General features: G+C 37.6%; 2 protein-coding genes and 2 long non-coding RNA genes across 5 annotated transcripts in view; 2 read left to right on the forward strand and 2 right to left on the reverse strand.

Annotated features, from left to right (window-relative positions):
• The first annotated feature begins 11,839 nt into the window (after nucleotides 1-11,839).
• Nucleotides 11,840-14,449, forward strand: LOC133532800 (uncharacterized). The gene is made up of 4 exons (XR_009801758.1): nucleotides 11,840-12,589; nucleotides 13,281-13,352; nucleotides 13,957-14,004; nucleotides 14,415-14,449. It is a non-coding gene; the product is annotated as an uncharacterized LOC133532800 (long non-coding RNA).
• A 20,117-nt stretch (nucleotides 14,450-34,566) lies between these two features.
• On the forward strand, nucleotides 34,567-36,896 carry LOC133532468 (uncharacterized). Its single transcript, XM_061871163.1, has 2 exons — nucleotides 34,567-35,863; nucleotides 36,737-36,896. The coding sequence occupies exons 1-2, from the start codon at nucleotides 35,581-35,583 to the stop codon at nucleotides 36,826-36,828; spliced, it is 375 nt and encodes a 124-aa protein (XP_061727147.1). The 5' UTR covers nucleotides 34,567-35,580; the 3' UTR covers nucleotides 36,829-36,896.
• A 9,769-nt stretch (nucleotides 36,897-46,665) lies between these two features.
• Nucleotides 46,666-63,493, reverse strand: LOC133532519 (serine/threonine-protein kinase ULK3). Of its 2 annotated transcripts, XM_061871237.1 has the most exons (13): nucleotides 62,098-63,493; nucleotides 60,771-60,922; nucleotides 59,762-59,846; nucleotides 59,147-59,201; nucleotides 57,881-57,968; nucleotides 57,194-57,312; nucleotides 56,518-56,615; nucleotides 54,977-55,129; nucleotides 54,553-54,710; nucleotides 53,900-54,000; nucleotides 52,213-52,292; nucleotides 48,773-48,865; nucleotides 46,666-46,766 (listed from the first exon to the last, which is right to left on the reverse strand). In XM_061871237.1, exons 1-13 carry the CDS (start codon nucleotides 62,182-62,184, stop codon nucleotides 46,698-46,700), a joined length of 1,338 nt encoding a protein of 445 aa, XP_061727221.1. In that variant the 5' UTR covers nucleotides 62,185-63,493; the 3' UTR covers nucleotides 46,666-46,697. The 2 variants fall into 2 exon arrangements, with proteins under 2 accessions (XP_061727221.1, XP_061727222.1); XM_061871238.1 differs by lacking the exon at nucleotides 60,771-60,922 and having other exon boundaries at nucleotides 62,098-62,199.
• A 1,303-nt stretch (nucleotides 63,494-64,796) lies between these two features.
• The window catches only part of LOC133532655 (uncharacterized), a 12,063-nt gene continuing 4,770 nt past the window's right edge, over nucleotides 64,797-72,089 (reverse strand). Inside the window, exons 2-5 of the long non-coding RNA XR_009801735.1 lie at nucleotides 71,473-71,497; nucleotides 70,678-70,728; nucleotides 69,584-69,610; nucleotides 64,797-65,030 (exon numbers count right to left, since the gene is read on the reverse strand). This is a non-coding gene — a long non-coding RNA (uncharacterized LOC133532655). The remainder of the gene's footprint in view (nucleotides 65,031-69,583; nucleotides 69,611-70,677; nucleotides 70,729-71,472; nucleotides 71,498-72,089) is intronic.

Consider the following 72,089-nt stretch of genomic DNA (forward strand, 5'->3'; position numbering starts at 1 on the left):
CCAATTAAAATATAAAAATCAATTCATTAAGATAATTCAAACATGTCAGCATTAATTACAATATATAAATCATTCCATTAAAAATAATTCAGACATATCAGCATCAGTTATACCCGGTAAGATGGCGTTCTAAAAGTTTTAATCATGTGTTGAAAGATGGCAGTAAATTTACTGTGCCTACAAAATGTTCTTTGACAATCCACCTCTATTTCCAATTCTCTTTGCCCCTAGCCAGCCGTGTCTTCTAAGTTGAATATAAGAACTCTAGGTAATTTCACCAAAATTACCTACATATAAATTTTACTAACTATTTTTAACCGAATTCAAATTATTTTTACAGTACATATGGGGCTACTTTATAGCACTAGTGCGAGAAGTAGCATATTATGTTACTGTGTCGAACATTTAAAGGGCCATATGTACTGTAAAACGTTGTACGATACATGTGCGAATAGGTAATTCGCAACTCGTGTCGATTTAAAACACTCCCTTCGGTCGTGTTTTAATTTATCGCCACTCGTTTCGAATTTCCTATTTTTCGCACTTGTATCGTAATGTACTATTTTATTTAAACTTTATTGCACACAAAGAAAAATGTACAAATGGCGAACTTAATGCCAAAAGGCATTCTCTACCAGTCAACCATTGGGTCAAACAGAGACATTTGTGTATGTTGGTGCAGGAAAAATTAATAACAAATAATTAGGAAAAAATAAAACGCACCACATGCATGTGATTTAATAGAAGGAGGAGGTTTTTGTATTCCGTTGTGCTATATTTTTTATGTACGTTCACTGGTTACTACGACAACCGTGGTCCTATAGGAGTAATTCTTTTTTTGTTTGAAAGGAGCTACCTTCAAGGTCGTTTTATATTAATTTAGTTTTGATCTGATGGTGGAATCTATGAGGAATTGAGGGAAAAGGCACATGTATGGTGATTGACTGTATTTTTAAGCAACTCAAGCATTTCCTCTTGAAAACTATCAATTTGATGTAGTGCAACTGTAGCCTTACCACGAGTTTGACTCTACATATTAGCTGACGTGTTCGTAATGCCAGTGCGAGCGAGATGCATAGAAAGTAAGTTACGCTAGCGAATATGACAGTGTCAAACTCGTGGTAAGTCTACTTACTGATTATGAAGACCAGGGACTATGTGTGGAACTTCCCTCTTATAATTGGGTGTATTATAATTTTTGGTGTAGGTAGTGTTTGAAATAAGAGGTGAGGGGTAGGTGTGAGAGGTGTGTGAGGTAGACGGGGGTGTGAGGTTGGGGGTTGAGAGCTTGGGGCTTGACGAGTCAGGGCTTGAGAGGCTAGGGGGTTGAGAGGGCAGTGAGTTGATGGGTCAGGGACTGAGAGATTGGGAGTTGAGAGATCGGGGGTTAGGAGTTGAGCGGTCGGGGGTTGGAAGTTGAGGGATCGGGGGTTAGGAGTTGAGCGGTCGGGGGTTGGAAGTCGAGGGATTGGTGGTTAGGATTAGGAGTTAAAGGGTTGGGAAATGGCAGTTGACGGTTCTGTGGTTCAGGATCGAGGGTTTCAGTGATCAGGGATTGATGAACTGTGAGGTTGAGTAATCGGAAGGTTAAGGGATTGGGTCAGTGGCGGGGCGGAGGATAGATTTATAGTGGCAGGAATGATTTCCTGTATATTTATTAAACTTAACGAATTTAGTGTTAAACATGATTGTATTTTTCATTCACGCGTCATACGTCACGCGTCACGCGTCACTCATAAGCTCATAACAATGCCTTAAAACTAAAAATGGAAAAATAAAAACTTTTTCCAAAAAATAGTAAAAAAAAATTATAAAATAAAATATTATCCTTTTTTAAATATCATATTCGTTACCAACAGATATGTTTGAAGTCGGTGCCAAGCGAAATAGTAACAATACCGGTCAAAAATAATCAGCTTTATGTCTATAAATCACATTACAACTGTATGTGACAACATTCATGTAAGGTATTATAAACGTGGAATAATTCTGTCTCTCTCTTTATTACCTTTTCACGGCTAAACTTCTGAAATCTCTAATTGAGGTGAAATTTGGCATGAAGGTAAAAAGTGTAAGCCCTCAAGACGGTCCTTGAATTGTTTTGTAGGTATATTTTAATGAAGTTCTGAAAGAACTGGAAATAACTCAGTCTCAATACCACTGCCAATGCGTGCTATGGACAGTTCGAAAATTAGTAAAAAGAGATCATTAAAAATCGATGGCAAATAAACGCATTGGATTTATACTAACATGGTACGGACTGCGCTAAGAAGGTTCGACCATGTGTTCTTAGGTACCTACAGAAAGTATAATCATTACTGTCGTGTAAGGCAATCCCACTTATTGTGCATAATTATATTGCTGCATCCTTATCGAATTGCACTAACTAAATCATGGTTTGCTTCAAAACTTGGCTTGGCACCGACTTCAAACAGATACCTGGTAACGCATATACTTAAATAAGGATAATATTTTAATTTTTCCTGTTTGAAGTCAGTTTACTTTTTTTTGTAAATAGTTTTTATTTCATGAATAATTCGCATGTTTGCACATCTGCATCAACTGTTTTTTTGCGGAAGGTATAAAAGGGCTGATACACACGAAAAAACCAAGATGCGAACATGTCGCTTAAAGTGCTCGTTGTCTTGTTACTGGTGAGTATTTTTTTAGCCTAATTTACAGGCTAGGTACTGATTTAAACTTCCACGATTTTTACACATTATTAACTATAAACGGGACTTAATCCCATATTTATTGAGATAACAATATACATAATGGATATATACAGATGATTACTATAACTAGCTTATATCTAAAATAGGCCCTTGTGGCATTGTACCAAGGATGCTGGCGGCATTTCCTCGTTGTATAGCAATACTGATACGTTGTGCGAGGAAGCCGCCAGCTATTCGGTCATCAGTTACTTCAACCAGACGTTTCGCGATTTCTCCAAAAAACTTGTGCGCGCTGGGACCCCATGGACCTAGAGTTTCAAACGCCAAATGGTACAAAATGGTACTCTCTACCGAGGCTCTTATATTTATTACTTTTTTTAAATTTCGGCGCTTTATTATTATACTACGTCGGTGGCAAACAAGCATACGGCCTGCCTGATGGTAAGCAGTCTGCGTAGCCTATGTACACCTGCAACTCCAGAGGAGTTACATGCGCGTTGCCGACCCTAACCCCACCCCCCTCGTTGAGCTCTGGCAACCTTACTCACCGGCAGGAACACAACACTACACTTTCACACACTTACACTTTACACTTTCCGCCGCTGCGCCCGCTTTTACATGAGTCCGTTGGAGGTGGGACGGTGCCAGTGTGTCTACGCAGGTAGCATCTCACACTAACATCCGTCCCAAACTCCAAGGAACCAAAGACACCACCATCTGGCCTCTTGCCATCATCCCTGATAATGCCAGTCGGCTCAAAAACAGAAAAATAGAAAAACCCCATATTAAGTTTTAAATTTATCTCCAACGTTTCGAGGACGGCGTCGTCCACGTGGTCTCGGAGAAGACTGGCTAAAATTGACATCAACATCTAGCCGCACGAGTTTTTCGAACTACCCGAACTTGGTCTTGTTTATTGACATGAACATTTTGCGCACTAGGGATGTTACTCTGTCGACACATACACGATTAAGTCCGGTTTATATTAGTTAATAATTTACAGAGCTCAGATTCTAGGGGTATAATTTATTGTCAGGTAGGGAGTTCCTTTAAAATAAAAATAATAAAAATTGTTTATTTTTAGTCACAACCATATACCCGAAAGTACGTAAGCGATGGAGTTGAAATTTGGTCCAGTCGCCATGAGACACATGGGAGCGGCCGATTATGCTCAAAAATATCTGAACACGCACCCTAGCGCCTTTGATAATAGGGCGTGTTTAGATATTTATGACCACCTTTGCCCTCCACATACCTGATGGCGACAGTACAGTTACACCATGATAAGGCAGTGTCCCAAAGAGTTTCGACGTAAATAAATAAATTTTAACATAAAGGACACTATTGAGGGGTAAATTAGCTATTTAAAAAAGTTTTACTACACAGAAAAAGAAACAATTTTTTTAAACAAGAACAATTTTTACATACATAATATTAGAATTACGATTACTATGAATTTTACAGGAAAAAATATTACCGAATTAAGTTTGCAATTGAACCAACTTTACGTGTGTTTATTACACTTGTATGTTCTATGATTTACATTAAAGACACCTTTTTAGGGTTCCGTAGTCAACTAGGAACCCTTATAGTTTCGCCATGTCCGTCTGTCTGTCTGTCTGTCCGAGGGTAAAGTGGGGGTGAATTTTTTTTTCGCTTCAACCCTAGAGTGTGGGGTATCGTTGGAAAGGTCTTTCAAAACTAATGAGGGTTTTCAAGAAACATTTTTTGATAAAGTGAATATATTTGGAGATAATCGCTCCGAAAGAAAAAAAAATGTGTCCCCCCCCCCTCTAACTTTTGAACCATAGGTCCAAAAAATATGAAAAAAATCGTGGAAGTAGAGCTTAAGAAAAACATTAAATGAAAAATATAGCGGACCTGATCAGTTTAGCTGTTTTTGAGTTATCGCAAAAAGTTTTCCCTTCATAGTAAAAAGACTTACTTAAGGTGGTTCGATTTTCATACAAAAAACAATCGCTATTAATTAATTAATTACACAATATTATTACATAAATAGTTGCGCATCTATCTACTTTCGAATATTCATTTGCGCTAAATTAATAGAAAAACTTTGTTTCATACAGAAATCATGCAATAATCAACGTTATATTTTTATAAATTTTACTCATGTGTGTGTGACAAATGTCGTGTACAAATACATTGCGGCGTTGCCACTCCATGCCTCGGCCAGCCATCGGCGCGACGTTGCGATGTTTGACGCGTTTATAGCTGACTTTGTCGACACTGACACTCAGTGTGACCAGGCGTACGACAATTGTCGTACATGTACGATAATTTGGGCCCCGGTATGACGTAATGTTCCAAAGAGCATTATCGTACACTAAAGTACTATACTTTCAGCCCTTGGATGATGCCACCTTAAAACTCTAGTAATTTGAAGCAAAATATGACACTTTCTCTCAGAAATAGGCTAAAATTAGTATCTTTTGGGTGTTCGGCTCCTTGGTGTAAGTTTAAAGTTTAAAATGTCACAATTTCCTGTATACCGTTTGAGTCTATCCCAAAAATACACAAACATAAACAGATTTTTTGCGCAATTTAGACGAAAATTGTCTTTTTTTTATTATTAATTGGAAATTTAAGCTTATTTTGCTAGACATTTTTAGGGGCTGCCTTTTTGATTGGCGTACGATATTTTTTTCAACGGTACAATAATATTGACACTCAAGTACGATAATTCTCTTCCGCTCACCTGGCAACACTGCTGAAACTTGACAGGACTTGGGGGCCTACCGCGAAAACCTAAATTCGCAAATTGCGGGGATCTTTCTTTTACTCTCACTAAGTCGTAATTAGAGTGACAGAGAAAAATGCCCGAAATTGACGAATTTCGATTTTCCCGGTAGCCGCTCTGGTGCTTGAGGTACTTGATAGAAAACAACGCTGCCGCATGTTCTGAATTGTGATTTTATGTGTTTTTGGATTGAAAATGATAGCAACGTCTAAATCAAGTTACAAAAATCATCGATATTCTGGTCCGCGAAAAACCAGGAAAAGTGTAACTGTAATTGGAGTCTACAAAAATGACCAATTCATAGAAAATATGACCTAGAAACTAGTTCACTTTTATAAAACTCAATTTTGCCCGAGATTGTACTTAGGCGAATACCTAAGGGAGCTAAGTGTATTGATCTTGAATAATTAGTTGGCTAATACATATATGACTCCAACATGATATGGACATTTACATCATAACTATTATACTTAGTTGGTTACTAAGTTCTGTTACTCGATTTCTTTCTTTCTTCCTAGCGTTGTCCCAGCATATTGCTACGGCTCAATGGAGCTTGGGGTCCGCTTTGACAACTAATCCCAAGATTTGGCGTAGGCACTAGTTTTTACGAAAGCCACTGCCATCTGACCTTCCAACCCAGAGGGTAAAACTAAGCCTTTTTGGGATTAGTCCAGTTTCCTCACGATGTTTTCCTTCACCGAAAAGCGACTGGTAAATATCAAATGATATCTGTTCTGAAGTTCTGTTACTCGATTTGCAACCTCTTTATTTCCGTTAAAACAAATGCTACCGAAAAAATAAAAAATGACATAATGTGGTGGATTTGTGAGCTATAATTATATACCACACATAACGCTTATCTCGTCGTATCTATAATGAATTGGGGCCTAAAAGAGAATCGTATTCCAATTTTTTGAAACGCTTGTATTACTTTCTATATTAACTAAAAGTTGCCTTAAAATTCAGCTTTTATACTAAAAACGGCTTTAAATATGTTAAATTAACAAAATATATTTTGACAGATGCTTTCGCGCCCAAGACGCTCTTTGAAAATTGTTGACGTCACAGTTTATGGTTTGACACATAACTACATACATACGTAGAAGATACGAACTGTCAACTGATATTTGTCATTTGTTGTTAATCGCCTAACTGTCAACAGTGTCAATCCGAGAGTTGTGACGTCATCAGAATCTTCAATGACGTTTCGAGTTTGGTCACGTGATGTGTGCCAAAGGTTATTTTAAATTCAATTTTTATAAAAATATGGTCATTACAGGTCCCCTAAAAGCAGTTTAACATGTTCTTATAATCCAAAAGAATTTATTGGGATACAATTATGCCCTAAGATTTGTAGATGGAAACAACCCTATTGCGTTGCACAAATGTGGGCACCCGCCAAACATGATTTTGGGTGTGTCATACTCAGGGCTAACACAGATTCATTTCTGTGAAAAAAGTGTGAAAACCGGAAACTGGAAACCGTTCTCGAACCAATAGTGAAGCCCTTAAGCCACACCCTATTTCAAAACCAGCCATGGATCTTTGAACAGGACTCAGCTCCTGCACATAAGGCAAAAACAACTCAAGCCTGGTTTCGAAGGAACAAAATTGACTTTATTGCCCACGAAGACTGGCCGTCCTCCAGCCTGGACCTTAAGCCCCTGGATTATGCCATATTGCAGGTTATTGAGGAGAAAGCCTGTGCTAAACCCCACACAAATCTTAAGTCCCTCAAGCGGGCCATAGTTAAGACAGTGACGGAATTAGACATGACAATCGTGCGTGCCGCTATTGATGACTGGCCTCGTCGTTTGAGGGCCTGTGTCAAAGCCAGAGGAGGCGATTTTGAATGATATTGTCATATGTAATTCCTGATTTTGTGTACTTCATTTTAATATATACTTTTTTAAACTTTCGTTGGTATATTTTATGTAGATAAAGATTATTGCAGTAACAGAATTTAATAACCAACTAGGTAGAAAATAAATTGGATATGATGTGATCCGTTGAATGAAATTGACAATAAATAAAATAAATAAATAATTTTCTATCTCTAGGCATTGTGTGAAACTTCTAGTTGTGTCAAAATATCGGGAAATCAATAATATAAACAAACATGGTAAATATCTCATTTCTTTTTATAATGGTTATAAATAGAAGGCCATGCAATTATGTAACTCACTGTAATTTAATTTAATGTATCGTAAAAAAATGTTTTAATTATTCTACTGTAAAATAGTACCTACTTTTTTAAAGGCTGGGCAGTAAGGGATTGCTTTAATTTTAGAACAAAACAGCGTTTTTTTAAAAAAAAAATACCGGAAAATCTGACTTACAAATTTAGACTTTCTTAGGTTCATTCTACTTAGAATCTTCTCCACCCTAGCATTAAAAAAAGATATCCTAAAATATTCATACCATTACGTCACATTTTAGTGTGAAAGAAATTACAATGTAAAACTAAAATTTCAATACAAATTTTCGGGTTTTTTTAGCACGAGGATTGATTATGCTAGTGATTCTGAGTTGGAAGAACCCAAAAATATCATGATGTGTGAGAATCAGATTTTTAATATTTTCATGGAAAACGCTCATATTTCTCATAAAATAATTTAATAATAATAGGTACTTGATAATACTGATAACAAAAAATTTTCTAATGAGTCTCGAACCCACATCCTATTGCATGTATTTCCACGTACATACCGCAACGCCATTGAAGCTTACTCACGCTGTGCCAAATTGTCTACTACATGGATCCCAGTAAGACTGTTTCAATGTGTGAGTGATACTTAGAAATAGAGTCAAGAAACATTCTGTCGACATTAAGGGGTAGTTTTTGTACAATGAAGTGTTCAATGTTTGTTGTAATAGTTCAATATTTATTTAAAGAGTGCGCTAAATATAATTTACAGTATAGAAATACCAAGACTACTCCACAAAAAAATTAAAACTCAAAATTTGCAATTGTGGCGCCATCTAGTGAGGTTTAAGCTTTGGGTAACCTAGTCGAACCACCTTAATTAAAGTAAGTAAAGTACCTACTGATTATGCAAATTTGCAAAACTCGGGTGAAAGGTACCGTTTCATCCCTTGGTTAACAATTTACTATACTTTAAGCTCCAGTTTAGCTTATTGTGACGGAAGAGTAACTACGGAACCCTACACTGAGCGTGGCCCGACATGCTCTTGACGGTTATTATTTTTTCAAATAAAAGAACAGTTTTTGAAATCGGTTCACATGATAGAGAATTATACTTAGCACAGGTTGGTATAGGTACTTCTGATCGAGTATTTTGCCTATAAAGTTAATTCAAAGTTTATACGGAATCCTCGGTGCGGGAGTAAAACGAACTCGCACTTGACCGGTTTTTTTTAATTCTTCGCCCTTTTTATTTTTAACCGACTTCAAGATTTCAAACGGAGGAGGTTATCAATTCGGTGGTATGTTGTTTTTTATGTTTGTTACTCCATAACTCCGTCATTTCTGAACCGATTGAAAAAAAAAAATTGTTTTGAATTTATATATATATATATATATATATACAGATTGGTCCCGTTTTTTTCTAGCTCGCCGCGGCGTCATGTAGCCCCGCCCCACCCGTGGAGGGCATCGGAGGGGACGGAGGAGGCAGTGTTGGGGGAAATAGCACTACTGGAGTTAGCGTCAAGGTAAGTTTTTTTTTCTATAGTCTTGCATACACAAATTGTCATTGTTACGAATCGTTCAAAATGGACTCATTTATGATCCTGTATTCGTTATCAAATAACTAACATATTTTTTATACCACGTCGGTGGCAAACAAGCATACGGCCCGCCTGATGGTAAGCAGTCACCGTAGCCTATAGACGCCTGCAACTCTAAAGGTGTTACAAGCGCGTTGCCGACCCTTCATAAAAACAGCTAAGACAACTTCATAGTTTTATATTGTATAATTTAATTTAATGTATCAATAGTTCTTATAATTAACTAACTAACTAACTAACTGCTTTGGCTCAGCGATCCAAAACGAATCTTGGCCTCCGAAACGAGAGAACGCCACCTGTCCCGATCCAGCGCGGTTTCCTGCCATGAATTGGCATTCAGCCGACGCAGGTCCGCCTCCACGACATCACACCAGCGGTACCTGGGGCGCCCGATCGGTCGACGGCCGGTTGGTCGCCCCAAGTACGCTTCCTTGACTACGCGATCCTCCCCCATTCTGAGTAGGTGACCGAGCCAGCGATAGCGTTTTCTTATAATTAAATGTATTGCATTTTTTATTATTAAAATATGTAACTAAATGTATCAATCTCATTATAGTTATATATGTATGTGTGTATTATGTTTGTATGTATATGTTATTTTATGTATTTTTGCTTGATTTGTTTTGCTATTGTAATTGTAGCACCGCTCTCAATCTCTCTGCTTAGCCTTAAGGTTGACTGGTAGAGAATGCCTCGTGGCATTAAGTCCGCCTTTTGTACTATAAGATTGTTTTCTTTTGTGCAATAAAGATAAAATTAAATAAATAAATAAATCAAATCTCTATATTCAAATGTAACTATGGCAAATTTACATTCAGAATTGTGACAGTTCCTAGAGCTTTCAATAACTTACTATTGTTATCCGATTCCCCAACGACTATTCACTTTGCCTCTTTTTATATTATGGAAAGTAAACCAGCGTTAATTCTACAGTCCACTATTATTTACCACTTCGATCTTCGATCACCTGAGACCAGCGAAAATTTTACAATCATTTAAATAAAATTATTCTTGAGCCCTTTTGGGTGCTAAATTCAAAGAACGGTTTCTCAAGGCCGCTATTCGCCCAACGACACCTCCGTTTGGTATTAATATTAACTAGAAGCCTAAATAGTGTCAAAATATCAAGCTTTTCTAATTATATTGAAAAAGTAGTCCATGTTTTATTTTATAACTTAAAAAATGTATTTCTTCAGGGCGTCAGTCTCGATCTTGAAGGAGTCCTCAATGGAATCTTCAAGATCATCAAGGGCGTCGTCAACACCGCTTTGGGTGCTCTTGAAGCCGTCATCAAAATTGGTAATATATTTGACAGATTATATTATAACATATGCATTATATTTGAAGGAAAATTCTGAGCTTTTCCCTATTGCACACATAGCTGTACCTAATGTGCAATTTTCTGTTCTCGTGTCGTATGTAATTTCGTTTGTTGTCGTATTTAATTGTTGTTGATATATTTTTCTTCCTTTTCTCTTTCACCTTTATGTCCTATGTATGTGTGCTTTAAAAAATAAGCCATTTTTCTTTCCTTCTATTTTATACACCAACTCATTTTTTCTCTCTTTTTTAGTTATACGAACCTTGAATGATGTCTTCGATGTCGTATTCAATTGTAAGTATAATAATTTGACTTTATTTTAGAAAAATAAGATTATTTATAGGGCAATGCATCAGCCCATCCCCCATGTAACCAGACTAAACAGGATACATTTTTTTATAGTTACACTTGTCCCGTTGCATGTGTCCTTAATCAAATCTTAGCTTATAAGATTTGATTAAAGACACATGACATGCAACGGGACATTTAGTCCCATTTCCATTTCATATCATCATGTAAGTTGGCTTATAATGCAGTATTATAGTACCAACGAGCTGATCTGATGATGGGGACTGAAGGTGGTGCAATAAAACATCGCAACCTAATTGTGTTTGGGTTTTCAGAATAAAATTATCTGAATGAGTTTTACTTGACTGTTCAAAAAAAGTACAGGCAGCGATAAAAGCTTGACAAAAAAATTATTTTCGACAAAAACTTATTTCATTGTAAATTACGGTCTCTGACTATTAACTCCTCTGTTACAGTCATCCTGGTCCTCCAAGTGGTCCTCAACAACTTAAGCGCTGGTTTTGGTTCCTTCTTCGTCAGACTGGTCGCTTGCATCATCAAGATCGCCGTCTGTCTTCTTAAACTCCCAGGTAAGTTCATCATCATTGTATTCATCACATTTTCTTTTAAATTTTTATAGTATTTAGAATCAATAATTAATGTCACAAATTATGTCATTATGTGTCTTCTAAATTTTATCAACTAATCTAAACAAGTTAGAAACAGGTCTTCGTTACGTTTAACGCCTTATAATCCAGATCTCATACAAAGTGTAGGGTTTAGATGGTCGGTTTTTTATCATCCGTCATCATGCCTGTCACGTTGTAACAAGTATGTAAGTGCGAAAGTGACGCATGACATGACAAGTGATAAAAATGCGACCATGATACCGCCGCTGACTCTAATGTCCGCGATAAATTCTGTTATCTCCCACCTTCGGTATTCTAAGGACACATCATCATCATCCTCCTAGCGTTTGTCCCGTACTGTGACGGGGTCCGCTTTCCTACTTTTCTCCTTCCACTTCGCTCTATCCTGGACCGTTTTCCGATAACCCACAGACGTTTAAATCTTTGGCGATGACATTGCGCCAACGCTGCCTTGGTTTGCCCCTCCTGTTTGGGCCTGGTAAGGCAAAGCTAAGGGCTTTGTTGCCTACGTGTTCTTCTTTTGACATGCCCAAAACCACCTCAGCCGACTTTCTTGGAGCTTCTCGGTGACGTCTCTCATTCCGAGGCTACCACGGATGTGTTCGTTTCGAACCCTATCAATCCTGGAGACGCCTGACATCCACCTCAGCATCTTCATTTCTGCCACATGGATGGCTTGGACACAATCTCGTGTACGACGTGTTTGCTCGTGCTCACTTGGGGAGCCTGGCTTCCGCTTAGAAACCTAAGTCCAATAATCGTAAGCAGCAGTACGAAAGCGACCGCTATCCGACCTTCCAGAGCCAACAGGAAACTACGCCCTATTGGGGTTCATCACGATGTTTTCCTTCACTGAAATGCGATTACTTAATAGGTATTAAAATTTCGTACAGTAAGTTTCATGAAACTCATTTGCCCGAGCCAGGTTTATAATCTACGACGGTCGGTTTAACATGTTGGTAATAACGAGATTGTACTCGTTTCTCAGGAAACAGTGGCGTGTGTGCTCGAGGCTGGAACGCCCGCTTCGGCATCGAGGGAGAGCTCTCAGCCGGTGCTGACTTGGAGGCCTACATCAAGCTTTTCGGCCTTCTCGACGCTGAAGCTCAATTCGCCGTATTCATCAAAATAATTTCCGGAGGAAAAGGTATGTTTGTCTTTCTCGTTCTTCTTTATTTATAGTTTTCTAATAACCAACTTACATTATTAATATCGTTGTTTTGTATATTTATTTTACTTGTAATACCGTATTTTGCTTACCCAAGTTCACTTAGTAAAAACAACGTATTTAAAACTACTCTTTGAGATTGAATAGATATTAAGATACAATATTTGCTTATCGTTTTTAATAATTCATATTTACACGTGCAATATTATTACGCTATTCAAATTCATGTTACTAAATAACTTGTGTTAGTTTGGCAATTACTTCAAAACACGACGCGCAGACATTTAAATTTATCCAAGTCTTGAACGTTTCTACTTTAATTTTCTTTATTTATACCACTCCCTTTGGTTATTACCCTCTTCTCTATGCAATAGAACGCATATAAGGTTAACTGGAAGAGATCACTATTAGGGATAAGATTGCGCCTTTGTTCATATACTTAAGTACATCTTTTCCTTTGTTATGTCTTTTTTGTGTAAACTTGTTTATGTGCTATAAAGTCACATACATACATATTATAGATTAGTGACAAATTATTTGTATAACGATAATTACCACTTAATTTATATCCTGTCAGAGTTTTAACTTTGTATAAATATTAATGTTGGTATTTATTCCTGATTGGTTATTATTCATATTTGTTTATTCATTATGTACTTTTACGTGACAGGAATCCAAGGAACAAGTGGCTCCATCTACATCGTCCTCAGTCAAGTCAATACTCTTTGTGGCTACATCACCAGTAAGTAATTAAGATAATTATTTCAATATTACTTTGATATGATCAAGTTTCATAAAGATTCTATTAGAAATTCTTTCAAACCAGTTCATTGCTTTTTTGGTTCACCATGAATAAATGTTAAAATTGTAATATGTAATTTGTATCGATGCCGTTTTTCTAATAACATTATGGAAATTCGGTACGACAATTCTTTCTGTCCAGTTTTAATGTTAATATTGTTATTTTACCTAATAATCTCACTTTATAGTAATTTTTCTTCAGTCGGTCCCTCAATGCTGAGGATCGTGAATATTGTAACATCATGTCCTTCTGTTGAAGACTAGATTCCTCCATAGGCTTCTATTCCTCGCCAAGCACATGGCCTAGTGCAGTTTTTAATGGCATAGCTGCAGTGATTTGAGCCCACCATCTAGTAGGGGGAGGACCCTGAGGTGCCTTCAACTTTGCCCGTCATTATAATATAAAGTTTAATATTTAAATTATCAACAAATATTAAAGTCATTTGCATTAGGTTCTGTGATTTTTTTATTAATGAGATATATTATTATATTATGTATTTATGAATAATTCTATCCCTAATGCTATTATTATTCTTTCTGTGCAGATTACAAGCAGATCTCTAAACACACCGTGACCCAAGCTTTCATCATTAGTAAGTATTTAAATAAGTTTGTGCTTTAATTTACATCATTATCATATTATTTAAGCATATCATATATTTCAACTGTAGGAAATTATTGACATGAAGTACATTTACACCAGTCCATTGTTTAAATGGAATATAATTGCAATGTTTATACTCTAAAGAACAAATTTATTTTATACATTGATATCTACCTCTACCTCTTGTGTTATTTGAGATGTCAGCTTTCTTATTATTTTTTGAAATTGAAATTTGAACTGTATATTGTTAAACATTGAATACATCATTTCCGTTCAGTGCAATCTTTAATATAACATTCCCTCATTCATTCATTTCATTCTAATATTCTCTTGTTTTTTTTTTCTTTCTCTCTTATAAGATTTTATTAACACATAATCTATTTCAACTTAAATTTCCAGCTACCGTTATCTCCGCTTCCATCAGTAACTCCCGCAAGACGAATTGTAAGTATCTAACATACCCATTACGTCAAATCACCATCGATTTTTATTATTTATAAATTCTTACATTGGGCTTTAACTTATCGACTTTTTCTTTTTGTTTTATTTACATCGACTTTAAAATTATAGTGTGGAAGCGCCACCACAAAATTCATCTTTTCATAGGAATTTGACATTCATGGTCGCACTTTCATGTGTGCAAAGTTAGCTGGCTCAAACTGTGCACAGACTTTGCTTCAGATATATTTCTGTGTCGTCTTTATTTTTATCCTTTGTTTGACGGCCTCCTAGCCTCGTCGGTAGCGACCCTGTCTACGAAGCAGGAGGTCCCGAGTTTGAACCCTAGTAAGGTCCTTTATATCCGTGTTTATCGCAAATAAGTTGTTCCTGAGTTATGGAAGCTTTCTATGTTTATAAGTATCTATATTAATTATATTTGTCGTCATCTAGTAACCACAACACAAGCCTTTTTGAAATTTATTGCGAGACTAGGTCGGTCTTTTGCAGGGCCAGATTTCCACCTAGGCCCACAAGGCCCGGGCCTAGAGGCCCCCCTAAATTCTAAGTCCAATCTTAAATGGCGTAGGAAGAATAGAGGGCTGGAGGAACTGTTTGCGTTGCTCAATATAATTGGCGAGATCAAAGCCACACGAGTCCGCTGGCCATTAATATAATTGCGTTTTCTTTTAGCTGGTAACGTAATCATTGAGAACCTCGTGAACAAGTGCGGCCCATACTTCAAGCAATCCGGATACGAAGGTAAATAAAATAGTTTTCTCAAAGCATATTAGTAATGGACTCGGCTTCAGTGACATTTGCTGACTTCGTAAAACTTAACCGGACTTCCAAGGACGTAACCCAAAGTTCAAAAATGTAGCCTATAAGTAGGCTTTAAGGGCTGCAGCATTTAATGTGATATCATATAGTCATGAAAAATACACACAAGACCGTTTAAAATGAATACCTACTCAAACCTGTAAGTTGCTACAACCCCGCTTGACAATAATGTACTATTATACTTTTCGCAGACATCACCGATCAATTGACCGTCATCAAGCAAACCTGCAGTGGTGCCAATGGCGACAACGTTGACTGGAATGGCAATAGCAACACCGGAGGCAGCACTGGCGGTAGTACCGGAGGAAGTACCGGTGGAAGTACCGGTGGAAGTACCGGAGGAAATACTGGAGGAAGTACCGGTGGAAGTACTGGAGGTAGTACGGGAGGAGAAACTGGAGGAGAAACGGGAGGAAGTACTGGTGGAAGTACCGAAGGAAGCACTGGAGGAAGTACTGGAGGAAGTACTGGAGGAAGTACTGGAGGAAGTACTGGAGGAAGTACCGGAGGAAGTACTGGAGGAAGTACCGGTGGAAGTACCGGAGGTAGTACGGGAGGAGACACTGGAGGAGAAACCGGTGGAAGTATCGGAGGAAGTACTGGAGGAAGCACTGGAGGAAGTACTGGAGGAAGTACTGGAGGAAGTACTGGAGGAAGTACCGGAGGAAGTACCGGTGGAAGCACTGGTGGAAGTACCGGTGGAAGTACAGGAGGCAATGACACCATCACGGTAAGATTTCAACTAATTAACCATAATAAAAGACAAAACATAACCAAACAAATTAGTTCAAAATATGTCCAAAAAATAATTAATTAATTTTTTGTGCTGCGTAATCCTAAGTATTGTTTTTGCGCCTAAAAAGCTATTTCGTTATATGTGAAATTTCCCCAGATTCATAAGCCATATCTCAAAGTTGAAGTTACATATGTATGGTAGGCGGTCAATTCACATACGTACCCTGCCAAATTAGGGATTTAAATTTATTTTAAAAGTTTATACAACAAGTTTAGTTTAGTTTAGTTTTAAAGTTTGTAGTGTTAAGTTAGAACTATCTATTAAATTAGTAGGTGTGTATTTTAGTAAATTATTTTGCTTAAGAGAAGATAGTTTGATATATTATTTTTACTAAAATTGCATATTTACGTATTATTATTTGGGGCTTCCATAAATTTTTTGACTTTTCGAAAGATTGCTAATACTTTGACCTTTAATTTAAATATTTAGATTTTACGTAAAGTGAAACGTGACTATTTTCATACATTTGAATTTTGACTGGCGTTTTCTATCGATAATTGTTGTCTTGGCTAGGCCCTCAGCTCTTGATTGACGACCTGTCTGGCCTAGTGGGTAGTGACTCTGCCTATGAAGCCGATGGTCCCGGGATCGAATCCCGATAACGGCATTTATTTGTGTGGTTAACACAGATATTTGTTGGTGAGTCATGGGTATTTTCATGTATATAAGTACCTATGTAAGGGTGTTTATTTAGTCGCCTGCAATTATTTACTGGGTGAATATATAGGTCATACTGAGCAACTTTTACTATGAGACCAACCCGGCAGTCGCAAAAAAAAACATTATTCCCCCATAGAAAATGTCAACGTCAGACAGCCAAAATGTATGAAACAGCCAATTTTTGTTTGGTTCCAAAGTGAAAGTTGCTCAGTATGACCTATATATTCACCCCGTAAATTATTGCAGGTGACTAAATATTAGGTCATTACCTATGAAATTGGCGTTTTGTATGGAGAACTTTAACGAAATTCGATTTTCATACAATGAATTTTGCGGATTATTTTGTGATGGCATTTTCAAACGAAACAAATTTTTGCCAGTAATCTGAGACATTTTTAAGGCACATTTTCTATCTCCTATTTTTTTAAATCTGTCCCGTCAGAAAAATATAAGTCATTTAAATACTCGAGCCGGCAGCACATGTAAAGAGCTGTTTTCAGGGCGGTATTCTGAATATATAAAACAATAAAAGTAGCAAATAATTGTATGTATAGGTAATCGTTGTTATGTAGCGCACTAATGAAATTAAAAAATACTTTGAAGTTAGATAAACTATTAAAATAAATAAACTTTTTTTTTATACCACGACGGTGGCAAGCAGGCATACGGCCCGCCTGATGGTAAGCAGTCATCGTAGCCTATGGACGCCTGCAACTCCAGAGGTGCTACATGCGCGTTGCCGACCCTTTAAAAAACATGACAAACTATGACATGACTAATACTTATGAACAAAAACGCCAATTTCATAGGTATTGACCCAATAAACACACTGTGTATGTATGTATATGGTCGCCTAGTGTCCGTAGTACAAGCTTTGTTTAGTTTGTGGCTAAGTAGATCTGTGTAAGATGGTCTCCAACTGGTCTCCAAATATTTATCTATTATTGTGTGTTTTCAGGGCGATAACTGCGGGCAGGTTATTGGAGGAGCCATTAAAGGAATCCCAGGAGTTGATCAAAACATCATTACAGCTCTCATTAATATCAGTACGTATACTTTCCAAATATATCTACACAAGTTTAGTAAACCTATGGTCTAAATAGCAATGTGCATGTTGCAGAACATATTCAAAATTTCCGCAATTTCTGGAAACTTTAATGAGAAAGTTCTCAAGCAAGTTTCTACTTAGAAAGTTCCCGTTCAGATTAGGAATTATTACTCCATGTTCTTAACTGTTGACGACTGTTTCATTGAAAATTTACGTCACTCATTGTCGTATATTACATATGTCATAGAAAATCGAGAGAACTATTAGAGAATTTTAAAAGTTGCAAAGTTCCCGTAAAATGTTCTCGGTGTTTCTGCACGTTTATTGCCAAACCATCTTACAGTTAGTTTCGATTTTTATGACACATGAAATAGACGCCAATGAGTGACGTAATGTTAAATGAAACAGTCGTCAACAGTTAAGAACATTGAGTAATAATTCTTCCCTCCCCCTAATCTGAACGGGAACTTTCTAAGTTGAAGGAAACTTGGATGAGAATTTTCTTACGAAAGTTTCCAGAAATTTTGGAAATTTTGAGTATGTTGTGCAACTTGTATATTGCTTGTCCTGGCACTAGGGTTACCACCTTTTTTTCTACAGAAAAATATTATTCTTGTAAAAATATATGATTTACTAGAAAAATTTAAAAAATAAAGACACCGATTTGAGGCGATTTCGAATCCTGGTAAGGGTATTTATTTTGTGTGTGTTATCATGGATATTTTTTCCCGAGTTATAAATTTTTCCTATGTATATAGGTATTATATAGTCTTCTAGTACTCACAAAACAAGTCTTATTGATCTAAGCGTGCTCCCACACTGGCTGATATAGGTATAACAACCAGTGTGGAACCACCATTACTGTGGGACTAGGTCGAATTATGTAAGATTATCCTCTAATATTTATTTATAACAAGATAATATTAAAATATAATTATTAATGATGTTTGCAGGTGTCAAATCATTCGCAGATGTCATCACCCTCGTCGTTCATAGTAAGTACAAATATTTACAAAAAAAATATACAAAACGTAAACAAAATTTTAAATCTAATTTTTATGATCAAAATTTTCTCCTCAATAACTAGTTCTTGCTCTGGTATACAGGAGCAAATAGCTAGGGAATCCGTGCACACTACAGGAGGCAGTTGGTAACCTAAATAAACTTGCTAGGTTTCGTGGAGGAGCTGGGGTGGCTAGAGTAGCGCTACCTCGTTTCACGCAAAATAGGCACAATGGTTGTCGAGTCGCGGACAATGCCCAGCAAAACTGATTAACTAGTTCTTGGTACAGACCAAGGTACCTAAATTGTGCCTATTTTGCTCCCCACTAGATAAATTGTGCTTCAACTACCTGTATATGTGTATGAAAACTACACATAGGTGCAAAACTGTCCCAATAGTAGCATCTTAGTAGAATGTGGAGAAGATACACTTACGAGCAAAACTGTCCCAATAGTAGCATCTTAGTAGAATGTGGAGAAGATACACTTACGAGCAAAACTGTCCCAATAGTAGCATCTTAGTAGAATGTAGAGAAGATACACTTAGGAGCAAAACTGTCCCAATAGTAGCTTCTTAGTAGAATGTGAAGAAGATACACTTAGGAGCAAAACTGTCCCAATAGTAGCATCTTAGTAGAATGTGGAGAAGATAAAATTAGGAGCAAAACTGTCCCAATAGTAGCATCTTAGTAGAATGTGGAGAAGATACAATTAGGAGCAAAACTGTCCCAATAGTAGCATCTTAGTAGAATGTGGAGAAGATACACTTAGGAGAAAAACTGTCCCAATAGTAGCATCTTAGTAGAATGTGAAGAAGATACACTTAGGAGCAACACTGTCCCAATAGTAGCATTTTAGTAGAATGTGGAGAAGTTGATGTCAATCAAGCCCCTCTCCTTGGTCATATAATTATGATTAATACTAAAAAGAATTTGAAATAGACGTAGATTGTCAAAGAAAACTTTGTAGCCACAGTAAATTTACTGCCATCTCCATTTGCCATTTGACTTTGATCCTTATTCTTTCACTGATATAATATATGTTAAATTTGTTAAGTATCAAACCTATCAGCACCCTCAGCAAAAGGGCCAACCTTTTTAGACGTATTTTAATTTTATTTAGTATTCGTTTTTAGTTTTATTTAACAGATAAGTAAGTAAATTTTTATGAATGTGCCATATACAGTATAGATTAGGTTTTTTGGAATAAATATTACATTGTTAATTACTTAAATCTCGAATGTTGGTGGAATGGAGGCAGATGATACGGTTCCATATTCTATTTAAAAAATATTTATTTGTGTAGCATACAATATAGCATTGTTAATGTTATATATTTTATTTGTGTAGCATACAATATACTCGTAGCATAGCTAATGTTAAATATTTTATTTGCAGTAACCCTTGCTCTCGGAAATATCATCGACGTCATCATCAGCGGACGTGAGTTTAATTCATCATTTCCAGTATTTAAAATTATTTGTCTATTAAGGCATGGCAAATTTTTTTTATACTATGTCGGTGGCAAACAAGCAAACGGCCTGCCTGATGGTAAGCAGTCCAAGGCTTATGTACACCTGCAACTCCAAGGGAGTTAGATGCGCATTGCCGACCCTAACACTTCGCACCCTCGTTGAGCTCTGGCAACCATTTTCACCGGCAGGAACGCAACACTATGAGTAGGGTCTAGACTCAGGGCCGGATTGAGGGGAGGGCAACCGGGGCTACTGCCCCGGACCTCCACAAAAGAGGGGCCCCCCACAATAGAGAATTCGGTAAATTTACCATTTTATTTGGAAAAAAATTGGGGCCAGGGGGCCAGGCCTCCAGACCTCTAAATCCGGCATTGGGTCTAGTGTTATTGGGCTGCGGTTTTCTGTAAGGTGGAGGTACTTCCCCAGTTGGGCTCTGCTCTAGATCTGGAATGACATCCGCTGTGTTGTGCCCTACCACACAAAGCGAGATGACAATCACAGTAGCCATACCTCTCTATGCCGGGTACAAAATTAAAAGTAAAATACAAATATACACATAACCTCCTAAGGTCCAGACATACAGATGATAAATTCAAAATTTCTACTCCTTGATCTATGGAAATAGAGTTGATTTTATTTTGTTAGAAAATTTAATGAAATAACAATTCAATTTCATCGAAAAGCATAGGTACTAGACGCCTAGGAGGATAATATATATATATTATAGGCTTCAATATAGGTAATTACTATTATACGAGTAGGTACGTATGACGGTTAAACATATATATATATATATATATATATATATATATATATATATATATATATATATATATGTTTAACCGTCATACGTACTCGTATAATAGTAATTACCTATATTGAAGCCTCTTTTCTTTTGTATTGTTTCTTTACTGTGATTTGGGCCGAACTCGATAAACCTATTTTCGTGTTTTTGTACATAGGATCTGATGAATATAGTTATTATTTAGTTTTAGTATAAGTAAGAATGTCTGTTTTAATAATTTTTTTTATTAAAAACTGATCGGCGATTGGCTCTAGTCACACCTGATGGAAAGTGAAGACAGGGCCTAAGATGGAGCTCAGCGGTTCAGTAGTAGCCTATTCACTCTTGCTTTAAAGAGACCGAGGTCATATTTATCAGGGAAAAAATTGGCGTAAAATTACTCTCTGAACTCGAATTGTGATGATGTAGGCTAAATTTAACATTTGACAATCTTAAAGCCCGACCAGAAATATATGATCATTGTCAAGAGGACGCTGTTTCTCGTATGTATAGGGTGACAGTTCAGTTTAGAATGTAAAATTTAGTTCCAATGAAATTCCGCAATATGGCGCGTGATCATATATTAATGGTCAGGCTTTATATATGTACTATGTTACTGGCCTGTATCTATTTTTGCCCAATAAGGAAAGTAAAGAAAAAAAAATTATTTGTTTTATAAATTTAGGTGCATTTCTATCAGTAATTAATGCGACATTTTTCATTTTCAGTGGGCTCCATTTTTATTAGAAGTAAGTATACTTTTTTTATATTTCACCTTTTTTTTTTATTAGGAGAACAAACAGAGTAAAATGTACATAAGGTTCTATTCAAACTAACTTAACACATAAAACATGCATTTTCCTCCACGACAGTTCTCACCGAGATACACAGTCCAGTTCAGTTTACTTATCCAATAATTTAAATTTTAACCAGTATTCATGAAAAAAAAACAAAGTTGTCATGCACTTTTACAGCTGGGTGTACATGGAATAACACACATATATACAAAAACTCACGCCTATATTCCCAAAAGGGATAGACAGGGCACATGAACAGCTAGTTTCAGTGCCACTTCTAGCAATTGAGGAGTTAAAAAAACGCAATTGTAATATTGCACAATGTGTCAGGTTACTAGCCCAGCTCACAACACACTTGAAACCATATCCCACAGTAGACTTCTACGACAGCCACGGGAGGAAAGGGGGTAGTGAAATTCTTAACCCAACACCACACGGGTACATGGAATAAATCGGATCCCTTTGTTTGGCATAATTATTGAAACTCATAATATAATGATAGTTATATTATCATTAGTCATAACTCTGAAACCGTTAACTTTTCTGGAATTTCCTTAGGTTATCCTATAGATAGGTTAGGTTTGTTTTATGGCAATCCTGAAAAGATGCGTGTTTCTGAGAAAAACGAAACTATAGCTCGAAAATGCGGACAAACAATACATTATGACTTAAAACTTTATGGGAAATAATAGAGACCCAGAATAAATACCAAAAAATTTATTGTCTGTTTTAAGACAATCTGCTTATACAATAGGTTTTTTGGGATTATTAATGATGACAACAAAAATAATGATAAAATTTTCTTTTAGACCCAAAGGGTAAAACGGGACCCTATTACTAAGACTCCGCTGTCCGTCCATCTGACTGTGTCTGCCTATCCGTCTGTCACCAGGCCATATCTGTTGCAGTCTGTTTTCACAGATGATGTATTTCTGTTGCCGCTATAACAACAAATACTAAAAAGTACGGAACCCGGTGGGCTAGTCCGACTCGCACTGGTCCGGTTTAATTTTATCCCACAGCCCAGCATTTAAAGTTCATCGCTTCATCCAATAAACTAGATCATTTTAAATTCCATCAACGCTCAATGGTCCTTACACCCTGGCGGGTGCTGCCTCTGCGTGCGTTCCACGACACAGGCAAGGGCAGCATCTGCTCGGTGGACCTACCTTTCATTGAAGTGGCAAAAGCGCCTCACGTGTTGGCTTCGTGATGGGTAAAGACATAAAAATGATAATGGTACTAGTCTTTTTGCTATTCATTATAAAGATCATGGTACTGATAATAATAATAAAAAAAATGTTATTTATTCAGGTATCAACCCATTAAATTACAATAACGCAAATATATAATTAAATAAAATATACAATTAAATTTCTCTAGACTAAAATTAAAGCTAATTATATAGGTGAAGCGGGGAAACCTTGCTCATACAGTAGCAGGTTGTATACACTTCTTTAACAATACTGTTCGCCGATTCGCTCACTCTCCCGACAAACGACCAGTGCCTTTTACGCATTATAGCGTAAAAGTCATCTACTCTGTTCTCGGCGAACATACCAGACGCACTACACCGCCACGGTAGCCGTAATATTGCACGAAACGCGTTGTTGTACTGTACTCGAAGTCCATTGAACGATCGTTTCGTGAAATGGTACCACAGCTGGCTAGTGTAGAACGCCTGACAGTACGCCTTGAACAAAGTTATTTTGGCTTGGTCGGAACAGTTAGCAAACCGACGTGCCAGCATGTTGCTTCTCATCGCTATGGCCCGCCGCTGTCTTTCGAGATCGTCATCGTCCTTTAATCTCTCTGTCAACTGATGAATAATCCTGATACTAATAATGTTATTACAGTCGTGGCAGTCATCATTAAGATCGGCTACTGCGTCCACGGCTGGGGCAGCGACAAGAGCATCTGCTCCAGGGACTGGAACGCGCAGTTCGGCATCATTGGTGACTCCTCCATCATCGTCGATATCATCGCCCTGTTCAGGGTCAACGACTGCAAGAGAGATGTTGAGACTATCATAGCTACTTGGACTAAGACCAATGGTAATCACAGAGCCGAGCTCGTTTTTTTTCTACTCGTTTACTGTAATGGTTGAATTAAGATTTCGTATAGCAAACTATAATTGCGTACTTTTCATGTATGGGCTTCCAACTCAACTTTAAAATTTATTTCGATACGCTGTAGTCAACTAATGTAGAAGTACTAGTGCTCGACGCTGCACTAGTCACCGACATGGGCACTTTATCTCATGGAAATATAGGTTAAATTTGAACAACGAAGATTTTTCTGTATTCGAACTTAATCCTTGTCACTTTGACATAAAGTGCCCATGTGGAGTACTAGTGCAGCGTCGAGCACTAGTACTTCTACCTTATAATAAAATAAAAATAAAAATCATTTATTTCAGACCTTGGTCCATACAGTGTTAGTTTGACTTACTCTAGAATTATATTAAATTATTATTGAAATAAACTAAACTTACAATATATTAGGGTTTAAATTATATTGACTTATTTGATATAACTTATTTGACGTTCATAAGCGCATTGTAATATGCCTACTTGAATAATAAACTATCTTTATCTCTTTATCTTATAAAAAAATTACCGATCACGTAGGGCCGGGGTCGCGCGGAATCTAGCGTTTATGTACTTTGTACTACATTTTTGTATTTTTTTAATACCACGACGGTGGCAAACAAGCATACGGCCCGCCTGATGGTAAGCAGTCACCGCAGCCTATGAACGCCTGCAACTCTGGAGGTGTTACATGCGCGTTGCCGACACTTTAAAAACCTGTACACTCCTTTTTTGAAGAACCCCATACTGTAGCCTCGGGAAAACCTCGGCAGGGAGCTCATCATCCAAAGATACTTACCAATTTTCTTTAATTATTTAGGTTTTATAGTAAAAAACAAGTATTATTGTATTGTATAGGTACAATAGTGATATAATCAAGCTTTTCAATCTCGTACCTTACTTAAGCAACTCAGCATGCTTCTTTGCCTCTATTATATCACGAATTCACGATTGTACAAAATACTTATTTATTTGTCTCACAATTACAGACAATTACAGGAATAGGGTTGTTTCAAATTTTAGGAAACGCTTGTGTTACGTTCTATATTAACTAAAACTTGCCCTAAAATTCAACTTTTATACTAAAAACGGCTTTAAATATGTTAAATTACCAAAATATATTTTGACAGATGCTTTCGCGCCCAAAACGCTCTTTGAAAATTGTGTGTCGTCACAGTTTACGATTTGACACATAACTACATACACACGTAGAAGATACGAACTGTCAACTGACATTTGTCATTTGTTATTTATCGCCTAACTGTCAATAGTGTCAATCCGAGAGTTGTGACGTCATCAGAATCTTCAATGACGTTTCGAGTTTGGTCACGTGACGTGTGCCAAAAGATATTTTAAATTCAACATTTACAAAAATATGGCCATTACAGGCCCCCTAAAAGTAGTTTAACATGTTCTTATAATCCAAAAGAATTTATTGGGATACAATTCTGCCCTAAGATTTGTAGATGGAAACAACCCTATTCCATTATTATTTACATATTTGTGTGTTCATCACAAATACAGGATGGGCAAATAAGAGTCATCATACTCTTTGTATTGAATATTTTTAATAATTATTATTTATAAATATATTACGTATTAAGGGTTGGCAATTGTATACGGCAGATAATTTCTGCCAAATGTGTCCCTCTAGAGGTAAGCAATTTTTTCTAAAAATTTGTTTAAAACACGTTATTTCTCGGGTGTCTTGGCTGAAGGTCTATGCTGGGTGACGTTTCTACCTCCCAGGAGGTGACCCTTATGACGCCCAGCATTGGAACTTCTACCGGGACAAGCTGTCTCCACTACACACACACTAACACGTTGTTTGCTCGATTAATTTCGCGAAACAGTGCCAGTGATTGGCACCCAAAATCCCCAAATATTGCAGCTCCTGACTTATTTCTGTGAAGCTATCTAAAATTACGTGTCTATGCTAACAAGCTGATGTAATTTAAACAGATAAAACCGACCATCCGACACCTAAGATAACGCCGAAAATATGCTGAAAATTACGATGATAAGGGCTGGCATTTGCCTGCTGTTCGTGGTGGACATACAGGGTGTTTATTTAGTCACCTGCAATAATTAACGGGTTAATATATAGGCCATACTGAGCAACTTTTGCTATGGGTCCAACCCCGAAATCGCGAAAATGTCAGAGGTAAGGTAAACCCAAAATGACTCCACATTACATATTGAGCATTCTGTGGTACAGTCAGCATCAAAAGTAGCGGATGAAACAACGCACCAAAAGTATCTGATATTCCGGAAAAAATTTCTAAATGTAGGTAAATCTCTAAAATTCACGTTCTAAAGTATATTTTTTACAGTCTAAATTGTTCTACATATAGAAGCATCACTTTTTGTTAAACTCTTACAGAACGGTAGATACTTTTGAAGCGTTGTTTGATCCGCTACTTTTGATGCTGACTGTACTAGGTCGATTTGTGAAAGATTAAAGATAAAGATAAAAAATATGTTTATTACACAAAAAAGGACACAGAAAGAGTATACAGCAGTTGTTTTTAGGAATTGGTGCATAACTAGGTTGACTACAGTTTCCAGGAGTCCCCGTACTAGGCTAGGCCTGTATCGCGGGAGACCAGATGACCATTTAAATGTCATGCAAGTCAACGAAAAACAAAAATATATTTTTAGACGACCGATCTGGCCTAGTGGGTAGTGCCTGCCTATGAAGCCGATGGGTCCGGGTTCAAATCCTGGTACGGGCATTTATTCGTGTGATAAGCATGGATATTTGTTCCTGAGTCATGGGTGTTTTCTATGTATTTAAGTATTTATAAATATTTATATATTATATATATCGTTGTCTAAGTACCCTCAACACAAGCCTTATTGAGCTTACTGTGGGACTTAGTCAATGTGTGTAATAATGTCCTATAATATTATTTTTTATATTATGAGATTCAGGTTTATACCTATGTTGATACATGAATTAAACTATTTATCTATTGTTTAGTTATTAATATTACTTTATAATTTCGGTTATATACTAATATTTTAGTCTAGTTAATTTTATATAATTAATAAAGTTGATGTTAAACAATTCTTAGGAGTAATGTCTCGGTTTCGCTATAATCAAGTGACAACAACCAGTTAAAAAGTGACCTTTTGGCTACATGCACAGTGCAATTAATTAATTCGCTCTGGAATTTTACGGCCGTGTTGTAAATCGAAGAGCAAAGGACGTCGCCAAAACGTCTCCCAAAAGCAGTGTTAACCCTCGGAACAGGCAACTTAAACACGCGTTTAGATAGTAATTTCGAATAATTTTCGGATTTAGCAGCGCTTTTATGAATCGCAAGACAGACTTTATGTATGTAAAGCTGGCGGACTGTCAGTACTTTAGCTTCCTGGTAGAGGCTGTTTGTCGGATATCTGGAGGGCTTTTTGAGCATTACCTTTAAGACCGAACGTTGAGCTCTTTCAGCCATTAAGATTGTACCATTTATTTATTTAATCGTATGGCTAGATATTTGTCAAGGTCGCTTACAGTATTAGTGAAACTTTAACTAATTAGGTACTATAATTTTACATCTAGCTCCTTCACCCATCGGGCTGGATTTTCATCAGGGATGAGCAAGTCCAGAGTATCTCCAGGGTATTTTCTCTTTGGGCAGTCGTAGATGATATGGTGCATGGATTGCACTGGCTCTCCGCAATCACATATTGGTGACTCTCTCCAGCCACACATGAAACATTGATTGATTGTGCCATAATATGTATTTTTATTTATTTTATTTTTATTTCTTCCAGGCTCACCTTCAGGACTGGTGAAGGTCATCATCCAGCTGGTGAAGGCCATCACCAACACCATCAGCTCGGGCTCCATCACCAGGGGAGTCTTCATCACTGTCATCATCAACATCTTTAGCATCTTCGGGAGCATCACCGACTCTTACCACGCTGGATGTAAGTGCAATACATTCTTTTTCGAAAATGTTCGCCTTACTGTAGAAAAAATGGAACAGCAAGTTTTACTTTATGGTCTAACTCAAATAAAAAAAATCCGATCAATATTGTCGTGTTTTAGCGGACAGGAAGTTATTTTAGTTACCTTTTAAAAATATGTACCAGCTAAGAAAAATGCAAAAAGCCAAAAATTTAAAATAGAATAAGGATAAAAGTCAAATGGTGTTCGAAAGATGGCAGTAAATTTACTGTGGCTACAAAATTTTCTTTGACAATCCACCTCTATTTCAAATTCTCTTTTAGGACATAGTTGTAGCTCACGATCCTCAGACATGAAGGAACGACGAAGAAGAAGGAGAAGAAATGAAGTTATTAATTAATTGTAATTACTTTGCAGCTGGCATCGTCATCATTCAGCAGCTCGTCCCTATCTGCAGCACGTACTTGGTGCAGCAGGGCTTTGCCAGCATCAAGGCGTCAGTGAGCACCATCATCGCGACCATTAAACTCGCAATCCAGGTCAAATTTGACTGGTCTATCGTTAAGAACGTAAGTTTTTGACTTTCTTAAAAACCTTCAACTATACACTGAAAATACATAGATGTCACGTACTAACGGCCTGATTCGAAGAATTAAATACGATAACGATAAGTTCTGGTTTAGATAAGTTCTCATTTAGATATCGTTTGTATTATGGAAGGTGGATGTCCATAGTTTGTATGTCGTATAATTGACAGAAGCAGTTCGATTCGGACAACCAATGTCACTTAGACGTTAGAAATATCGTAGCCGTATCGTATCGTAGTGTAATCCTTCCCATCTAATAACCGCCTTGGTTTATTCCTATTTTTTTATTATACAAATGTCGATTTTGGTAGTTGCTATATTGCACAGTTAAAATTCCAATTCGTGAACTAAAAATCATATAATGTACCTACTTAATGCTAGACGCGGTTCAGTAATAAATAAATTACATTATAAATATGAAAAAGTGTTTACTGGTTCCATCATAACAACTATATAAAAGATAAGATAAAAAAAAGATAAAAAATATGTTTATTGCACAAGAAAGGACACAGAAAAAGTATACAGCGGTTGTTTTTAAGAGTTGGTGCATAACTAGATTGACAACAGAGTTTCCAGGAGTCCCCGCACTAGGCTAGGCCTGTATCGCGGGAGACCAGAAGTACATATAAATGTCATGCAAGTCAACGAAAAACGAAAATTTATTTTTATATAATAAATATGACATTCAGGTTTATACCTAAGTTGATACATGCAATTTTCAGTTTTTAACTATTTATCTAATGCTTCATTCTTTATAGCTTCGGTTCTATACTAATCTTGTAGTCAAGTTCATTTTATATAATTAATAAAGTTAATGTTAAACAATTCTTAGGAGTAATGTCTCAGTTTCGCTATAATCAAGTGACAACAACCAGTTGAAGAGTAACCTTTTGGCTACATGCACAGTGCAATCAATTAATTCGCTCTGAAACTTTACGGCCATGTTGTAAATCGAAGAGCAGAGGAAGTCGCCAAAACGTCTCCCAAAAGCAGTGTTAACCCTCGGAACAGGCAACTTGAATACGCGTTTAGATAGTAATTTCGAGTAATATTCGGATTTAGCAGCGCGTTTATGAATCGAGAGACAGACTTTATGTATGTAAAGCTGGCGGACTGTCAGTACTTTAGCTTCCTGGTAGAGGCTGTTTGTCGGATATCTGAAGGGCTTTTTGAGCATTACCTTTAAGACCGAACGTTGGGCTCTTTCAGCCATTAAGATTGACGTCTTTGCAGCACTGCCCCATACTCCAATGGCGTATGTAATTAGAGACTGACATAGAGAGATGTATGTATTTTTTAAAAGGCTCATGTTCGCGGAATGTCGAAGTTTCTTAAATATATACATCGTTTTCCTAATCCTATTGGAGAGACAGTTGATATGGGATTTGAAATTTAAGTTTTCGTCTATAACTAAGCCAAGATATTTGATAGAGTTGGAACGACATATGACTTCACAAGAACATGCTAAGTTACTGACATTGTTGCAATTATGAATTTTGATTAGATTTGTAGAATTAGTGGGACTGGAAGCGGCAGATTTATGAAAACACAAGAATTTAGTCTTTTTACTATTTAAGGTCAGTAGGTTATCTCGAAACCAACAAGCGGCGCTACTCATACCCTTTTCTGCTGCAGCAAAAGCACTCTCCCAAGTATCGCCTTTAAAAAGAATCACTGTGTCATCGGCATAGCAGATTATTTCAGCTTGGGGGAGGGAAATTTTATGAATATCGTTAATGTAGATTAAGAATAGTGTAGGCCCAAGCACGCTCCCCTGCGGGACCCCGAAATCGACTTTATCCAGACCGCTGCTGTGGCAATCCACTTTAACCAGTTGACTTCTTTCTGATAGATAACTATCGAACCAGGCCAGGGACACGCCCCGAATCCCCATTTTCTCAAGCTTTTTAAGAAGTATTGGTCTAGACACAGTGTCAAAAGCCTTGGCCAGGTCCAAGAAAACGCCGATACAATTTCTGTTATTATCCAGGTTTGAAGATATATATGTATAACAAATATAGAGTTATGTAGTTGATGTGATCACTTCTCACAGATTATGTAGTATTACATCACTCCGATATTTCATGATTCCGAAATTCAAGCTCTATCTTACACGTATATATGTTTTATTTGTCATCTCAATTCACCAGGTTGTCGACAAAGTTACGACCGAGGTGAAGCACATCTTCGGCGCGTTAAAAGGCATCAGCAGTCACAGTCCATCTCTCACCGCCATTTTGAATCTTCGCCCATCGCGAAGTTTCAATGATATGCTGTCGTTCGGTATCCAAGTAATCCTGGCTCTGTCGTCGGTACTAGATGTCTTCATCAAGGGATTTGGATCGCTTATCGCAAGATGTAAGTATTATTTTTGATATTGTGTGATGTGAAAGAATAAGGGTCAAATTCAAATGGCGTTCTAAAAGTTATAATCATATGTCGAAAGCTAGCAGTAAATTTACTGTGGCTACTAAATTTTATTTGACAATCCATCTCTATTTCAAATTCTCTTTGGTATTAGACCTCATTTGTGTGACTATAAGTTACGATGAATTTTTGAAAATGCAAAAAAAGAAGTTTATTTGAAATACTCGAGCGCGTCAGATTTTCATAGGGGAGGTTTATCTCGGTATCCTGAAAGCATATTTTCTTAATCTGACAAACATGTTGGTGGGTTCTCTTAATCTGACCGAAAAAGGTTTTTTGGTTTCTTTTTTTTTCCTTTAAAAAATTTTGAGATATAATAAAAGTCACATAATTTAATTTGTTTATTTTGTTTATTTGTTTATTTTTCATGTGTTGTTGTTCATCGTGTTTCATGTTAATCATCGTTATTTCATATCAATTTTTATTAACACCCTCAGTTTTCGAGATATACTCAAAAAGCGGCCAAGTGCGAGTCGGACTCGCGCATGAAGGGTTCCGTACCATTTATGACGTATTAAAAAAATCTACTTACTAGATCTCGTTCAACATTTTACCACTTTGGACACATATTTTACCACTTTGGAAGTGTCTCTCGCGCAAACTATTCAGTTTAGAAAAAAATGATATTAAAAACCTCAATAGGTTTTTTGATGACCTATTTTGATACCCCACACGTATGGGTTTGATGAAAAAAAAAATATTTTATGACTTATTAAAAAAACTATTTACAGTACATATGGGGCTACTTTATAGCACTAGTGTGAGAAGTAGCATATTATGTTACTGTGTCGAACATTTAAAGGGCCATATGTAGTGTAAAACGTTGTACGATACATGTGCGAATAGGTAATTCGCAACTCGTGTCGATTTAAAACACTCCCTTCTGTCGTGTTTTAATTTATCGCCACTCGTTTCGAATTTCCTATTTTTCGCACTTGTATCGTAATGTACTATTACTAGATCTCGTTCAAACCAATTTTCGGTGGAAGTTTGCATGGTAATGTATATCATATATTTTTTTTAGATTTTTCATTCTGTTATTTTAGAAGTTACAGGGGGGGGGGGGGGACACACTTTTTTTTCACTTTGGAAGTGTCTCTCGCGCAAACTATTCAGTTTAGAAAAAAATGATATTAGAAACCTCAATATCATTTTTAAAGACCTATCCATAGATACCCCACACGTATGGTTTTGATGAAAAAAGTTTTTTTTAGTTTCAGTTCTAAGTATGGGGAACCCCCAAAATTTATTGTTTTTTTTTCTATTTTTGTGTAAACATCTTAATGCGGTTCATAGAATACATCTACTTACCAAGTTTGAACAGTATAGCTCTTATAGTTTCGGAAAAAAGTGGCTGTGACATAATCGGACAGACAGACTGACATGACGAATCTATAAGGGTTCCGTTTTTTGCCATTTGGCTACGGAACCCTAAAAACCGGGAGTTTGAGTTTTTATGATGCTTCAAGTCAAAAAGTTTTAACTTTGGACAAAAATGTAAAGAGACCTTTTTTGTGTAAAATAAAATTACCTTTTCTGTTTATTTAAACTTTTTTTTTTGTAAAATGTATCGTTCGCGACTTATATGCAACGCATTTTTCGGAAGACGAAATGGCTTCTCCACACTTCCGGTCATGCGGAAACCGGCAGATTTTGTATTTTTAGTAAGTTTTAGATTATATTCTTCAAAATAAAAAATAAAAAAATCGCGCTCGAGAATGCCGGATTAACGTTTTTTTTTTACAAGTTCGCGACCCTATAACTCGGCGGCGTCAAGGACTTATCGTCAGATTAGTTAAATTTAGTCTTAAAACACTAAAATCAACCCCCAATATCTTAATCTGACGCGCTCGAGTATTTCAGACTGTCAATTTTTTTTTACTAATCTGATCGTCTATCCTAGGCGCGCGTCACTACATATAGAGCTAAATACTTTACAAGGTTGTTCTATTAGGTCTAAGGTATCTCTCATGTCTTAAACTGCCACGCTCGAGTATTACCGAAAATTCCCCTATTCGCCTCCCTAACTATTGGGTATCTGTTGAAAATCTCCCGCCGAAACGAAGTGCAAGCGTCGGGCTAAAAGCGCGTTCATATTTTTTGTTTTATTAAGAGCAATTCCTAGCTGAGCAACTTTTCAAATCTCGAATTTTCGAAGCTATGTTTCTGTCGCGCTGCGGTGGGCGGGGCGGGAGCTATCTAAGTGTGAGTGCGCGCACACAGATGCGAGACTCGAGCGCTCGCTCATTGCGCGCCGTTCCGTTGACATTGCCGGCGAGCCGGCCGGAATTCATCCTGCGCTGCCCGACGCAAGTTGTTTTTGATGTTATCACATAATATTGTTTTTAATTATTATATTATACTGTATCTATTAATTACTATTTAGATAAAGACTGCAAAAAAGAATGATGTCCTTGCTTCGGTCGTCGTACCTATCCGTGACAATAAGTTAAAGTAGTAAGCCCGGGCATCTGATTCGTCAAATTCATTATAGTTCGCCAAATTACTGTATTTCATTATAGTTTACTAAAGCATTGTATAATGAATTTTGTTCGGGAGTGAAGAGAGTATTTACTTAATTATACTTGGCTTAAGAAAGTCAAACATGTCATGTAGCAGATTTGTTCATTTACTTACACCAACGTACAAAACGTTTATATAAGCAGCGATAATTTGAAACAAAGGTGGATTAAGCTTAGAATAAATTTAAAAGTGGAAAAATTACTGTCTTGGGTGAGACTTGAACTCCACCAGAGGCCGTGAGTTCAAGTCTCACCCAAGACAGTATTTTTTCCACTCTAAAATTTATTCTAAGCTTAACAAGCGGGCATCTCGCTCGTTTTTTCCCAGAACGTGCAAGTTGTGGAATGAGCTACCTTCTGAGGTGTTGCCCTTGCGCTATGACATGGGGTTCTTCAAGAAGCAGGTTTTTAGGGTTCTCAAAGGTTAACAACGCATAAGTGGCTCCTCCGATGTTGCTTATGTCCATGGGCGGCGATGACTGCTTCCCATCAGGCGGCTCGTCTGCTCGTTTGCAGCCTATTACATAAAAAAAAAAAAATAATAATAATAATAACATCGTCCGCAGACGTTTCTGTTTGTTAAAAATTAATGGTGGCTCACACTGATTTAACATAGGTGGATTGTCAAAGAAAACTTTGAAACCACAGTAAATTTGATTAATTTAATGTTTAGAACTTTACTACTTTACTTTTTTTATGTGCCTGGCTCCAGTTTTAAACCCTTAAATATCGTAAGTTTAATTTATTTCAATAATAATTTAATATAATTTTTTAGAGTAAGTCGTACTAACACTGTATGGACCAAGGTCTGAAATAAATGATTTTTTTTTTTTTTATTTTTTTATTTTTTTTATTAATAAATAAAAAAAATAAAAAAAAATTACTTCCATCGTTCGACACATGATTAAAACTTTTAGAACGCCACTTGACTTTGATCCTTCCATTGATATCTGTTTAGTTTGTTAAATATCAAAAAGTGGCGCCATCTAATAGATCAAAGGCAAAAGGTATGGCGGCATGGTTTCGAGCGATGGCGCCACAATGTTTGGGTTATGCCCGGTAAGATGGCGCCACTTTTTGATATTTAACAAATTTAACACATATCAGTGAAAGAATAAGGATTAAATGGCGGTCTAAAAGTTTTATCATGTGTCTAAAGATGGCAGTTAATTTACTGGTAGCTAAAAAAAATCGTTGAGAATCCACCTCTATTTCAACTTTTCTTTGATATAAGTATGTCTATCGTAGTCTAGTCTGTATTACCCACACCACAGTACAAGCTTTGCTTAGTTTGGGGCTAAGTCGATCCGTATTTTTTTTTAATGTAAACAATGTATTTCCCAGTTATTTAATGTAAACAATGTATTTCCCAGTTTTTTAATGTAAACAATGTATTTCCCAATTTTGTAATGTAAACAATGTATTTCCCAGTTTTTTAATGTAAACAATGTATTTCCCAGTGGTCGGGTGCTTGATCTACTACATTGTGGCGGTGCTCGGCGCCGCCCGCAACAGCCACAGCTTCGTGGCTCAGAAGGCGTTCTTCCTCAGCTTCAGCGTGACCGTCTCCGGGAGCGCGTGGGCCGACATCGCTGCCGGCTTCAAGGTCATCAGCGCTAAGGCTGACCTTGATGCTATTGTCAAAGTTTACACTAATAGCAAGGGTGAGTTTAAAAAAAAATTGTTGAAGGTCGTCAATTTTTTTTTATACTACGTCGGTGGCAAACAAACATACGGCCCGCCTGATGGTAAGCAGTATCCGTAGCCTATGTACAGTCAACCAATTTGAATCCTAGGCCACTATAGAACCTTGTCGCCTTAACTACTAGATACTTGACACGCATCACTCAATAAGCACTGTCGTAGAAGTCATTATGGCATGGTTCTATGGTGGCCTAGGAATCAAATTGGCTGACTGTAAGCCTGCAACTCCAGAGGAGTTACATGCGCGTTGCCGACCCTAACCCCCACCCTCCCTCGTTGAGCTCTGGCAACCATACTCACCGGCAGGAACACAACACTATGAGTAGTAGTAGGTTCTAGTAATATTTGGCTGCGGTTTTCTGTAAGGTGGAGGTACTTCCCCAGTTGGGCTCTGCTCTAGATCTGGAATGATAAAAGTAATATTAACTGCTTCCTACCCTAGTCAGTAGTGACCCAGTCTAAAAAGCACGAATCCTGGTAATGGCATTTATTTGTGTGTTTATTAACTTAAATTTGATTGTTCTCCCAGGACTGCAGTCCCTGTCCGGCGCTCGCCTGCTCTTCTTCAACTGCGCGTACAGCTTGGCCGACATCTGCGCCAAGGGCACCAGCATCGTCGAGGCCGATCTGACCTCCGTGTTCCGTGTGGTGGTCACCCTGCTCGGCGGCTTCGCTAACAGCCTTACGGCTAACGCCGGCAAGATCATCTGTGATAATCTGCTGTCGAAGACGAGCTACTATCTCCAACAGAATGGATACGCATGTAAGTTAACTTTGATTTAGTGTAAGGCTTGAAGTGGACGCTCGAGTTTGGCGTGCAGCGGAGCGGGGCGTGCGGGGTGCACGTTCAACAAATACAAACGTATAGCAGCGGCCTCAGTGCACGCTGCTCACATCACTTGTGAGCCCGACGCCACGCTGCACGCCCCGCCGAACGCTCCGCTTCGAACGCCTACACAGGCCTACATACATATGCTCTTGGGGTTCAGTCTTAATAATACTACAAATTACCTTTAATGTTTGAATCATTATTAAAACAGAGTTAAATTAATTAATAGAATCAGGCGTTACTTTGCGGAAATCCATGCTAATTAAAACAAGTAATATTACTTTGCTAATCCGCGAGAAAATAACGTGTTAGTCAATCAGTGCTAACCCGTTATACTTACTAGCGTATTTTTACATGCAATTAATGTTCCTACCCTCCCACTACGGTATTACTTGTTTTAATCAGAGTTAAATTTGTTTTGTTTGCACCATGTAGCTCTCGTGTGCCGGGATTATTTTTTTCTAATAGTTTCTTCGTACGCGGATCCGTGTTCCGGCATAGGTACGAGGTTAGGTAAGCGCCTAATTCAAATTTGACTTATAAATTTATCATGTATGGTCAACCGCTAGAAATTATATAGATAAGTCATTAAATTGTTCAAAATATTTTGTCGTAACCATAGTTAAAGAAACTGTTTTTATTTACTGAAATCGACGATATATACATGCCACAACACTGCTTTTTTACTTTGCGTCATCGCGTTGCTAATCAATTACATTTGGTCGTAGAGCCCAATCCGGGTGATTAGAATCGTGATTGAGATTTGAATAATGTTCAAATATATATTTATATTACTTTCCTTTCCAGCGTTCAGCAGCAGCGTGACCGAGTCCATCTACGCTGACATCGCCACGTGCAACAACGTGGCCGTCCCGTGGTCGGGCTCTGTCTCCAACTAAATACAATATACGACATAGTTACCTTACAGGAACAACATTTACTAAATAAGTAAATACACCCATCCCGCACTAGCTAGTCTAGCTATATGGCTACTGTTCGGCGCAATGTTGGCGCAACGTTACGTACAAAGTTAGGCGTCCACAGGACCGCATCGCGTGCATCGAACGCATTGCACACAACGGATTTTAGTATTCTTTGTATAGAAACTCACATAACTGCGTTCACTGATACGTTGCGTGCGATGCGGCTTTGTGGACGTCAACCTCAAATAGCCATAAATTTGACGTGCCCCTCCCCCGCAAAACTGGCAGACTGTTTTGTACAGAAAGTTACACACAAGGCGTCTCCAGCTGTTAAATCCTCCAAGTCGTTTAGTATCGTTATACATCAACGCTTATGGCTGCGTCATTTTTTAATGTTTTTTTATGACAAAAGGGATGAAGAAACTGTACCGTAAAGTAAGAAACCGTATTGTAAAGACGTAACATAATAAATAAATAAATAAATGAATAAAAAAATAAAAAAATAAATAAATAAATAAATAAATATTATAGGACATTATTACACAAATTGACTAAGTCCCACAGTAAGCTCAATAAGGCTTGTGTTGTAGGTACCTAGACAACGATATATATAATATATTATAATTATAAATACTTAAATACATACAGGGTGTCCCAAAAAGGACACGCCATAGCGACACTGGAGGTAGACCAGCCTGAGAGGGTTCCAACCAACCTAACATGACCCTAGTAAAAGTTGCACCGTTTTCAAGTTATTTGCAATTTAACGTTTTTCGTGAATTTTGACCGTTTTCAGCATTGTTAGGCTCAGTGTGCACTTATAAAGCCCTTAAAATAAGTTTTTTTTATGTGTACGGCACTATGAATAGTTAATTAGGATAATAAAAGAGATATTTCATCGATAACTTACGTGAAATGTAAAAAAACAAGGGCTTGATCTAAAGTTTTATTCGCAGCGAAACATCAATTTCCACTTTGACCACCTGCCGTGAAAAAAAACTACTTAAAAGGTAACAAAAAAATAACGTTATAATATTAAGCATTTTATGCAGATTCTAAAATGGTATAAAACATGCACATTTCTGCCATAAAATAATGAGTTATTATCATCTTTCGAATGCCTCATAAAGCTAAGTTTATTTATTTATTTATTTATTTATTTATTTATTTGGGAAACATACAGCACATAATAATACAATAAGGTACAGGATAAAGTTAGAACATAAGCCAAAACAGTTTCCACTTACAGCTAATACAAAATTCCTTTGCTCCGAAAAAAAGTACAATTTTTGGGTATTTTTAATTTAAAGTTGAATTTAACAGTAACATTTAGTAAATAAGATAATACACGAGCACGATTAACAATTATAACAAGCATACTTTGGAATTTTGAAAATAACAAGCACAATTTTATTTAGACTTTGAAATTTCAAATAATAGGTACAATTACAATAACAATACAAGACAAGCTTACACTTTTACTAAGAGCTACGAAGTAGATAACGGAATTACCATTTTTTTTTTTGTTATGATTTGTTTTGTTTCTTTTTATTATTTTATTTTGTTTGTTTGATGACAGAAACAAATTTATTACACTTATGCTGGAACAAATCAATGTGTGAATATTTCTTGTTGTAAATATTGCATGATCTTGCTAAAAATTTGTTTTTTACATATTTTTTGCGAGTAAATGGAACGGATAGCAAAGCAGTGGACCGCGTACGATACGTAGTTGGCCTAGGGAATCTGCAATCCTTTTTGGATATGTTTCGAGCTGCCTCCAATTACGCGTACCTAATTCATCTTGGATTCTTATTGGCTTTGAGTGCAAGTTCTCAAATGGTTAAGAGAGTGAGACAACATGAAATGCACTCGCTCTATCTCGCTCTTTTTATCTCAACTTTGTCACACGGTCAACTGCTACCTGGGATTATCCTACGGATTATCTCTTTAAAAACAGAAGGAGGAGGGATAGCCACTAGTCATCCTTATCTCTAGTAAGTATTTAGGAATCCTAATCCTGATTAGTTCGTTACCGTGTGTTTCGTGCAATTGTTGTGTTATCTTTGCTGCTGTGTATTCGTGGTCCTAAACAAATCTACTTGGCTTTCATCTGGACTCTGATTTCTTTTTGACTTGGTATGTTTGTGGGACTGAAACGACAACTTGGCACCGCTCACGGACACTGATTATTGCTTTTTGGAACCTCTCCATCACAATGGCAGATCACAACTACACCGATCGTGAGTACAGTGACATGCACATGATCTATGGAGAAACTAGGCGTGTCTCTAACAGAGGAATTGTCTCATACAACGCCAGATCAGCTGCAAGATTGTACAATCAAAGGTATGCCAATCGGCATGCCACGAATCATGAAATCATTTTAAGAGTTGTGAATGCATATCGAAATGGCAGAAGGCCAGGACAGGCTTACGCTGAAGGAAGGCCCCGGACTATTGACGACGTGGTTTTAAATATGGTACAAAGAGAGCCAGAAATTTCTCTAAGAAATATTGAACGTCGTATCGGCGTAAATAAATCCTCAGCGCAGAGAATTTTTAAACGTCATAAATATCATGCGTATCATATTCAACGCCTGCAAACACTTCTTCCGACGGATTACGCACCCCGCGTTGAATTTTGCCGACAAATGCTTCAAAAACTGGAAGAAAATGAAAACTTTTTTAATGAAGTGATGTGGAGCGACGAATCCACGTGTAGAAGAGATGGGTATCTCAATCTCCACAATATTCATAGCTGGCAAATTGAAAACCCACACGAAGGGAGAGAAGACCGGTCCCAACATCAATTTAAAATTAATTTGTGGACGGGAATATTTAATGGCCAAATAATAGGACCGGTCGAGTTGCCAGCTATTTTAAATGGGAGAAATTACCTGCAGTTCTTGCAAAACGATCTGCCAGTTTTACTTGAAGACACACCGCTCGCACTGAGACAGAGGATGTGGTACCAGCAAGATGGCTGCCCAGCACATTTCGCTCGCGATGTTCGCGACCATCTCTCGCAGACATTCCCAAGAAGATGGATCGGCCGATTAGGACCAGTATTATGGCCACCGCGTTCGCCGGACCTAAATCCATTGGATTTTTTTTATTGGGGATGCTTAAAAGACAAGGTCTACTCCGAGCCAATAAGGTCCCAAGACGAACTACGGCGACGTGTATTTCAGGCAGCACGAGACATATCCGAAATTAACTTAAGGAAATTAACAAGAAATTTCAGAAGACGCTGCCAAGCGTGCATACGAGTCGGTGGAAAACAATTTGAGCACCTGTTGTAAAAAATAAATAAATCAATGAAACTTCAATCTGTATTACATTTTTTTCGAACCTTTCTTACTTCATGATATCCTTACTTAGTAGCAATGATATCATAACAGCTTACGCATTCCGGAATGCTTATTAGATATGGATGACACAATTGTACAAACAAAAGCTTACACTTCTGTCTTCAAAGAGATAAGCCCTACGATAATCCCAGGTAGCAGTTGACCGTGTGACAAAGTTGAGATAAAAAGAGCGAGATAGAGCGAGTGCATCTCATGTTGTCTCACTCTTTTAACCATTTGAGAACTTGCACTCAAAGCCAATAAGAATCCAAGATGAATTACGCGTCATTGGATTGCAGATTCCCTAGTCCAACTTAGCTTTATGAGGCATTCGAAAGATGATAATAACTCATTATTTTATGGCAGAAATGTGCATGTTTTATACCATTTTAGAATCTGCATAAAATGCTTAATATTATAGCGTTATTTTTTTGTTACCTTTTAAGTAGTTTTTTTTCACGGCAGGTGGTCAAAGTTGAAATTGATGTTTCGCTGCGAATAAAACTTTAGATCAAGCCCTTGTTTTTTTACATTTCACGTAGGTTATCGATGAAATATCTCTTTTATTATCCTAATTAACTATTCATGGTGCCGTACACATAAAAAAAACTTATTTTAAGGGCTTTATAAGTGCACACTGAGCCTAAAAATGCTGAAAACGGTCAAAATTCACGAAAAACGTTAAATTGCCAATAACTTGAAAACGGTGCAACTTTTACTAGGGTCATGTTAGGTTGGTTGGAACCCTCTCAGGCTGGTCTACCTCCAGTGTCGCTATGGCGTGTCCTTTTTGGGACACCCTGTATAAACACCCATGACTCAGAAACAAATATCCGTGTTCATCACACAAATATATGCTCTTACCAGGATTTGAACCCGGGACCATCAGCTTCATAGGCAGGGTCACTACCCACTAGGCCAGACCGGTCGTCATAACATATCAAGAAATAAAAATAATCTAACTTAATCTAAGACTTGAGATGAATAAAAGAAATAATAACTAATAAATGTATTGTTGGATTACCTTTTGTTTACTTTATCTACTTTTATAATATTAGGTACCCATTTTCGTCACCAGGGTGAGAAACTTGCGGGCTACCCCTCCGGGAGTCGTGTGGTTTTTGATTTCCAAAGTATTGGGTTTGGAGTGGAATTCTGCCAGGATTTAATAGAATTAAATATTAATTGTCGCAGACAGCAAAACATTCATTTGTTTGTAAACGGACAAAACAAAATAACTTCCAGCTAATAACATTGGGTTTAACCTTTTCAACGCTTTTCCACACGTGTCAAGAAATGCCATGGACGCCAAAAAGTTAACTGGTGAAGAGCGAATATGAAGCTTAACTGACAGTAGGAAAGTCGCTTTGACAACGTCCGCCATAGCCTTTTTAATGGTCATTGGCGCCGCGGGCACGACAGACGATGACCGTTTTAGTGGTCTTTGGCGTTGAAAAGGTTAAACCTGTTTGGTTTATATGTTCTGCGGTAAACTTGTCAGACGTTTTTACAACCAAAATACTGATGTCAATCTGGCCCACAGCGCAAAATAGAAAGCCGGTCTTCTAGGTACTCTTTTTTGCCTCGAACTCGACATTGAACGACGACGGTAGCGCGTAGCCTTCCCGTGGTGCGGTTGTTGTCGCAATGGGATTAGCCGGTCGAAGTATTAAACAGATGGCGCCATCATAGCTTGCCCTGTCAATCCCTAGAATTGTGTCAAATTCTTGTTTTTTTTTTGGAATTTTGTGACCTGGATTCCAGTACTTTAAGCCAAATCTCATAGAACAAAACTAGAGACAGGGGCAAGCTATGATGGCGTCATCTATGCAAACCTTTGACAGTTGCCAACCCCATTCTCAACCGATTCACGTGAAATTTTGTGAGCATGTTCGATGATTGAATAGTTTTTATCGATTCAGTTTTTGATTTTTTCAAAATGGCGGAGCCATGGAACTTCGTGAGGCCTACAGCTCACGGCTACTAGTAAAGTATAAAATTATACTAGTATAGAAGTAGGATAATAAAAATACTCTCAAGTTGAAAAGTAATGTAATAAACAAATCTATTAACTTCAAAACAATACATCAACGTAAGTGCATACTTAAAAAAAAGCAATCAAATTGAGTCCCTAAACAACATTCATACAAGAATATTTATTCAAAACAATTGTAATTCTATTTATTGACAATAACAATATACATAATGGATATATACAGATGAATACTATAACTAGCTTATATCTAAAATAGGCCCTTGAGGCATTGTACCAAACAATTTAGATGAAAGTGTATTGCGTCTCTTTAGAGTCAGACCAAGCTAAGTTGGCAGCGATTTTGCTAACCCAGCCTGTGCAAGTGTTAAGTAAACGTCATAATTTCATAGATGTTTGACGTTTAAAATGACACCTGCACTGTCTAAGCTGTCAAAATCGCTGTCAACTTATCTTGGTATGACACTATAACAGTAAATTCAAGTAAAGACAATTTGAAATAGAGATGTATTGTTAAAGAAAACTTTGCAGGCACGTAAATTTAATGCCATCTTTCGACACAAGATTAAAAATTTTTGAACGCCATTTGACTTTGATCCTTTTTCTTTCAGTGATATGTGTTAAATTTGTTAAATATCAAAAAGTGGCGCCATCTTACCGGGCACTACCTTAAGGTTATGGCGCCATCGCTCGAAACGATGCTGCCATACCTTTGGCCTTTGATCTATTAAATGGCGCCAAATTTTGATATTTAATAAATTTATCACATATCAGTGAAAGAATTAAAGTCAAATGAAATTCTAAAAGTTTTAATCATGTGTCGAAAGATGACAGTAAATTTACTTTGGCTACAAAGTTTTCTTTGACAATACACCTCTATTTCAAATTATCTTTGATTCAAGTTAACGCATATTTTTACAATATGGCGTAAAATTATATTTCTTATGTAAGATTATGGCAGTAAAATATCCTCAAACCTTATTCACATAAAAAGTAAAAAGAAATAAAAATTAAATCGTACGTCATACTCTGGCAAGCCATCTTTGTCTAAATTATCTATCTTCTATACATATTTTGAAATTCGTGCCATTTTGTACTGACAAAATTTGCTTGCATTTTTTTTATTATGTACCATTTAATAACAATAAATAAATAAATATAGAGAAATAATAATTAGTGGTAACATTGTTATGGCAGGTGGCCGGACGTCTTTGCAACAACCCAGTCTCATAGTCCGCACAAACTTCAAATGTTCTGAGTCGTTACTCCGACATTTGCACTATAGATAGAATTATAAGACAAAAGGCTATCGATTCTTCAATCTTTTATCTCCATTCCTGTCTGGCAGATTTTGAAAGAAATGAACACTTATTTTTTTATATTATTTTTAAACATTGTCTTAAAAAACACTTTTTTCGTTACTTGATCGCTGTTAAGGATTTTAGATGTACGAAATCTACACATTTGGGTTCGTCTTCAACGTCTCTAAAAACTGGTCAGAGATTTTAATTTTAAAGTAATTAACACAAAAGTTATGGACAGTTTTTTTGGCCCAAATTTGTTCAACTTTGAAGCCAAATATCTCGAACTCGAAGACAGTGAACTTTGAAGTAAATATGGTATACTATACTGCTTACAGCCGTTGCTGATAATATGATAAGCTACAAAAAACATTAGAAAACTAAGGGATTCAGATCGAAGGTCATTGGCGTTGGGGAACCTCTTAATAACGTTTAGCTCGAGGACATGTGTTATTATGATTTAGAAATTGCTTCCAATCGATATCGATTGCAATTGATTATCCAATTTTTAGATTTGTGTACCCAAGTAACCTTTGCTGCATTTCTAGAAATAGCGGTGGTTCCCTGATCCCTATAAGACAGGTTTACCTAGTTTAGGGCTCAGGACACTATTCCTAGACTATCTAACAATAGATTGCTCCTAAAAATTTAATACTCTTCTACTGTGTAATAAGCTGCAATTTTGATACCTAAATCATTTTTCATTTACATTTTTCATTTTCATTTTTCATTTTCATTTTTCATTTTCATTTTTCATTTTCATTTTTCATTTTCATTTTTCATTTTCATTTTTGCTCCTGTCAATCCTTGGTATGGTTACAATCTTATAATACATATAATTGTACAAATGGCTACATTAAAACATTGTTTAAACTATAAGGCTCAGCCTTTTTAACAAGACTTAAAAATACATATATGAATCATTCAAAATCAAACATTATGCTACATATTGCACTGCACCAAAAAAGGCCCGGTTTTTAAGCTTGTTTCTTGTCAGAATTTCATACTTTTATGAATTGGTTCAAGTTTTGCGTCCATGTTCACACATCCATGTCCAATGTCTGTCCATGTGTCGCCATCAGATATATCGGAGCGGCCAAAGTGCTCAAAAATATATTAACACGCACTCTAACGCATAGTCATTTATTAATGATATTATAAATATTACATGTCAGGTTATTAATCAAGGCATTATTCAGTAACAATATAATATTTAAATTATTAAAATATTCGGATAGGCACAACGTTAATTATACAGTTAAATTATCTTATATCTTATACCTTTAAACGAGCAATTCTTGTATATATATATTTTTCTGTGATCTCGGAAACGGCTCTAACGATTTCGCTGAAATTTGGTATATGGGGGTTTTTGGGGGTATACAATCTATCTAGATTAGTCTTATGTTTGGGAAAACGCGTGTTTTCGAGTTTTTATGCGTTTTTCTTTCCACGCAGAATATGGTCGCTAATTTCGTGTTGCCGGCCGCTGTCCGTCTGGTCCAGCGGATTAAGACGCGGACTGGTAAACGAGTTTTACGGGTTGGAATCTCGCCCGGTGACTAACTTTTGTTTTTTTTTATGTTCAAGTTTATATATAATTTTTTTTTTTTTATTGTTTTAGACAAGTTTAATTTAGTAAAAAAATGACCTATGTAATAAGAGAAATTGACAATAGATGGCGTTACTCTGTGACAAGTGCTGTAAGGTTAAAATCGATTGTAAATAATAATAATTGTCAGTTCACATTTTACTTTTTAAGTTTATGTAGATTATCACCTATACACCACCATATTACAATAAATAGTTATAACCGAGCAAAGCTCGGTCGCCCAGGTACTTAAATAGATACATAAGAAATTAATTATTAAAATGCATTTATAAATTTGCGCTTTCAGAATAGAGGCGTGTTGAGATATTTGTACCATAGACAAAACTGCAAGTTAATATTAAACATAAGATAAAAAACCGGGCAAGTGCGAGTCGGGCTCGCCCACCGAGATTTCTGTACCTTTTAGTATTTGTTATTATGGCGGCAACAGAAATACATCATCTGTGGAAATTTCAACTGTCTAGCTATCACGGTTCATGAGATACTGCCTGGTGACAGACGGACAGACAGCGGAGTCTTAGTAATAGGGTACCGTTTTACCCTTTGGGTACGGAACCCTAAAAACAAAAATAATGATGGGCCTTCTTTGGTGCAGGTACTTTACAAATAATAACAGAAATTAAACTATGTAACTATTTTCGATCGAGGTATAGACTAGAGATCGAACGTAATATAAAATTGAGTTAAACAGACATCGCAAAAATCTATAATACATTGTGCAACGGGGGGTAAGTGAAATTTTGCAAACGACGTCTTTAGATGCACGACATTTTTCAAATTTTTACATAATTTGAAAGTAAAGAGAGGCATGGGCAATGTGAATGTCATCTCGCCTTGTGTGGTAGGGCACAGCACAGCAGATGTCATTCCAGATCTAGAGCAGAGCCCAACTGGGGAAGTACCTCCACCTTACAGAAAACCGCAGCCAAATAACACTAGACCCTACTCATAGTGTTGTGTTCCTGCCGGTGAGTAAGGTTGAGAGCTCAACGAGGGGGGTGGGGTTAGGGTCGGCAACGCGCATGTAACTCCTCTGGAGTTGCAGGTGTACATAGGCTACGGAGACTGCTTACCATCAGGCAGGCCGTATGCTTGTTTGCCACCGACGTAGTATAAAAAAAAAAGTTCTCTTTAAAATGTTCTCAAGTCTTTACAAAAGACTCAAGACTCAATAAGGACTCAAGTTTCGACTTAATGACTAGAGTCAGAAAAACTTAGTCTTACGGCAGAGGCATCAAAGGACTTGTGTCTTAACAAAAACTAGACGTATCAATTAAAATAATCGGGTGAATCAACTTTTTTTTGTTTTGTTATCCTGTCCCGTTGTCCAAGGGACAACAGTGGCACAGTTTGTTTGAAGAGACGTTGTATGCCGTTCTATTAACATGCTTAGTAGGGGGGCCATTATGGACATTGGTTATAACGACCACAAAAACGCAAGTTTGATACATTTAAGTACCATAAAATCAGTATTTCAATGAACTTTTGTCCCCTGGACAACTAATCGTAACCATGGCAACGAGTGACGCTAAAAAGTTGATTCTCCCTAAACTAATCAATTGGCAATGTGTTAAGTGTTAAGTTATATCACGTGATACGGCAAACGTCGCCCGCCGGGTCGTCTCGCGCCTTGTCTGATGGCCCTGCATCCTCCGACTGGGGAAACGAGATAACTATTAATGTAATTAGACGTCCATAGGCTACGGACCAAACTAATTGTTTCTGTTTAGCCCAATGGTTGATTGGAAGTGAACACCTTAAGGCGTTAAATCCGCCATGTGTACTCTTTTTTATAAATATGTGCAATAAATGTTTAATTTTTTTTTTTGGATATGGTTAAATAATAGTTATTTACAGTACATATGTTGCTACTTTACCGCACTAGTGCGAAAATTTGCATATTACGTTACTGTGTCGAACATTTAAAGGGCCATATGTACTGTAAAACGTTGTACGATACATGTGCGAATAAGTAATTCGTGTTTTCAATCGACACGAGTTTCGAACCTATTCGCACGTGTATCTTACAACGTTTTACTGTACATATGGCTCTTTAAAGTTTCGACATTTGCACGGAAAGTGCTCATTCCCGCACGCGTGCGGGAAAGTAGCACCATATGTATAGTTGTTAGCAAACGGCTTATGCTTTGTCTATTGTTAACTAAAACCGCGCGTGCCACTTACCTGCAAAAAAGGGCCGAGTAACTTTAACCGGTTATTTAATTAGAACTCCTATGGTCATTGAAATAGGATTCAAAATTAACAAATGGAAATATTATTTGTGAGTCCTTGTGTGGTCCCTATACGGTTACTGAGTGCCGGCGAGTCGAACGCTACCGAACCAGCCTAAAATGTGTCCTCGATATGCGGAACAAAGGCGCGTTATCGGAGAGCACACCTACACTGGTTTTTTGAGCGTTAAGATTAGCCCACGCTCAGGTGCCAATTAGAAATTATACTACTACTACTTAATGGCGCAGCGACCCAAAATGAGTCTTGGCCTCCGACACGAGTACACGCCAGTTGTCTCGATCCTGCGCCATCTCCCGCCAGTTATCGGCCTGGAGATCGCGCAAGTCCGCTTCAACAGCATCGCCCCAGCGATATCTGGGACGTCCGATAGGCCTCCGCCCTACCGGGCGTCCCAGGTATGCCCTTTTACCGCCGCGATCCTCCTCCATTCTCAAAACGTGGCCAAGCCAGCGGAGACGGTGAGCTTTTGTTTCACCGATAATATTGGGTGTAGCCACAAGATCTTCAATCTCGACGTTTTTGCGGAATCTAAGGCTGCCATCCTCTCTTCTCACAGGGCCCAGGATCTTTCGAAGTATTCTCCTTTCTGTCACCAGGAGTTTATTTTCTTCTTTAAGTGTTAGTGTCCAAGTCTCGCATCCGTACATGAGTATGGGCCGTATGACCGTCTTATATATGCGTATTTTTATGTTCTTGCTCAGGAGTTTGGACACTAACACTTTATGAAGGGCGGCACTACATCGCAAGGCGTTCTGAACCCTGATGTCAATTTCCTCCTCGCGAGTATTTATGTCGGTGACGGTGCAGCCTAAGTATCTAAATTTGGCCACCCCTTTATATATGGTACCTCCAACATGAAGATCTCTTTTGACGCGCGTGTTTTTATAGCGTTTCATGTCAAGATACTCTGACTTTTCATGGCTGATACTTAGGCCCACCTTTTTGGCCTCGGTTTCCAGGACTGCAGCGGACTCGGCAACATCTTGTTTCGTTTCTCCAAGCAAAGCTAGATCGTCTGCATACCCTATCACCGCATGCTTCCCATTCAGATCTAGCCCGAGATCTAGTGCAAGCACCTTTCGAACCGCATATTCTAAAACTAAATTGAAAAGCATAGGTGACAGGGCATCACCTTGCTTTAGTCCTGTTATTACAGCGAACTCTTCTGTTAATTCGTTGTTGACTCTGACCCTCATTTTACTTTCTTTGGTTGCCATTTCAATCAAGTCAACCAGCCCATCTGGGACACTAAAATTCCTCAGAATGATGTACAGGGAATTAGAATTATACGACCCTTTTATTGCAGGTAGTGGCACGCGCGGTTTTAGTCAACAATAGACAAAGGATGAGCCGTTGCGGGCCAGCTACGAAGCTAACAACCTGTAACTAAATAAGCGGTAGATACTTACAGGTTCCGCGTCCAAGCTGGGCGTGTTCCGGCCGAGCAGGCGCCACAGCCGCGCGCGCGCTCCCTCCCTCCCCCTCCGACGGTCAGGCGGCTCCTAGTCAAAATATCGATAGCGTAAGTAGTTCTCGTAAAAACTGGAATAACTGATGTAGCTGAAACTGCCGCTAAGCTCAAATGGGACTGGGCAGGGCACGTCTGCCGTATGCCGGATGACCTGTGGGCCAAAACAGCCACCTGTTGGGTCCCACGGGTTGTAAGGCATCACGGTAGACCTCGTCGGAGATGGCGGGACGAACTTGATGCCTTCGACAGAGACTGGTGGGAGACTTCCGAGGATAGGGACACGTGGAAGAATAAGAGGGAGGCCTTTGCCCAGCAGTGGGACAGTATGGGCTCATAATAATAAGTAGTTCTCGAGATATTTAGCGATGTGATAGTCAGACAGACAGTCGTGCAATGAGGGTTACTTTTTACCTTTTGGCACGGAATCAAAAAAAAAACAATACATTGTTGCCGGCTGTACACACTCGTCGAGAGCCTCTCGCCGAGTCTCGGCACCGCTCCGATCCAATCGGAGCGGCGCGAGACGAGACGAGGAAGAGCGAGACCATAAGGAAGCAGCATGTACACACTCGTTCTCGGCCTGTCTCGACGAGTGTGTACAGCAGGCATCATATTGAAGCTGGAAAGTTGGCGATTGCTAAACATCACTTTTAAACGGACAACCTGAAAGTCCGTTTATCTCAATATGAAGTCACAATTATTACCCTCTTTAGGGTTCCGTAGTCAACTAGGAACCCTTATAGTTTCGCCATGTCCGTCTGTCTGTCTGTCTGTCCGAGGTTTTGCTTCGTTGTCCGTTAGTGCTAGAAAGCTGAAATTCGGCATGGATATATAAATCAATAAAGCCGACAAAGTCGTACAATAAAATCTAAAAAATTAATTTTTTTGAGGGTACCTCCCCTACGTAAAGTGGGGGTGATTTTTTTTCTGCTTCAACCCTACAGTGTGGGGTATCGTTGGAAAGGGCTTTCAAAACTAATAGGGGTCTTCAACAAGCATTTTTTGATTATGTGAATATATTCGGAGATAATCGCTCCGAAAGAAAAAAAAATGTTTCCCCCCCCTCTAACTTTTGAACCATAGGTCCAAAAAATATGAAAAAAATCGTGGAAGTAGAGCTTAAGAAAGACATTAAATGAAAACTATAGCGGACATGATCACTTCAGCTGTTTTTGAATTATCGCAAAAAGTTTCCCCTTCATAGTAAAAAGACTTTAATTAGGTACTGATTATGCAAATTTGCCTATTTGTTTAACTCGCGTGAAAGGTACCGTTTCATCCCTTGGTTAACAATTTACTATACGTTAAGCTCCAGTTTAGCTTATTGTGACGGAAGAGTAACTACGGAACCCTACACTGAGCGTGGCCCGACATGCTCTTGGCCGGTTTTTTATTTTTATGAGTAGTATTACAGCGAATTAATTTTTTAACCATACGGTTTTAAAAAAATCCCATGCCCCTCAAACCCTGACCCGTCAAGCCCCAACCCTTCAACTCCCAACCTCAAACACCACCCCTGCCTTTACGTCCTACGCCTACTCTTCACCTCTCATTGTACCTATAGGTAGTCATTTCCACCAAAAAAACCGCACCCATGACCCAAAAACCGCAGCCAAATAACACTAGACCCTACTCATAGTGTTGTGTTCCTGCTGGTGAGTAAGGTTGCTCAACGAGGGTGCGGAGTGTTAGGGTCGGCAACGCGCATGTAACTCTAGAGTTGCAGGCGTCCATAGGCTACGATGACCACTTACTATCAGGCGGGCCGCATGCTTCTTTGCTACCGACGTGGTATTTAAATAAATCCATTACTGTCTACCTATCACCTATACCTATGCAGGAAGTTTCACTAATCATCTATGGTCTTCATCATCAGGTCTGCTCCTCCAAATTGGCGGTCTCCAGTGGAGATGCTTAAGTTGCTTACGAAAATACCTAAATCCCAATACACATGCCTTTAAAAATTGAGGAGACCCATATTCGCTATGGAAAACCTATCCAACGATACTCCACATCATTGGGTTAAAGCGAAAAAATAATAAAAAAACCGGCCAAGAGCATGTCGGGCCATGCTCAGTGTAGGGTTCCGTAGTTACTCTTCCGTCACAATAAGCTAAACTGGAGCTTAAAGTATAGTAAATTGTTAACCAAGGGATGAAACGGTACCTTTCACCCGAGTTAAACAAATAGGCAAATTTGCATAATCAGTACCTAATTAAAGTAAGTAAGTCTTTTTACTATGAAGGGGAAACTTTTTGCGATAGGTAACTCAAAAACAGCTAAACTGATCATGTCCGCTATAGTTTTCATTTAATGTATTTCTTAAGCTCTACTTCCACGATTATTTCATAGTTTTTGGACCTATGGTTCAAAAGTTAGATGGGGGGACACATTTTTTTTTTCTTTCGGAGCGATTATCTCCGAATATATTCACTTTATCAAGAAATGTTTGTTAAAGAGCCCTATTAGTTTTGAAATACCTTTCCAACGATATCCCACACTGTAGGGTTGAAGCAAAAAAATATTCATCCCCACTTTACGTGTAGGGGAGGTACCCTAAAAAAAAAATTTTTAGATTTTATTGTACGACTTTGTCGGCTTTATTGATTTATATATCCATGCCAAATTTCAGCTTTCTAGCACTAACGACCACGGAGCAAAGCCTCGGACATACAGACAGACAGACAGACAGACAGACGGACATGGCGAAACTATAAGGGTTCCTAGTTGACTACGGAACCCTAAAAAACATCCTAAAATAGTTATTTATGCAGGAAAGTTAGTTTTTCTTGCGAGTTTTGAAAAACACGAGATGTAAAATAACTTTGCTCTCGTGTGACACACACAACTTTTCACCTCAGTAGTGAGAACATATTAAAGGTTAAAAAAAATCAACATCCAGTTAAGTTTTTATTCCTGTGTCCAGTTAAGTTTTTATTTCTGTTTGTATTTGTTGTGTTTAAGATCATTGACCCAACACCGTGAAACGAAATATTTTTTTTTTCTATTACTGATTTGTTTTATTGAATCTATTTATTAGTTGTAAAATTGTATTTTATTTTGACTTGTAAGACGTACCTTTATTTTACCAATAAAATTCTGTATTCTGTATTCATGGCCTCCGCTAAATTAAAAAGCTACTTTGTCTCACTGCCTGGAGTGTCGAAAGTAGCCTTGTTCGAGCTGCTGAGGTGAAAATGTTTTTTGTAGTTTTTTATTTTACCGTTCTGTCCCCGTGTCTGATTAATGTATCCGTGCCAAATTGAAGTTTTCTAGCACTAACGATCACGGAGCAAAGCCGTCGACGGACAAACAAACGGACATGGTTAAACTATAAGGGTTCCTAGTTGACTACGGAACCTACCTTACGTAACGTACCTTATCATCGTCCCGCTCATTCTCAGCACATACGTGGTCGATCGGCGTCTGAACTTCTTCCACATGGCCTGTTGTGTTTACTGTAACACACATATGACAGATTTGACGGTTGTTTTTCAACTAACAAGGAAGGGTACCCAACTGTCCGACTCCAATATCATTAATTTTGATATATGTTATAGAGTAGTCTAAAATAAAGGACACGTATTTTTTTTTAGCTGCCCAAACTCAACCTGTTAGGAGAAAATGGCCTTCAAAGTACTAAAAAGTTACTAAATCTTCTAACTCCTATAGAAAGTGATGCTCAAGCAACTTGCTAGTTAATGGCTGGTTTGAGTATATGTTTGAAAGCAGCAAAAAATAATGAGCACGTGTTTTGTTATATCGGCTAAAACTCATTTTTTCCTAAAAAACATCGACATTCGAAGTTTTATAATATCTTATCGCTAAAGTTACACATAAAAACAGGTATTTTTTTAGGAAAACTTGAGTTTAAGCAGATATAACAAAACACGTGCTCATTATTTTTTGCTGCTTTCAAACATATACTCAAACCAGCCATTAACTAGCAAGTTGCTTGAGCATCACTTTCTATAGGAGTTAGAAGATTTAGTAACTTTTTAGTACTTTGAAGGCCATTTTCTCCTAACAGGTTGAGTGTGGGCAGCTAAAAAAAAATACGTGTCCGTTATTTTAGACTACTCTATAACATATATCAAAATGAATCAAATCGGAGTCGGACAGTTGGGTACCCTTCCTTGTAAGTTGCTTCTTCCATCATGCACCCGGGTATATCCTTACACTACGTCCATAAGAGAGGTATGGGCATTGTGAATGTCATCTCGCTTTGTGTGGTAGGGCACAGCCGGTGGATGTCATTCCAGATCTAGAGCAGAGCCTAACCAGGGAAATACCTCCTACTCATAGTGTTGTGTTCCTGCCGGTGAGTAAGAATAAGAATAAGAATGATTTATTGCAATACTGTGTACATTTGTAGATGGTCATCCTGATACAATTTATTAGTTCCAACAGTTACCCATTTCGGGTATGCAATACTTAAATAATTTATGAACTAAACTTAAATAGCATGCAATGATAATTAATTACATACCAATTAATGTTCAAAATATTCTTTTAAACTATAAAATGATTTATTAAGTAACCAGTTTTTCAATTTTACCCGGAATCGGTTACCTTCGAGTGCCTTAATATCAGCTGGAAGGTAATTAAATACCTGAATAGCTGTTACAAAAGTGCTCTTTTTGAATATGGCTGTGTTTATTTTTGGTAGCATAATATTATATCTATATTGCGTCCTGGCGTTACACTTTGTTGAAGACTGTAAAATAATTAGGCTGTTTTTTTTTACAAATAAACTTACTTCTAGAATATAGATTCCGGTCAGTGTAAGGAAACAGTGTAGGGTTGCCAGAGCTCAACGAGGGTGCGGAATGTTAGGGTCGGCAACGCGCATGTAACTCCTCTTAATATCCCGAAAGGAAACGGGACTTCGACCTATGCGTATACAGAAGCGGACATGTGATATCGTCTCATTTCCTCTTAACCCTTATGCCCATAAGGGTGTAAGAAATATGCAAAATTGAACCCTATCTCTTTGCAATAAACTTTAAAATCATAAAGGGAAATATATTCCCTCTGCCTTGCATAGCTTCCAACACGTCCCCACCTGTAGCATGCGGCGCCCCCCGGGGAGCGGCGAGGGGCACCCTGGCGGGGGCGACGCCCCCCCGTAACACAAGCTTGAGCTGCTCCGCGCGGTCCATGTAGCTGCGGACATACATTACTACTATATATCCTATACCTTTAAACGAGCAATTCTTGTATATATATATAGTACCTGGGCGACCGAGCTTTGCTCGGTTATAACTATTTATTGTAATATGGTGGTGTATAGGTGACAATCTTAACTACATTTTTTTACTAAATTAAACTTGTCTAAAACAATAAAAATTAAACAATTATATATAAACTTGAACATATAAAAAAAAAACAAAAGTTAGTCACCGGGCGAGATTCGAACCCGTAACACTCGTTTAGCAGTACGCGTCTTAACCCGCTGGACCAGATGGACATCAGTTGCCGGCAACACGAAATTAGCGACCATATTCTGCGTCGAAAGAAAAAACGCATGAAAACTCTAAATCACGCGTTTTCCCAAACATAAGACTAATCTAGATAGATTGTATACCCCCAAAAACCCCCATATACCAAATTTCAGCGAAATCGTTAGAGCCGTTTCCGAGATCACAGAAATATATCTATCAACACTGTCCCACCCTCCCCTGATCCAGTGTCCCACTGAGCCGCTGTGTACCTTACCTGGTGAGTTTGGCCCGGTGCGCCTGCCGCCGCATCGCATCGCTCTCGCATTGGACGACAGGCACTAAATATCGTAAGCTTGAGCAGTAAGCGGTAAACGCTTCCTCTAACCGCCCCGCGGCGTCTAAGGCCACAGCCTGCTTTATCAACGCGACAGCCTGAAAAATGTATTTTTTTGTTTGATTTTTTTATAATATATGATATTTTTACATAAACCGACTAAACCCCTCAGCATAGTTATTAATTATAACCCCCCTCAGCGGGCGAAACTGATCCTGTCGGGCATTCTCGGCTCTGATCGGCTCAGCATTGCTCCGAGCAATTATATGCCTTGAAACCCTCGCAACGCTCAGGTATCAATCTTAGCACGAGCGGTTAAACTACAACTTTATCCACTTCTAAAACATATTTATCTAAATCTCACCTTGTCATAGTTTTCTTTGCTCGGCATATGTTCAAGGTCCAAGTATGGATGCTGAAAGAACTCCTCATATGTGATCCTCTCCTCAGGGTCATGCTTCAGGAGTCTGGTTAGAAGGTCCTTACAGCCAGAAGAGATACCGGCGCCGTGGGGTAGCTAGACCAAAAAAACAACGGGTTGCACTCCGGGAGTGCCGGCAGAAGTGAAAACTTGAATATTAACGTTGTGCATTTTTGATATTTTGGAATGGTTAGGGAATAATTTTGCACGAATTGCTTTAATTATCAGTATGAAAGTACTACTCGTATCATTTATGTGGTAAAATACAATACTCATCTATTGCGCTATCGTACACAAACATGACAAATAATTAATAGAATCAGGCGTTACTTTGCGGAAATCCATGCTAATTAAAACAAGTAATATTACTTTGCTAATCCGCGAGAAAGCAAAGCGGATTAGCAAAGTAATATTACTTGTTTTAACAAACATGACAATTTATATTACATTAAAAATTTAACACTCCAGAACAATTACAACTATAAAACATTAAAAATGCACAACGTTAATATTCAAGTCGCGCCGGCGGTCTACTGGCTTCAATGACATTGTAACAGTTTTTCAATCAGGTCACGTGTCCGTCTTACGAATTTTCAATCTGTCGAATCTGTCGGTCACGTGACCTGTCGCGAGTTTAACATTTTTTTCCCATTACAAAAAGTCCACAGCGCCGCTAAAGAAGTTATCACTTCAAGAAATAGTTAATTTATACATCAAATTATGAAAAAATATTTTCTTATTAAGTCGGCCTTTTGTACTATAAGGTTTTCTTTTGTGCAATAAAGATTAAATAAATAAATAAATATCCAGTGAGGAAAAATCTCCATTTTTCTACGATTGTATGGAGATAGAGAAGCAGTCGCGCGCGGTCATTCACTTTCCTCTTAAGAGGAACTTGATCGATTCGAAACCTGATTTCTCGACTATCGCTCGATAGAAAAAAAAACACGTACATAGGTCTAAAACTGCCATCTTTCGACACGTGATCAAAACTTTTAGAACGCCATTTTACTTTAATCCTTATTCTTTCACTGATATGTGCCAAATTTGTTAAATATCAAAAAGTGCGCCATCTAATAGATCAAGGGGCAACAGTTTTAATCATGTGTCTTTTCTTTGACAATCCACCTCTATTTCAAATTCTCTTTGCTGAAACGCTCGTTAAAATGTTTGCACAAAAGCAAAAAATATGAAAATTGCTTCTAAGAATGCAGTTTTATTCTTGATCGTATTCATCGATTTATTTTGTTGTAACTTACTAAAATAATTCAAAAACATGATATCTGTGATCCCGGGAACGAACAGCCGCCTCGCCCACGCTTGCGCTCAGTAAGAGTGGGAGAACTTGAATCCAAAGGGCCTTTATAAGGCAGAGGGAAAAAAATCCCATCTGATTTTGAACTTTATTTCAAAGTGATAGGATTCAATTTTGCATAATTATGCCTTATAAAGGTTTAATGAAGATGAAAGTTTTGGTATCTCACGTGTATGGGCGCCCGGCTCTGTATCTTATTGACCAGTTCTTGGAGCGTGGCGGAGGAATACGGCGCAGTACCAAACAGACATTCGTACATTATCACACCTGAAACAAGGAAATCATTACCATCCTAGCTTTGTCTCGTATCGGTAAGGCTTGGCATAGTGCGTGCGTGCGTGCGTGCACGCGTGTGTGCGTGTGTGTGTGTGAGTGTGCGCGCGCGTGCGTGTGCGTAGGTGTGTGTGTGTGCTGTGTGATAGAGAGAGGATGTGTATGTACATGTGTGTGTGTGTGTGTGTGTTGTGTTGATTATTACTATTTTATATTGTTATATTTAATATTATTAAATTTGATAATTATGACATGTCAGAATATTACAATAATGATTTAATTTAATTTATTGGATATTTGAATTGTTTTGATTATTTTTATACTGTTTAATTTTACTGTAATTAAAATTGTAATTTTATCAATAAAGGAATATGAATATGAATATGTGTTTGTTTGTGTGTACTAAGTACTAACCTATGCTCCATAGATCGCCGCTAGCGTGCGTGTACGTGCAGCGTGCGTCTGTGTGCGTGTGTGTGTGTGCGTGCGTGCGTGCGTGCGTGCGTGCGTGTGTGTGTGTGTGTTTGTGCGCGTGCGTGCGTGCGTGCGTGCATGTGTGTGTGCGTACTTACCTACGCTCCACAGATCGACGCTAGCAGTATAGTCACCGTGCAACATTTCTGGAGCCATATAAAGGGGCGAGCCGCGAACCATTTTCTGACGACTCTCGTCTGACAGAAACTGGGCGAAGCTGGAAATAAACCGTAATAGTAGAGTCCTTCTAAGCTAATTTGCATGTTGGCGGTCGATCGTAGGATCAGGCAGATCGTAATGTGCCTGTGTAATGTTTTGACGGTAGTCACATTCAACCAATAGGTGGGTAGGATAGTTCCGGTAGGATAGTATGCGATCCGAGTGTAAATGGACGAGCGAAGCGAGGCTGTTTACAATCACAAGGCTCAAAATTCCTATTCCGGCCTAGTTATTAACAGGGTTTCTAATACCCGACGCAAAAAGAGCCCTGTCTCTCTTTCTGTGGTATCGTAGCTCTCCAACGGATGAGCAGATTTCTATGCGGTTTTTTTACGTGAAAACGAGTTTTCATGCGGTGGTTCTTACTTTTAAGCTGTTTCATAGAAATCAATCCAGCTGTTTGACGAGTATCAGCTCTTTTTCAAAATGATGTGTAATGTGTTTGCCAACACATAATGGTTTTTTTTAGCATATATCGTAGAGGGTTATTTAATTTTTAATTTAATAATTATTATTCGTAGAAATATTGCAAACACATTGTAATAATAACCTAAAAATGTGCTCACCCGAAATCAGCCACTTTGAGGATGTATTTGCCATCCGAGCCCTTGTGCAGCAGAAGATTATGCGGCTTCAAATCCATGTGGACCACGCCTGAACATAAACATTTTTTTTATATAAAGCCAAGTCGATTTATAAAATACCGGTAATAACCGGTTTACTTCGGTTTTTCTCGAAACTTTTATAAAAACGCGAACGTTTTAAGAACCTAAAAAAACCGGTTTATTCAACGAGCGACGAAACGGCCGGTCGACCTGAGGGCCTACCGCGAACCACGTTCGACGTTTTGCCTTCCTGTCACACTTACGTACGAATCTACAAGTGCGACAGAGAGGCAGCACGTCGAACGTGGTTCGCGGTAGGCCTTCTGGTGGTGTGCTACGTAAACATAGCCACCGACATAGAAAGAAACCGGTATTTATTGCTCTAAACCGGTTAATATTACAAGAACTGTTCTCTTAAAAACCGGTTTAAAAATGATGGTTTTTCGAGCGAAACCAAAATTAAAAGATTAAATTAATTTTAATTAGCACAAATTTTACCTTATAATCAATAAGGTTAAAATACAAATTGAAAAATAATGGTTTCAAACCATTCGTGGAAGGGCGGCACCGTCGTCGAACCCTAGCCACCTGGCGGCGGACTTAATAATAATAAATAAAAATAAAACCATTTATTTCAAGTATGTTACACTCATATCTTTATTAGTAAAACTTAATTCTAAAATATGTATTAGTACTAAAAACCTAGGAACATATCTATATACATTATTTTCTTTCCGCTGAGTACGGCACATGTAGCCGTCTGCAGCGTAGCAAATAGGGGGAGTCCAGCCTGTCCCCTATCATTTTCATGATGGTGTTGGGGCTGGCGTGAATCCGGCGCACCCTCTTACGGATAGTGGTATACTCGTAGAAGCAATCGACCCTGGCTTCAGACATCCCTGATGCGCTACAGAAGCGCGGCAGCCCCATCAACACCCGGAACGCATTGTTATACTGGACGCGGAGGGCTTCATAGGCCCGTTTCGTATACGAAAGCCACAAACTGCACGAGTACAGTGAGGTGCAGTAAGCTCTAAATAGTGTTACTTTCACGTCCCTGGTACAGCGCGCAAACTTGTGAGCAATCATATTCGCCCGGATCGACAGAGCCCTCCTTCCTCTATGTCTTTATCATCTTTGAATGTTGACATTGAATTAAAGTGGCACTCTTATGTAGCTGTGTGTGTAATTCACCTAAACTCTCCCTTACTTATATTTTCTATCTACCTTTTTCTCTTAAAAACTTGAGTGCAGAAGCCAGCTGCTGCAAGAAGTACAGGACCTGAACAAACAACTAAATGTTACTATCGCATTTATTATAATATTTAACTTAATTTAAAAGCGTTTGAGGGAAAACCGACAGCACGCCGCCCGGCCGGTCGACCTAGGTATCGATGGGCGGGTGTGGTGGACACGGATCTGCGGGAGCTGACTGGCGAGAAACTGCAGAGCTATAACCGCGAAAATCGAAGTTCGTCAATTGCGGGCATTATTCTGTCACTCTAATTACGCAACACTCCTTTTTTGAAGAACCCCATACTGTAGCCCCTCGGGAAAACCCTCGATTGATTTAGAAGTGGAAAAACATTTTCTCTTTTTGTATGGACGATTATGTGCGATAGATTATGTGTATAATAATGTAATGTTTACCCAGATATTGGCTGTTGTATTTATAAATGTTGTTATGTAAGTTTCATGTCACTATAAATGATGTACTGACTTGCAAAAGAGCCGTTGTACTTGCGGAATATTTTTTTTAATTTTGAATTTAGATTTTTTTTCCCTCTAAAAACTTCTGCATTTCGATTCTTGCATTGCCCATTGGTATGAATATGAACGTACCTGTTTCTCCGGAACGCGGCCGTATCTACGGATGTACTTGGACAGATCACCGCCGCAGCAATACTCCATTATTATATAGATGTTCCTGCAAAATACAGTACATTTGGCGCCACTTTTTGATATTTAACAAATTTAACAACTTAACAAATTTAACAGAAGCGGGGTCACCACCGCTTGAACCACCGAGTGAAGCGGTGGTAGCCGAGTGGATATGACGTCCGACTTTCAATCCGGAGGTCGCGCGTTCAAATCCTGGCTCCTACCAATGAGTTTTTCGGAACTTATGTACGAAATATCATTTGATATTTACCACTAGCTTTTCGGTGAAGGTAAACATCGTGAGGAAACCTGCATACATCTGCAAAGAAATTCAAAGGTGTATGTGACGTCCCCAATCCGCATTGGGCTAGCGTGGGGACTATAGCCCGAGCCCTCTCGCGCATGAGAGGAGGCCTGTGCCCAGCAGTGGGACGTATATAGGCTGAATTATTATTATTAACACATATCAGTGAAAAAATTAAGAAGTCTGGCTTTCTAAAAGTTTGAATCATGTGTCGAAAGATGGTAGTAAAACTGTAGCTACAACATTTTCTATCTCTGTCTCTGAAATTCTCTTTGATAGTAGCTACTTAGCCATCTTAAATTTAACTCTGTCATGGAGAAATAAGAAGTAATAGAGTGGTCACTCCATACACCAGTTTTGGTACCAAAATGCTTATTATTATCGCAGTCGACATCTAGCATCGAGTAGCAGAACTCTCAGTACTGCTACTCGACAACAGATATCGCGGCAAACAAAAAGTCTAATGCTCAACGATTTTCCGCTAATATTATAACTAGAGTAACCGGAACTCTATTTTCAACTCCTAGGCTTACTCTGGTTATAATATTGGCGGAAAATCGTTGAGCATTAGACTTTTTGTTTGCCGCGATATCTATTTTCGAGTGCAGTACTGATTTTTAATTTTTTTAATACAAAATTGGAATTGTAATTGTCAAATTATTTTACCTGTCGTCCCATGAGAACTCGCGCATAGCAACAATGTGTGGATGTGCCAGAGTCTTTAACAGCCTGATCTCTGTGATAAGGTTGTCCGCAGCGGCGCCGCGCACACGCGACTTTTCTACGCATTTTATTGCGACTATCGCGCGTCCACCCACCTGACAAACATACAAAATAAGCACATATAAATCCCTACTAATATTATAAATGAGAATATAGCTCTTCTCTTCTTCCTCAAGAGCATGTTACGCAAGCACTTTTTCGACAAGCTCTCTGGTTAATTGTCCATCGTAGTCATAGTATTTTTTGCACTGGGTACATAAATTAATATATATATATGTATATTTAATTATAGTATATTTATGTAAGTTTACTACCGTTACTATATATTATTTATCACTATTTTGCTTGTTTTAAGTTACTTATTCTGTTTTTTTTTTGTTTAATGCCTGCACGTACTACTGTTTCTGTTTAGCCTGATGGTTGACTGGTAGAGAATGCCTTTACGCATTAAGTTCGCCATTTGTACTTTATTTGTTATATTGTGCAATAAAGCTTAAATAAATAAATGACTATGCATCCACTGTTGGACTTACACCTCTCCATATCTCATCCAAGCAAATCTCTCGTCTAGAGTAGGCCTGCAATCCTGATATCACATCCTTTCATCTTGTTGAAGGTCTGTGATCTGGACTCTTTGAACAAGGCCTCCACACTAAGACATGTTGTTAAAACCATCATCTCTACAAGATACATGCGTAGTCCAGGCCCATTTGAAATACATTTTATAACACCACCATTTCAGAGTAGGATCTCCGTATTTTGAATTCTATAGCATAGAGATATACCTAGCATACTGCATTCCATAGCCCTTCGTGCAACTTTGAGCCTCTTAATTCTGCACATTGTTAGCTCCCATTTTCGCAAATGTAGGTCATGGTGGGCAGTACAGATTGAGGTATTTGGCTTGACATCTTGGAAGACAAAAAAACTGTTTGTCTGTTAAACCACTGAACCAATTTACATGAAATTTGGTATGGAGATAGTTTGAAGGCCAGGGAAGAATATTGGGTAATTTTTATTATTCAGCACTGATTTTATTCGGAAATAAATCAGTCGTGCTTTCATTGCAAAATATATTTCCTACTATTAAAAATTTGAATTTTCCCTTTCCACAGCCTCACTATTTCGATGTAGTTAAGTCTTAATACAATAACAAAATTAGATAACCTTCTACAACTATCAGATCATATAATGATAATAGCTAGTTTTGTACAAATATTATAATATTTACTTATAAACTAATGCAGGTATTAAGACACAGGTACTTCACCTTTGTATATGCTTTGTAGACCGTCGAATAGCTTCCAGAACCAAGTTTTTCAGTCACTACATATCCTTCGACTTTTGGAAAAGCCATTTTAATGAAATATCACTGTTTTAGCCAAACATTTTTAGAATAATAACATTAAAATTGAAATTGTCCCTTGTTTCGAAATGTTGACGATTTAAAGATGTCACTGTCATCTTTGACGTTTTGCCAATGTTGCTAGTGCACAATTAAGGCTATTAAGATTGGACAATTTTTCGCTCAAACCGACTAAATTAACTATTTAAATTGATAATTTAGTCAGGTGACGTGGACCTAAAACTGAAATTGAAGGACATTGGTTCACTGATTCCACTATTAAATTGTTTACGTATGGACACAAGATGAGATTGACGCTTTTTTCTAATCAAATTGTCAATTTGATCATCTTGTCTGGACGAGCCTTTATAGCGAAATTAGGCTGGACACGCATGTTCCATGCCTTTATAAGTGAAACACACCTTACACCCCAACTTGTCGTCAGAAGAAAAAGGCGCGAAATTCAAATATTCTATGGGAAGTTAATTCTTCGCACCTACATTTCTTAATTTTGCCGCCTTTTTCTACTGGTAAGGTCTCTGTGCCAGAGTATATTCACTTCAGATACATGCGATGTGAAAAGACACTGTCCTAATTTTTAGACTGGCAAACCATTTCTCAAGGGAAAAAGTCGCGAAACTAAAAAAAAAATATTTGTGGGGACATGAATCTAGTATAACTGGATCAGGCATGAGCGATGGGGGGAAATGACCGAACGGGATAGTCTTGTGTAAAGCCTGACCAGTAATATATGATCACGCGCCATATTGCGGAATTTAATTGGAACTAAACTTTTCATACTAAACTGAACATGCGCCTTAACAGCGCCCTTTATGTTAATGATTTCCCTGACCCTTTTTACAGCAACATAGCGACCCGTAGTCATTGACATAAATGTACTACGTACTAGACACGCTATCGAGAACAACTTGTGTCCGCCATTTTTAGCGTTTGACGTCTGTCACTAAGCTTAAGAATAATAAGTAGTCAGAAGCGAAACTGTTATGGCAACTTTTCACTTTCTGCCTAAATACGTACTGTAAAGAATCTAGATAAAATTTATTTATTTCCATTAAAGTGTAACAATTTTTGTTTCTTTCGTGACACTGCCCATATTAAAATTTATAAAAAGAGTCTTAAAACCTTTTGTGTTTGACTCTCGTACTCGTAGCAATTTTGATCATATCGCGCTTATAACAGAATGTATTCTTTAACAATTAATTTATAATTTTTGTGTATATATTCCACAGGCAATAAAGTAGATTATCATTAGTACCTCCATGTTACATCTGCGAAATGTAATCTATGCGCCAAAGAAAATGGCGTACCACCGCGAGTGTTTAAAGTGACGATTCGAAATAATCTAAATAAACTTAAAATGAAACATTTTTCGCAGTGGATTGTTATTATATTGCTTTTATTCTATTTCTAGATATTATTATACATTTTCATAATGCATAAAGGCATTTTCAATTTTTATTATTTGTTTAAATTTTCGTTGCATGTGTTGTGTGGCATCTGACCAGTAGTTGGAGACGTACTAAACGCAATGAAGTGCCGGCACTTCAATGAGGTGTGGAATCATTTTGTTGTAGATGCCGACCCTATACTATACCTCAATGCCCGTAGTAAGATCCAGTGTCCGGATTAATCTATAAGTACCTGGGCGACCGAGCTTTGCTCGGTTATAATTATAACTATTTATTGTAATATGGTGGTGTATAGGTGATAATCTTAACTACATTTTTTTTACTAAATTAAACTTGTCTAAAACAATAAAAATTAAAAAACTATTTATAAACTTGAACATATAAAAAAAAGCAAAAGTTGCTCACCGGGCGAGATTCGAACCCGTAACACTCGTTTAGCAGTCCGCGTCTTAACCCGCTGGGCCAGACGGACAGTGGCCGGCAACACGAAATTAGCGACCATATTCTGCGTCGTAAGAAAAACGCATGAAAACTCGAAAACACGCGTTTTCCCAAACATAAAACTAATCTAGATCGATTGTTTACCCCCAAAAACCCCCATATACCAAATTTCAGCAAAATCGTTAGAGCCGTTTCCGAGATCCCGGAAATATATATACATACATATATATATACAAGAATTGCTCGTTTAAAGGTATAATAAGATAAGATAAACAGCTTTTTACTCCTTCCTTAATTTCTTTATTTGACGTTCATAAGCGCATTGTAATATGCCTACTTGAATAATAAAATATCTCTATCTTTGTACAAAACATTTGCGAATAGGTAATTCGCATCTCGTCACCGTTTGGTCATCATGTTTTAATTTATCGCCACTCGTTGCGAATTTCTTACTTTTCGCACTTGTATCGTAACGTACTATTTTTTACTATCTTTTCATTTTTGATCACCACACAATTTTTGGTTATGGTTCAGCAAACAGAGTTGTTTTAATGTTTGGCGCCCTGGGCCAGTGGGCCTGGGCCGCCCCATACAATAAGCACAAATGCATTTTTTTCGGCGTCTTCTGGAAACGTGGGGCCTGCGCCGCCCTTCGAAGCCTGGCCATGGCCCCTTTGGCCCTAGGGTCAATCAGCAAAGTACACTTTTTTTAACTGCTAAGGTTTTTTAAAAGGTTCAAATAAAAAAATAATAATTAAGCAGTAAGTATAATGAACAGGGTAAAATTAAATGAGTAAAAATTATAATTATATGAAATTTAAATATTTAGAACTATGAAATATACAATTTATTTTTATTAATATTTTTTGTATTTGTAATTTAGAATTTTAAAAATAACGGGTAATCGTAATAAAAAAGCAAAAGTATGAAGAATCGAGCACTTTTGACATTGATTCCTTCCTCAGGGTGGACCTCTATCTCCTTTCTCTGAAACAAAATAGCATATAAGGTAGAGGACCAAGCTAAGTTGGCAGCGATTTTAATAGCCCTTCCTGTGCAAGTTTAGTAAACGTCATAATTTCATAGAAGTCTGTCGTTTAAAATAACACTTGCACCTTCTAAGCTGTCAAAAGCGCTGCCAACTTAACTCTAACAATTTGTATGAAATCTGTCTTTTTCTCGTATTTTCTGCAATTATCAAAAAATTTAAAAAGTCTCGTTTACAGCCATGGTTCATATACATTGAATTATGTAAAAATATTTTCCATATTGTCAATATCCAGAGAGGGAAATGGGGACTGCGTTTGTATGAAAGCAGCCGTCCCTTTTCCTCTTAAAATAGAGACCTAGGCTTTCTAAAAAAATAGAAATAGGTACTAAAATTAATAGTTTGGCGACAACAGAATAGCTTAAGATATTTCAATATGAGAATTATTTTAATGCCGTTACAGCTTTTGTTTATTTTAGACGAGTACCAATAATTTATCTGGCAACTGAATTAGTATATTGGAGACTAATTGTTTAGTACATTTAAAAACCATTTAATAAAAAAAAATTAACCGCCGAAAAAATACTAAAAGGCAATAAAAAAACCGGCAATAACACGAAACGAATCGACCAACAAAAAAAACAATAGCGCACTGAAAAGAAAAAAATAATAATTTCGTCTTCAATAACGCAAGTGAATACCTACCCTACAAATCCTACAATTACAATTATAATCTATTTCTATACACTTTCTATATACCTAATACAATGGCTAGCCTTATATCAATTTAATTCCATCTAGAAAGTATGAACTATATAGATACTTCTGAAATCAATCACACAAATCTACACGTTGGTCTGGCAAGAGACGACGGCAAGAGGCCCGACGGCATGACGCTGGTGCCTTGGAAAATGGGACGGCCTCTAATTTGGGATGCCACTTGCGTAGACACCCTTGCGCCGTCTCACCTTCCGGGCACTAGCATTGATGCTGGTCATGCCGCGTCCGCAGCGGAGGACCTCAAACGCCTCAAATACGCAACCCTTGGCAGTAGCTATATTTTTGTGGCGTTTGGGGTCGAAACGCTGGGGTCGTGGGGGCCAAGCGCGCGTCAGCTATACAAGAATTTAGCGACGCGCCTCATAGACACCACAGGTGACCAGAAGGCTGGCCAATATTTCGCTCAACGCATAAGCATTGCCATTCAACGTGGCAATGCGGCCAGCCTTCTGGGCACACTTCCCATCGGTAGCGAGCTTGAGGACATATTCTATTTATAAGACTTATTTTAAATTTACTGTTTTTCATTAGACTTAAGTTTATTTATAGCCTATTTTTAATTTAGAAATAAAATTGTATTTATGATTTATATTTAGACTATTATGAATAAATAACTATAAAAGTCAAATCTGCGTATTTATATATTTACAATCTGTTATTTTATTTTTGGAGTCGGTGCCAGCCTCAAACAAACTTGAACACCTTCCTTGACGCCCCTTGTATTGGGCGCTTGGCGGAGGTTGCAGTTTTGGAATGTGTTGCGTTCAACTCTTCACAGGTGTAATTATATATTTATTTATTTATTTATTATACTTTAGAAACATACAGTCGTTTACAAACAGTACCTATACAAAATTGCTTAAGTTTAGACCTAGAGTTTCATTTTTTACATAAAATCAGTCTGTTTTTTTTTTTTTTTTTTTCTTTAAGATTACAATTTTAAATGTTACCCAAATATATATACATAATTACATATCATTCAATATTGTAATTTTAAAAAAAACACAGACTGTGATTTTATGTAACGAATGAAAATCTAGATCTAAACTTAAGCAATATTGTATATCAGTTGTACTGTTTGTAAACGACTGTATGTTTCTAAAATATAATAAATAAATTAATAATATGCCGAGTCCGACGCATACTGCCAGAAACGCAAATTACCTGATACGCAGATTACCATGATTATATACTCATATGTATCTCGGGTTAAAGATTCTTTATTCTCATAAGAATTTGTACAATTCACTTAAAATGAGAACTTAAAATATATTCATTTTATTTACATATTTCTAGGAAGAGGGACCTTATTGTCGATGGCGCTTACGCCGCACTGCGCCGCGCAGCGTTGTATTTGTATCGGAGCATCGTTTATAACGGCTGAAGCGCCATCGACAATAAGGTCCCTTTTCATAGATAACGTCACATATAACCATCGACGCAGAAGACCAGATTCAGATTCCGAAAATGTCTCCTGAGTGACTAAATTTTTTTTATAAACTGAGCGGCGATTGGCTCTAGTCACACCTGATGGAAAGTGATTGAGGTAAGAGGGGAGAATGGCTTTTTGAATTTAACGAAATAACGGTACTTTTTCTATAAAATTCCAATTCGGAAGAAAACGTTTTCCGCTAACTAAATCTTAACAAATCACTTTGATTTTGATGTCGATTGCTTCAGCGTAATATTCTAGGTTTATACGTTTTCCTTTTCTCAAAATTTGCAAAACAAAAAAAAAAGAATATAAAAAAACAAGCGTAGCGTTTTTCGTTGTGTCAATAACATACTATGTACGATATAGTTACCGTCAACCAATTTGAATCCTAGGCCACTATAGAACCTTGTCGCTTTAACTACTAGATACTTGACACGCATCACTCAATAAGCACTGTCGTAGAAGTCATTATGGCATGGTTCTATAGTGGCCTAGGAATCAAATTGGTTGACTGTGAGAAGTACAGTAACACTTAAACCATAAAATTAACGTAACACTTACAATGCGAACCGCCCTGGTACACTTTGTTCCGCTGGTCATCTCCAACCGCTAATAAATAAAAAAGAACAAATTAAAAATTGTTTATTTCGGACCAACATAATCCATAGATGTGTTAGTAGAATCAAAGAGAATTAAGAAGACCAAGAGTGCTCACTCCATACAACGGTTTTGTTACCAAAAATACTATTATTTTCGTAGTCTACATCTAGCATCGAGTAGCGGAACTCTCAGTACTGCTACTCGACAATAGATATAGCGGCAAACAAAAAGTCTAATGCTCAACGATTTTCAACTAATATTATAACCAGAGTAAGCGTAGGAGTTGAAAATAGAGTTCCGGTTTTAAAAGTAAGCGTTTTGGTACCAAAACTGATGTATGGAGTAAGCACTCTATGTACTTCTAATTTCTCTATGGTAGAATTCACCTTAATAGCCTAAAGGTTAGTGTACACAAAGAAAAACAATGCAAAAAATATAAAAAAAATAATTAAAAACTAGAAATAAAGGCACAACACACAAATACAAAATACCCCGATTTTTAGAGCTACTTGTCCCTCCCTATCGTGACAGCAATCCAATATTTAATTAGCGGGCTGTCAAGACTCTCAGCATGCTGTTGCCACTACCGCGCACTTGTTTCAGCAGTGAATGAATGAATGAATGAATGAATGAAAGTTTATTCACAAGAACATATGGTACATTAGATATCATTAACATTGTTGACCTTTGATATGCTCGGCCCTAGGGCATGTGAAAATTATTTGTATTGACACAGTTTATGCATGTCAAAGTAAAATACGTTACATAAATGTCGTGTTTCCTAAAATATTATCAAATACAAACATTAAATTATTAAATACAGACGTCAAGTTTTAAGTCTCAGTCAGTTAGTCATTCAAATTCCGCACATAAATTCATCAAACTGTTAGCTAATAAAGTTAATCCAATTTACTGAGGCTAAATTTAGTGAGGCTATTCTTTCAAATATCAAACATTTATTCAGCAAATAGGCCACAGGGGCACTTTTACATGTCCATTTTTACAAACAATAAAAATTAAAATAAAAAAAACAAGTACAAATATCGAATCGATGAAATAATAAAACTGAAATAAAATAACTTTTTCGCCTAATGGCGAAAAATTTGTCCGCACTCGCATCGGCAAACATGCCAAATGCACTACTACTTCGGCAGCCTCAATCCTCAATAGCATCCTGAGCAATGCAGATTCAATATTAATACTATCTGGGAGACCGAGCTTTGCTCGGAAAACATATAAAAACTCAAAAATGCGCGTTTTCCCCGAGATAAGACCTATTAGCTAGACCAATTTTTCGCCCCCGAAAACGCCCATATCGCAATAGTACATTACGATACAATTGCGAAAAATAGGAAATTCGAAACGAGTGGCCATAAATTAAAACACAACCGAAGGGAGTGTTTTAAATCGACACGAGTTCATCGACACATGTATCGTACAACGTTTTACAGTACATATGGCCCTTTAAATGTTTGACACAGTAACGTAATATGCTAATTTGCGCACTAGTGCGGTAGAGTAGCACCATATGTACTGTAAAAATTATTAGAGTCATTTCCGAGATGCCCGAAATATTTATCTTAATAGAGCATTAAACCAACCGGAGTCGCCTTTAAAAGCTTACCCCTCTGTCGAAAACCTCGGCCAATGGTCATATGTATTGTATGGACTGAGGTTTATCTGATCCGAAACTATCTTTATCTTTATCTTTAAAAATATAAGATTCATACTACTTACCCCCAGCAGCTTTTTGGTCTCCAAGAACTGTAAAAGTAAATTTAGATTAGACTGGTTTTCTTTAATACATGTTAAACAAATACCCTGTCCATTTGCATCCATATCAACAAATTACTTTTTCACCTCAGCAGCTCGAACAAGGGTAATTTGCTGCTTGAAAACAGTGAGCAAAATCGCATTTTCCTCACCGAGTGAGACAAAATGGCACTCAAGTGACCTTTATATTCGAATGTCATTTCTACGTGCGGAACCTAATACAAGTACGAAATATTTGGATTCTATTCTCTCTGTCCCTTTCACCTTATTAGCAAAAAGAAAGACAAAAATGTTCAAACGTAATTCAACGGTATATTGTTCCCCAAATATATTATATTAGACAGCATCGTTCCAAATCCCCCTACAAGTATCCGTTCGTAATAATTAAAATTTAATAAAAAACCATACTTTAAGTATTTTATTGTACAATGAAAACAAAGATCTTAAACAACCACTACACGAGATCAAAGTTATTTTCATCTTGTGTGCTTTTGAGTCCCTTACGACGCTTTCGTTTGCACGGGACTCAAAATTAGCACTCGAAGAAATACCAAACTTTGCTCTCTTGTTGTACAAATATTCTTTCCATCATGATCGACCAAACATTACATAGGACATAGGTAATAAAATATAAAAATTGAAAACAACAAAGCTCGAAATGTTGACATCTTTTTTTGAATTGTTATATTTGACCGAACTCCTGAGGAGTATTATGTAAGTCATACTTAACAACTTTTACTATAGGGACAACCCCAAAATCGCGAAAAAATATCAGCTATTCTATAGAAAACATTGGCTCTGATCAAAGAGAATTTGAAATAGATGTGGATTGTGAAAGTAAATTGTGTGTGTGTGTGTGTGTGCGCGCGTGCGTGTGCGCATGCGTGTGTGTGTGTGTGTCTGTGTGTGTGCGTGCATGTGTGTGTGTGCGTGCGTGTGTGTGTGTGTGGTGTGTGTGTGTGTGTGTGTGTGTGTGTGCGTGCGTGCGTGTGTGTGCGTGTGCGTGTGTGTGTATGTGTGTGTATGTGTGTGTGTGTGTGTGTATGTGTGTCACTTACCATTTATGGGAGCTGCGGCGCCAACATTAGGCTTGTCCAAGACTTCAAAAACTGAAAAATATACATATTTTGAAAATGCTTCTGTTACTTAAGTACACTGGCATATACTTATGTACTAGACAGGCTATCGAGAACGAATTGTGTCCGCCATTTTCGTCGTTTGACGTCTGTCACTAAGCTAAGGAATAAGCGTAGCTGCGTAGCTAGCCAGATGCGAAACTGTTATGACAACTGTTCATTTTCTGACTACATACGCACTGTAAGGAATCTAGATAAAATGTATTTATTTCCTTACAAGTGTATTAAAATTTGTAAAAATAGTCATGAAACTCTTCCTATTTAGCTATCGTACTCGTAGCAATTTTGATAAAATCGCGCTTATTAGCATAAAACTCTTTAAATATAATAAAAACACTAATTCTGGTGCGTTTTAGACCTATGTTCGTGATTTTTTCAATCGAACGAAAGTCACGAAATCGGGTTTCAAATCAATGACGTTACTAAAAAAGGCCTCAAAATTGCTTCATATTTTTTTGCAAACGTAATTTCCTATGTTCTAAAAAACCGAGCAAGTGCGAGTCGGACTCGCCCACCGAGGGTTATGTACTTTTTAGTATTTGTTGTTTATAGCGGCAACAGAAATACATCATCTGTGAAAATTTCAACTGTCTTGCAATCACGGTTCATGAGATACAGCCTGGTGACGGACAGACGGACAGATGGACAACAGACTCTTAGGGTCCCGTTTTACCCTTTGCGCTACGATTTTTTAAACACTGCACATTAGTGACTTACATGGAGTGCTGGCTACGAAGGTGATCTGAAAGCATTTCATTTTGTTTTAAAAACATCCCAGAATTAAAAGTAAAACAAGAAAAGTTTAATACTTACCCCCTTATTCATAAACGTGTACTAAAGTTACGATGCCGCTGATCATCGTTTGTCCCTTTCCATCATACCAATACGTCGGAAAGGGACAAACGATGATCAGCGGCATCGTAACTTTAGTATACGTTTATGAATAAGGGGGTTAATAATTAGAGCCTGTTTCACAATGTCGAAGTAAAGTATTGATAGCTAATTAACAAATAAATTAACTGCCGGATAAAACTTCATACAAAACTTAGCACTTTATCTACCAGTTAAACTTATTTGAAGATTGTGAAACTCCAGCGGTGACTTTATTCGTCAGATAAGTGGCAAGTAGCTTATTCAGACACTCGGACATTGTGAAACAGGCTCTTATTTATGTAGTTTTATGTAGTGCAGTATTGTCATTTAAATGTGAAAATGCGCTTCGACTTGCCCGACTCCAGCCGGTCGGTGGGAACCGTACAATAAGAGGGGGCTGATCCTAACTTGCAGTTCTTATGTTGAATATTTACACGTTTTAATCAAGTCAATGCCATGAA

The sequence above is a fragment of the Cydia pomonella genome, chromosome 27, assembly GCF_033807575.1.
Source record: "Cydia pomonella isolate Wapato2018A chromosome 27, ilCydPomo1, whole genome shotgun sequence".
Lineage (NCBI taxonomy): Eukaryota > Metazoa > Arthropoda > Insecta > Lepidoptera > Tortricidae > Cydia > Cydia pomonella.

Bases quoted from the DNA above. Each gene is read 5' to 3' on its own strand.
- LOC133532519 (XM_061871237.1), bottom strand. From the start codon at position 62,184: ATGGCTTTTCCAAAAGTCGAAGGATATGTAGTGACTGAAAAACTTGGT. The intron at 60,923-62,097 runs GTGAAGTACCTG...TATGTTTGTCAG, and splicing joins TCTACAAAGCATATACAAAG to GTGGGTGGACGCGCGATAGT. The intron at 54,001-54,552 runs GTAAGGTACACA...GTATGTCCGCAG, and splicing joins CACCGGGCCAAACTCACCAG to CTACATGGACCGCGCGGAGC.
- LOC133532468 (XM_061871163.1), top strand. From the start codon at position 35,581: ATGGCATTTATTTGTGTGTTTATTAACTTAAATTTGATTGTTCTCCCA. The intron at 35,864-36,736 runs GTAAGTTAACTT...TTTCCTTTCCAG, and splicing joins CCAACAGAATGGATACGCAT to CGTTCAGCAGCAGCGTGACC.